Source organism: Tiliqua scincoides, chromosome 11 (assembly GCF_035046505.1).
Source record: "Tiliqua scincoides isolate rTilSci1 chromosome 11, rTilSci1.hap2, whole genome shotgun sequence".
NCBI lineage: Eukaryota > Metazoa > Chordata > Lepidosauria > Squamata > Scincidae > Tiliqua > Tiliqua scincoides.
In genome coordinates, this window is record NC_089831.1 from 26,334,732 (window position 1) to 26,387,393 (window position 52,662).

The 52,662-nt window shown below is 47.6% G+C and overlaps 4 protein-coding genes, 2 long non-coding RNA genes and 2 pseudogenes across 6 annotated transcripts; 6 read left to right on the forward strand and 2 right to left on the reverse strand.

The window, feature by feature from the left end:
- Positions 1 to 373: 373 nt before the first annotated feature.
- On the forward strand, positions 374 to 2,731 carry LOC136662128 (nicotinamide N-methyltransferase-like). Its single transcript, XM_066639173.1, has 3 exons — positions 374 to 533; positions 1,713 to 1,920; positions 2,302 to 2,731. The coding sequence occupies exons 1-3, from the start codon at positions 380 to 382 to the stop codon at positions 2,729 to 2,731; spliced, it is 792 nt and encodes a 263-aa protein (XP_066495270.1). The 5' UTR covers positions 374 to 379.
- A 2,600-nt stretch (positions 2,732 to 5,331) lies between these two features.
- On the forward strand, positions 5,332 to 9,798 carry LOC136662129 (nicotinamide N-methyltransferase-like; annotated as a pseudogene).
- Positions 9,799 to 14,859: 5,061 nt separating this feature from the next.
- LOC136662196 (nicotinamide N-methyltransferase-like) lies at positions 14,860 to 18,717 on the forward strand. Its single transcript, XM_066639314.1, has 3 exons — positions 14,860 to 15,051; positions 17,315 to 17,522; positions 17,788 to 18,717. Exons 1-3 carry the CDS (start codon positions 14,898 to 14,900, stop codon positions 18,215 to 18,217), a joined length of 792 nt encoding a protein of 263 aa, XP_066495411.1. The 5' UTR covers positions 14,860 to 14,897; the 3' UTR covers positions 18,218 to 18,717.
- Positions 18,718 to 25,651: 6,934 nt separating this feature from the next.
- On the forward strand, positions 25,652 to 29,412 carry LOC136662476 (nicotinamide N-methyltransferase-like). The gene is made up of 3 exons (XM_066639695.1): positions 25,652 to 25,805; positions 28,080 to 28,287; positions 28,552 to 29,412. Exons 1-3 carry the CDS (start codon positions 25,652 to 25,654, stop codon positions 28,979 to 28,981), a joined length of 792 nt encoding a protein of 263 aa, XP_066495792.1. The 3' UTR covers positions 28,982 to 29,412.
- Positions 27,575 to 30,723, reverse strand: LOC136662477 (uncharacterized). Its single transcript, XR_010794983.1, has 2 exons — positions 30,578 to 30,723; positions 27,575 to 28,273 (listed from the first exon to the last, which is right to left on the reverse strand). It is a non-coding gene; the product is annotated as an uncharacterized lncRNA (long non-coding RNA).
- Positions 30,724 to 36,627: 5,904 nt separating this feature from the next.
- Positions 36,628 to 40,390, forward strand: LOC136662200 (nicotinamide N-methyltransferase-like). The gene is made up of 3 exons (XM_066639316.1): positions 36,628 to 36,781; positions 39,058 to 39,265; positions 39,530 to 40,390. Exons 1-3 carry the CDS (start codon positions 36,628 to 36,630, stop codon positions 39,957 to 39,959), a joined length of 792 nt encoding a protein of 263 aa, XP_066495413.1. The 3' UTR covers positions 39,960 to 40,390.
- LOC136662201 (uncharacterized) lies at positions 38,551 to 43,101 on the reverse strand. Its single transcript, XR_010794973.1, has 3 exons — positions 42,986 to 43,101; positions 41,502 to 41,654; positions 38,551 to 39,251 (listed from the first exon to the last, which is right to left on the reverse strand). It is a non-coding gene; the product is annotated as an uncharacterized lncRNA (long non-coding RNA).
- Positions 43,102 to 43,644: 543 nt separating this feature from the next.
- On the forward strand, positions 43,645 to 50,310 carry LOC136662197 (nicotinamide N-methyltransferase-like; annotated as a pseudogene).
- The last annotated feature ends 2,352 nt before the right edge of the window (positions 50,311 to 52,662 follow it).

Genomic DNA, 52,662 nt, shown 5'->3' on the forward strand with positions numbered 1-52,662 from the left:
TCCGCCCGTCGGAAGTCAAGGGTTTTTGTTAGAGATTTGCCTGGTATTCTTCCCCCAACGTGCACGTCAAAACGGATCGCAGCATGATCACTGTTCCCCAATGGCTCAGTAACGTTTACATCTCTAACCAGGTCCTGCGTACCGCACAAAATTAAATCCAGAGTCACCTGTCCTCTGGTGGGCTCCGTGACTAGCTGATCTAAGCCACAGTCATTTAGCACGTCAAGAAATCCGGTTTCCGGTTTAATATGTAACCCTTAGCAGTAAAAAGGGTGGGACAGGTTGGGTTGGTCCCTTGGAGTGCTAAAGGGTGGAGGTGGGCAAAGGATCATTCCTACCAGGAAGGGCTTTCTGGAGAACTTGCAGGCTCAGAGGCACCATGGAGGGAAACTTTATTGGCAAAGATGTTTACAGGCAGCATTTTCATCCAAAAGATTACATAAAAACATACTATTCCTCTAGCTCTGGCAACCAGGAGTTTAGCAACCTTTTGAAGTTCAATCTGAAAAATCTTCACAAGGCTTTTACTTTGGGTGAGTATGCCTGTCCTAGCTTGCTCTGTGGCTTGCCCGGGCAAGAAAGAAGGGATTGCCAAAGGGTGTTATGTAAGCATGAACAGCCTGCAAGATTTGCAGGAGAAACCGTTTCCCACTCTGGTCTCCAAATGGTTGAGGCCAAGAGTGGTCTTGGAATGGGAGAACTCAGTCTTCCTTCCCCTCTGAAGTGATCACTGTGGGGAGGGGAGGGGTTCAGAAAGAGCCACCAGGAGCTGGGCTTTCTGAGCCCAGCTGCTCTCCTGCCCTCTCCATCACTCTTGAATGGAACAAAGGAAGGAGATTTGATTCCAAGTTAAAGGCTGCCTTGTTCCAGAGGGATGCTCCTGCAATGCCACGAGCGCCCATGAGATTTTCCATGTTCCATTTGAGTTATCGGTGAGGTTCTGCAAGGAGTATCAAAGGAGATGCTATGACTCTTTCATAACTGGGTAGTAGAGGGAGAATGTCAGCAACTCGGACCTTCCTCAGGCCAACAGAATACATTGTATTGTACCTACTGAAGCCCCCTCCTCCATAAAGGACATGGAAATGCTGCTGTCCTTTAGCGTCTGGTCACCCTCAGTACTGCTGTTCCCTGGAAAAGTGTGTAATCCACTCAGTCAGTGTGTTTATAAGGAAGACAGAATGAGCCTGTAAAATTGGAGGAGCAAAGGCAAGGTATTTCAGGAGGTGAGGGGGTGTCACATGGCATTTTAAAAGATTAGGTTGTGGCCATGAAATCAAGAATCAGCAACAGGAGAAAGGAGAGCTCTTCGTATCTGTTCAAAACATGGTGCTAAATGTATGGGGTGGGGGGTGGGGGGTAAAATTCTGGATTGTACCATTTGAGATTGCAGGTATGAGCAGACTGTTATTTTGGAATGATCACCCCACAAAAAAACTCCCTGCAAGTGGTCAGCAAGCACTCCAGGGAGTTTTCTCCATGATATGTTAATTTACTGTGTGCAGAGAGCAAGGGTTTTGTTTTGTTTTTCTTTTGTAAATATGGAGGAGCATTCAACACTATGAGTCTGTGCTAGAAGAAACAAAGCAGTTGTTCTTCAGAGGGTGATTTTACAAGTGATGCTGAGTGTCTAGAATGGTGTTAATTTTGGTTGTCCAAGAAATTTTGCCTTGATGTGGTATGCACCAGCGTGTTCTTGTGATACCTCCCAGATGGAATCAAAGGAGACACCCTGCTAGATATCGGAAGCGGCCCCACCATCTACCAGTTCCTCTCTGCCTGCGAATCCTTCCGTGAGATCATCGCCTCGGATTACACCGACCAGAACCGGGAGGAGATGCAGAGATGGCTGAAGAAGGAGCCGGATCATTTTGACTGGAGCCCGGTGGTGAAATACGTGTGTGAGCTGGAGGGGGACAGGTACAGAGGACAAACTGGTGGTTGGTTATTTAATGTTCCATTTCACCTTTCATCCCATTCAGCCTCCCACACTTCCTGGTGAAGAATGGTGTTATAGATAAAGGTGGGAGAAGATGGTTTTATTTTTTCGCAGATTTCAGTGTTTTTCCACCCCAAATGTAAACTAGGTGATTACATTTTCTCCTAGTTACAGAGTCACAAGGCAATTGCTGGTTGGCCACAAGTTGTCTTTCAGAAAGTGATTGTGTGAGGAACCCAAAGTGCAGGAAGGGAGGTGCTTTTGGTTTTCTGTAAACAGGCTCTCCTTGAAACATGGCATGGTGTTAATCATGACAGAAGGAACCTCAGGTGAAGTGCTAATCTGGCCTTTTATTTTCTCAGGGAGAAATGGGAGGAAAAGGAGAAGAAGGTCAGGAGAACTGTCCGTCAAGTGCTGAAATGTGATGTCACCCAAGCCAACCCACTGGCTCCACTTGTGATGCCCCAAGTCTGCTGTGTGACCTCCCAATTCTGCCTTGAATCAGCTTGCCAAGACCTGCCTACCTACTGCTTGGCCTTAAAGAACATCTGCTCTCTCCTGAAGCCTGGGGGGCACCTCATTTTGATGACAGCTCTCAAACACAACTTCTACATGGTTGGCCAACATCGATTCTTCGGCCTTTACCTGGAGCAGGAGATGGTCAGCAGTGCAGTGAGGGAGGGAGGCTTTGATATCTCCTGGTCTGACTTGGCCACAATGCAATTTGCACCATCAGTAACTGATTGTAAAGCCATCTATGCACTGGTTGCCCAGAAGCGCAGTACCATCTGAGTTTGAGTAGAGCAGGAAAGAAAACTCGCAAGCGAAAGGAAGCCAAAACGAGGGAGGCATTTCCTGCTGTATAGCTAGCAAAATATAGACCAGGCCTGTACAAACAAGGCCTGTGGACCTCTATGCATTTTATTAAGTTTGTAGCTCCTTGTTACAAGGAGCTCCCTCTCCAGAGGTTATCACCAGACTTGTGAAAACCAGACTATATGATATAGAAAGGCAAGAGATTCTAAGTGCAGCACAGAAAAAATGTTCCCCTCTGAATTTTCATCTTAAAATTACAAGTGGTCAACAACCAAAATATCTGTCCCTCCTAGTGCACCCCCTGGAGAGCAGGGCCTTTACCTTGGCACGTTGTAATGTGACCCCCTCTAATGACTTACATGGCAGATTCAGAAACGCCTCCTGGGAAGATCATTTATGTAGCTGCAATTTAGGTGAAGTAGAATCATCCACACATTATGTTGCGCTGTCCCAGATGTCAAGCATTAAGGCAGCAATTTCTCTCTCCCTTGCCCCATGCTAAAACAGGGCATTCTGAGAAAGCTATAATTCAATTCCTTCTAGCAGGTGATGTAGAGCATACAACCCTCCCAGTCGCACAGTTTCTAAATTTGAGTAATTTGAATCGAGCCAAGCTTTCTGTTGCAAGTAATCACCGAGCACATTACATCTTTGGCAATATCCGCAGAGTAACTGATTGTTTTGTTTTTTAATAATACGTTTGTATGTAAAATGTATTGTATGTTTGTATCTGTGTGTACACGTAGGTTTGTATCTGTGTACACGTAGGTGTGCACATATACATATATTTGTGTACTACTTAGGTTTATATTCTCTCTACGGTTTCCGTACAGAGTCTTCACCTACCTAATGTTTATGCCTAATAAAGGTTGACTTGACTTGACTAAGTTTGTAGCAGCCTTTGACAGTTGCTTTGACAGGGGAAAGGCGGGATATAAGTTCCTATAATATAAATAAATGAATGAATTTGTGTCTCCCTCTTGCTTCTTGCAACTCCACTGACTATTCCAATCCTTTGCAAACTGTTGGCCACCTTCCAGTCCTCTGGCAGGGAGACTGATTTGCAGGTCAAGTTACCATTTCTTTGCTAGTGGATCAGCAAGGTCTCCTTTGAGTTCCTTAAGAAGGTCACTTCAGGTCAGGGTTTCTAACCGAGATTTTCCGCAGTGACAGGAGATGCAAAGAAAGGGTTCAGCTTCTCTGCAACCTCCAGAGCCTGTTTAATGTCCCTTTTTCCTCCCTCATTATTGAGCCATCCAACTGCGTCCCTGGCAGATTTCCTGCTTTTGCTGAATTTCTTCTTCTTTGCCTGGATGCTTTTAAACAGGTGTTCTTCATAGTATCTTTCCCACCTTCTCCATGTCTGCTTGTGTTGCTCTTGCCACAGTTTCCTTTTTGTTCTTCTCATTTGGGCAGGACTTCTGTTTTCTGATGGCTTTCCCCCCCAAACTGGGAAACATTCACTTGTTTCAGTTGCTGGTTCTCTAGAGAACCCAGTGGTGAACCTAGAGTTTGGAAATTCCAGCACCGTCAGGATGGAAATCAGGTTGCCACAAAGATAAGGCCGGTTTTTTCTTTTTTAGGAGTGACATCACAGAGCCCGTGACTTCTGAAAAATAGCTGCTTGTGGTCAACACCTCCGGCATTCAGTCACCACTAGACTGTGCAATATAGTTGTTTGTGTCTTGTATCTAATCATGAGTTGCTTGTATTAGAGTCTAATGACAAATTAGACTCTAATACAAGAGTCAAAATAGAGATAGAGACAAATTAAAATATACTAGATGCAAGTGTTCTTGAGTATTTGAAAGACTCAATAGGAGACCTTCCAATAGCAGTGCTGGGAAATGCAGTTTATCCCCCTGAAAAGAAAATCTCTGGATGAAATTAGCCTTATTTGTGATGAGACCAACTATTAACTGGATTGAACTTCTGGGAAGAGATCATGTGCGCTCTCTCTCTCTGTGTTGTCACGTGACTTTTTTAAAATGGACAACAGTTTTACAACTATGTTCTGCATACATGCCACAAAATGGAAGCCTAGGAGTATATTTCAGAGTCCACCCATAAGGGGCCAAGCCCAGGTCCTTCCAAGTGCTGCACTGCATTGTGTAACATCCAAATCATCATCACCGAGCCAGTCATTTTCATTACAGTCCTTGAAGAACTGGGAAGGAGTTCCCTGGGAAGAGATCATGTGAACTCACTCTCTCTTTCTGTTGTCATGTGATTTTTTTTAAAATGGTCAACAGCTTTCCACTTTTACGCTCAGTATGGATGCCATAAAATGTAAGTCTGGGTGCATGGAATAAAAGTCAAACATCCACCAGGGACACATTCATTTTCACAGCAGCCTGTGTCTCCCCCCTCAGGGTTCTGGATTGCACAACAAACATGCCAGGGCTATTTGCAAACATGATTCCATAACAGCAGGAAGGGCTGATTTTTTTTTTTTTTTAAAAAGAAACCTCTCCCTCTCTGTTTATGCAATTCAAAAAGGTGGGACCAGAGAAAAAGAGCAAACCACGCTAGTTCAGCTAACAGGAACAGAGTATTATCTACTTTCTTCAAGGATCATGGAGGCGATTTTCACCTAGAAAGACTTCTATGCGCAACATTTTGCTCCAAAAGACTACTTAAAAGCTTGCCACTCCTATGGGCAGGAGACAACTGAAGAAAATGCCTTTATAATGTTTTCTCTGAGAAACTCCACCAGGCCTTCACTGTGGGTGAGGGAGGACGGCTTTTATTGGCTCCAGGGCTGGTGCAGAAACAGTGTGCCGGGAACAAGGTCCCCTGAATGGGCCCGAGTGCTCTGGTGTGCAATGGGCTCTCAGCTCTTTTGCTCTTTGGGCAGCTTGAGTAGTCACAGCTTGTCACTCCACAGCTGCCTCAGAGGGAGAAGTGAGCTAGCAAGGCCTCCTCCCCCATCTGCCTGGGCTGCATTGCCATTGGCTTCTGCCTCCCCAGAAGCCTGACCATTCTTCCTTGTTGTCCCACTCTAGAAGGGCATCACAGAAGAGATAAGTGGGTGAACGATGCACCCCAAGTTTATTGACTACACAGGCCTACAAAATTGAGGGTCAGAAAAGCTTTTCCCAAACTTTATGGTGGTTTGATATGAATTTGGGGTGCCAGTTCCAAAAATGGCATCCGTTTTGCCCTCTCACGTCTAGTTTTGGAGATATAGTATAGCCTCACATGAGGAAGCTGCTTGAACCATTCACTAAAGAGGCTATGCCGTGTCTCCAAAACTAGACATGAGGGAGCAAAACGGATGCCATTTTTTGAATCGGCACCCCAAATATACCCAGGAATTGGTGTAACGTTTAAGGAAGCAAAATGTGTGTTGGCTTGTATTATGGACTGATGACCTAAGTTGTCCAGGACTGACTCATCGAGAGTTTTTCCCTACCACATGCACTGTACCTGCTAGTTAAGAGCCATTTCAATGAGTAACACCCCCAGCATTAAATGGGGGGGGGGTAGCTTCACCTGACACCCATTGTGGAATGGAAGCAAATGCAATCCGTGTTAACAGACTTGAAGAGCCAACTTCTGGGGTGGATGCAAAGCAGTTCCTTCCCCAGCCCCCCCCCCCAGCAAAATTCATCCTTTGCTGCTCTTTCTGCTTCTCTCCCTGACCCCTCACAAGCTACTCCACTAGTTTGCTGTTTTATCATTTCCCACTCCAGTCATAGATGAATGAATCCTGTTAGGTGCCTGGTTTGGACGCTCCTCCCCACAAACCCTGGAGCAGCCACACGAAAACATGGAGATAATGCAGTGTGGGGTATTTGCAGCTTCTCACTCTGCACTAAATGCTGGGAAAGGTGCTGGGCCCACACTAGCCTGGAGCCCCAGAGTCTGGAACCCCTACCTTGGCATGCCCAGCATCACCCGGGAAAAATGGCCGACAGGTGCACCAAGGGGGTCTTGTGATGTTCTTGTGTAGATGGAATCAAAGGAGACACCCTGATAGATATTGGAAGCGGCCCCTCCATCTACCAGTTCGTTTCTGCCTGCAAATCCTTCTGTGAGATCATTGCCACGGATTACACTGACCAGAACCGGGAAGAGATGCAGCGCTGGCTGAAGAAGGAGCCGGGCGCTTTCGACTGGAGCCCGGTGGTGAAATACGTGTGTGAGCTGGAGGGGGACAGGTATGGGAAGCACGTCAGGTGGGCCACTGGGGAAAGCTGGAAGTGGAACCAGAAGGGCCTTCGGTCGGATGTTCCCATGTGCTTTCCTCAGTCCTTCAGATATCCAGGGCCTCAGCAACTGCTTATGCCAAGTCCAAAGCTAGAGGGCCTCAAAAGATCTCCTGGACAACTCTGGTTGCGTCTGAAGGAGTTGTGAGGCACTGGGAGGCAGTGCAGGGCCCTTGGTAAGTCATTGCAGTGCCACGCAGGCCATTAGCAGATTATATCATCCATGGAATTCAGTATCTGCAGTAGGTCCCGGAACAGATCCAGGCCCACTGTGCTTTGTGGTCTACGGTTTTACAGTGAACTAGGTAGTCACCAGCTCAGGAAGTGCCGGCAAGTGTTGAATGACCGTGTGAGGACAGTGTGTGCGGACCAGAGATGCTCCCAGCACGATGCTGGCTGAAGCAGCTGCTTCGAGGGCTAAAGGAGGTAGCAAAGAGGAGGAGGGGACCCCATGCCCCTTGGAGGGGGAGAGAGAGGGGGGAGGGGGAGTCATGTCTGACCTCCTTCTCCAGCGGTCCTGCTAAAATCATAGGGTGGAGCTGGAGGAGGAGATGCCCAGTTGCTCCCTTCTTTAAAGTGGTCAAATGGGGAGCATACTGGGAACAGACAGGGCCACTCCCAGGATGCTCTCCACTTGACTAGAGGTGGTGAAGGCAGCAGAGGAGGGGAGGCGATGGCAAAGGGTGTGAGATGAGATGAGGGGGCTTTGGGTGTGACTCGTGTCTGTGGAATGTGGGGCTTTTACAGGCTTTGGGGTGAACCAGTTGAAGAAGCAGGGATGGAGGTTCGGGGAGGCTTTGCCACACTGACCTTGCATCTTCCCTCAGGGAAAAGTGGGCTGAGAAGGAAGAGATTGGAGTGCCACAGTGCCAGAAGATTGGAGGATAGCAAATGTCACGCCTATTTTTAAAAAGGGAAAGAGGGGGGACCCGGGAAACTATAGGCCGGTCAGCCTAACATCCATACCGGGTAAGATGGTGGAATGCCTCATCAAAGATAGGATCTCAAAACACATAGACAAACAGGCCTTGCTGAGGGAGAGTCAGCATGGCTTCTGTAAGGGTAAGTCTTGCCTCACAAACCTTATAGAATTCTTTGAAAAGGTCAACAGGCATGTGGATGCGGGAGAACCCGTGGACATTATATATCTGGACTTTCAGAAGGCGTTTGACACAGTCCCTCACCAAAGGCTACTGAAAAAACTCCACAGTCAGGGAATTAGAGGACAGGTCCTCTCGTGGATTGAGAACTGGTTGGAGGCCAGGAAGCAGAGAGTGGGTGTCAATGGGCAATTTTCACAATGGAGAGAGGTGAAAAGCGGTGTGCCCCAAGGATCTGTCCTGGGACCGGTGCTTTTCAACCTCTTCATAAATGACCTGGAGACAGGGTTGAGCAGTGAAGTGGCTAAGTTTGCAGACGACACCAAACTTTTCCGAGTGGTAAAGACCAGAAGTGATTGTGAGGAGCTCCAGAAGGATCTCTCCAGACTGGCAGAATGGGCAGCAAAATGGCAGATGCGCTTCAATGTCAGTAAGTGTAAAGTCATGCACATTGGGGCAAAAAATCAAAACTTTAGATATAGGCTGATGGGTTCTGAGCTGTCTGTGACAGATCAGGAGAGAGATCTTGGGGTGGTGGTGGACAGGTCGATGAAAGTGTCGACCCAATGTGCGGCGGCAGTGAAGAAGGCCAATTCTATGCTTGGGATCATTAGGAAGGGTATTGAGAACAAAACGGTTAGTATTATAATGCCGTTGTACAAATCTATGGTAAGGCCACACCTGGAGTATTGTGTCCAGTTCTGGTCGCCGCATCTCAAAAAAGACATAGTGGAAATGGAAAAGGTGCAAAAGAGAGCGACTAAGATGATTACGGGGCTGGGGCACCTTCCTTATGAGGAAAGGCTACGGCGTTTGGGCCTCTTCAGCCTAGAAAAGAGACGCTTGAGGGGGGACATGATTGAGACATACAAAATTATGCAGGGGATGGACAGAGTGGATAGGGAGATGCTCTTTACACTCTCACATAATACCAGAACCAGGGGACATCCACTAAAATTGAGTGTTGGGCGGGTTAGGACGGACAAAAGAAAATATTTCTTTACTCAGCGCGTGGTTGGTCTGTGGAACTCCTTGCCACAGGATGTGGTGCTGGCGTCTAGCCTAGACGCCTTTAAAAGGGGATTGGACGAGTTTCTGGAGGAAAAATCCATTATGGGGTACAAGCCATGATGTGTATGCGCAACCTCCTGATTTTAGGAATGGGTTAAGTCAGAATGCCAGATGTAGGGGAGAGCACCAGGATGAGGTCTCTTGTTATCTGGTGTGCTCCCTGGGGCATTTGGTGGGCCGCTGTGAGATACAGGAAGCTGGACTAGATGGGCCTATGGCCTGATCCAGTGGGGCTGTTCTTATGTTCTTATGTTCTTAGATGCTCTGAAGAACCATCAAGCAGGTCCTGAAGTGCGACGTGACCCTGCCCAACCCTTTGGCCCCGGTGGAGCTTCCACCAGCAGACTACTTGCTCTCCAACTTGTGTCTTGAAACGGCCTGCAAAGACCGGCCTGCCTTCTGCTCTGCCCTGAAGAACCCCAGCACCCTTCTCAAACCCGGGGGCTACCTGGTCTTGTTCTCTGTCCTAGAGGAAACCTACTACATGGTTGGCCAGCATCGGTTCTCTTGCCTCTTCTTGGAACCGACGTTTCTGGAAGAAGCTGTGGTGCAGGCAGGCTTCGATATCAAGTGGCTCAAGGAGGCCCGGTTCAGCTACCCATTATCATTGACTGATACCAAGGGGGCTTGCACGATAGTTGCCCAGAAACGTCAGTGCTGAAAGGAAGGGGGTGGAGAAAAGGGGGGGGGGGTTGAACTAACAACAACATTTTAAAAAATTGTATTAAATGGTGTAATGTTTTGGAGAGCCTGGACTCACGGGGTGCTATGCAGAAAATTAAAACTCAAGCAAATCCTGTGCGCAGGATGACAACACAGACATGCAGAAAAGGGGGGGTCACATGGCAGGGCCTTCTTGGTTGCAGCCCCAGGTTATGGACTCCCCTCCCTCTTGCCGCTTGTTTAGCTCCACACTGCCAGACGTCCTCCACGTGGTTGAAACCCTTCTGTCCAGGAATGATGTTCAGTTGTGCTCCCTGCCCAGTTTCACCAGCTCCTCACCCATCCACTTTTGCACCACTTTCTGGGGAGATAGGCCAGTGCACGGCTGTTCGGGGAGTTCCCCATGCTGACGTGGGCTCTAGTGAGTTGTGTTGGCCAACCTCAGCCGACACAGGCGTCTGGGGGAGTGTGGGGAGGAGGCAGGAAATGGGCGTTTTGGGGTGGGGGAAGGGCGGGAGGCTGGCATCCCCTGGGGAGGGCAGGGAGTGGGAGGTGGGGCCAGGATTCGGCGGTTATGCTGGATCCTTACCCCGTTCCTGGGTGCTGCATGGCACAGCTCTGAGTTACTTGGATCTGCCCCACCTCATCAGGTGGTGCAGATCTGAGTAGACCCATTGGGGTCACTGTAGCATGACACAGGGTAAGAGGAAAGCCTTCCCTTGCCTTGGTCAGTGCTGCTTTTGGCCCTAAACTTGGACTGGATGCAGTACAGGCCCACTGTCCTGTCTGCTTCCAAAGTTAGGATTGCACCCAAAGTGTCATTTCAGTTTTGTATTTACATTTACTTAATGGTATGCTAAAAAAACACCCTGTTTTGTATGTTATTTACCTTTTATGTCAATAACGGATGGATTGGATTGAATTGATCCAAGAGTCGTACCTGCAACTGTCCAATCTTGGATGGCACTTCTAGCTTCCTGCAGTAGTACAATCAATTTCTGAGTGACCCCGGGTGCTCTGCCAATCCCCCCCCCTTGAGGTTCCAATTAGTCCACATATGGTCCTAAGACACGAAATCCTGAGATCATCCTGTCTCCTGGATTGTTTTCTCGTAAATTTGTGATGAAGGCCTTGAAAAGCCAGTAACAATACACTCCAAGAGGAGAGCAATTTATTTCTCACCAAAGAAATGGGCTGCAGTTCTGTGATCTCCCCTGGCAACATCTGCTGAATGTTTTGGAGAACAAAGGAGAGGAGGGAGAAAATGTGAAGTTGCTTAGCGCTTTATCTTTCAGACCAGAGGTGGTCAAACTTTCAACTTTGGGGCTCCTGAATTGTGTAGAGGCAGGAACTTCAGCAGGTGCAGCTTATCCAATGACAAGGTTTAAACAGACCCTAAATTGTGCATAGGATTGCAGTGTCCCTTTGTGAGAGTTCATCAGATCTGAGAGGCAGTGACAGACAGCAAAGCAGCATCTTGAAAATGGAGAGACCCAGGTATGTGAGGATGTTTCTCAGGCTCAGAAGTTTGTTCTCTGCTGCTGAGCTCAGCTGTCTCCAGGAAGGAGAGTGGTGGGGACCCTGTGTGCCTTTAGCCTGGCTGCTCTCAAGGGGGAGCCACTCCAGAAATGAAGACCACCTTCTTCCCCCCAGCCCAACAACCAATGTTGGAGTACAAAACCTGGATTTTGTTTTCTTTTTTCCCCAGAACTGATTTACATAAAGAGGCCAGCAGCATTTGGGGAGGAGAGTGGGGAGTGGGGAAATGGGAGGGTGGGGCAGGATATAGTCCGGAATCTGGACTCCACAAAATGGAAATTCAGGCACATGGGAAAAAAACCAAAGCTCCATCGCTGAGCCAATCATTTTCACAGCAGCCTGTGCCTCCCTCCTCAGGGTTCTGGATTGCACAACAAACTTGCCAGGTCTGTTTGCAAACATGATTCCATAAAAGCAGAAAGGGTTGATTTTTTTAAAAAAAATCCCTCTCTGCTTATGCATGCTGTAAAGGTTGAACTAGAAAAAAGAGCAAACTGCAAAAAGTCAGTTTATCTAAGGAAAACAGAATACAGTATTATTCATTTCTTCAAGCAGCATGGAGCGATTTTCACTGAGAGTTTTCTGTGCAACGTTTTGCTCCAAAAGACCATTTAGAAGCATACTGCTCCTTTAGGCAGGAGATATGGTTTCAGAAAATGCCCTTTTAATGTTTTCTCTGAGAAACCTCCACCAGGCCTTCACTGTTGGAAAGTAAGGAAGGCTTTTATTTGTTCCAGGGCTGGTGCAGAAACAGTGTGCCTGGAATAAGGTCTCCTGAATGGGCCTGAGTGCTCTGGTGTGCAATTTGCTCTCAGCTCTTTTGCTCTTTGGGAAGTATGGGTAGTCACAGCTTGTCCTTCATAGATGATGAGAAAATCCACTCTCTCTCTCATACACACACACACACACACACACACACTCGGACACTCCACAGCTGCCCCAGAGCTAGCAAGGACTCCCCATCTGTCTGGACCCATTGACATTGGGCCCAATCCTATCCAACTTTTGAGCTCCGGTGTAGCTACAATGCAGCCCCGTGGTAAGGGAAGACATGTTGCCATGCTTGGAGGAAGCCCCAGTGTCTGCCCCGCCACCACAGGATGCAGTGCACACCCCACTGGCACAACTGCACCAGCACTGGAAAATTGGATAGGATGGGGCCCATTGGCTCCTCCCTCCCCAGAATACTGACCACCCCTCCTTGCTGTTCCTTCTACTCTGGAAGGACCTCCCAGAACAGGTATGTGGGTGAACCCTGGACCCCAATTTTATTGGCCGTGACCTCTATGTGCCCCGGAGTGACCCACTGAGAGTCTTTCCCTACTACCCACACTGTACTTGTCAGTTTCAATGAACCTTGATTAACACCCCCAGCATCAAATGGGGGGGGGGAAGTAGCTTCTCCTGACAACCTTTGGCGAGTGGAAGCAAATGTCGTCTGCATTAAGAAGAGCCAACTTGGGGTGGATGGATGTAATGGAAGATCAGAAGATCATCAGGTGGATGATGTGGTGTTGACAGCGATTCCATGTTTTGACAGCTGGTTGACAGCTCTGGGAAGGACAGGGCTGGCTCCACAGCTGTAATCAATCAAGGCCAATGGGACTCTGATGGACACCTGAGCTTCATTTGACCTTGATGGGACTTTGAATGGACATGGACTGAAGAGATGGCTCAGCAGAGCCTAATTTGGACCTAACGAGGTAGCTCACAGCTGAGCTGCATTTGGACTTAACAAGGGGCTGCAGGATAAAAGGCAGCTTCAGAAGGAGCAAAGGGCTGACCAGAGTGGGATGCTGACCAGAGGGAGGACCCTGACCCAGAGGGACACCTGGACGGACTCACACTGGGAGAAGGGGACTGCCAGAACTCTGCTGGAGGACACACAGAGAAGAGGACTGCCAGGACCCTGCTGGAGGAGACACTCTTCTGGAGAAGATAGAGGAAGGGACTGCTGAGACTCTGCTGGACACACACTCTGCTGCATTGGACTGCTACTGGGAAGGTTGGTCTGGGAATACTGGACTGGGAAGATTGGACTGCTTTGGAGATTGAACTGTGGACTTGGACTGGAGGTGTCAAACCTTCACCCACTGAGTTAAGTGGAGTTTTGGGGAGGGAAAGCCTCTGGACAAGAGGACGTGCAGGGAGTGTCTGTGTTTGTAGCAATAAATTCTTGTTAATTGCTATAGATAAGGAGTTCTGTGTTCATTCCTTTGCACACCACAGTTGTTGTTTCTTGGAAAAGGAGGGTGTTAATTAGCCAAAAAGCGGGCATTAGAAGGGAGTTGGGATATTTGGACGGGACAAATTGGCGTAGTCGGCAGGAGTCAAAAATTAGGATAGGACAATGGAGTTTGCTGTCACCCCTAGTTTGCTGTCTTGTCATTTCACACCCCAGTCACTGATAGGTGAATCCTCTCTAAGTGCCCAGTTTAGATGCCTCTATCCCTATAAAGTTGCAATCCTGTCCACTCTTACCTGGGTGTAAGTCCCCTTGATTATAATGAGACTTATTTCTGAGTAGAGATGCATAGGATTGGGCTCTCAGGCAGTAATCCTATACACACTTTCCTGAGAGTAAGCTCCATCAAGTACCATAAGATTTGTTTCTGAGCAGACATGCATAGGATTGCAGTGTCTTTTTGTGAGAGTAGATCAGAGCTGCAAGCCCCGGGGCAGACAACAATGCTGCATCTTGAAAATGGAGAGTCCCAGGTACATGGGGATGTTCCTCAGGGATGCCTGGATCAGGGTCAGAAGTTCTCTACTGCTCAAATCATTGTCTTTGGTAAGGAGAGTGGTGGGGACCCAGTGTGCCTTTAGCCTGGCTGCTCTCAAGGGGGAGTCACCCCAGAAATTAAGACCACCTTCCTCCCCAACAACCAATTCTGAAGAACAAAACTTGGGTTTTTTTTTCTCCCCCACAACTGATTTTCATAAAGAGGCCAGCAGCATTTGGGGAGGAGAGTGGGGGTGGGGAAATGGGAGGGTGGGGGCAGGATGTGGTCTGAACTCTGGACTCTCTCTGGTGCAATGAACTTGGCTAGCAGATAGTGCCCAGTACCTTGTTTCTGCCTCCAGGGCAGCAGAGGTTCCCTGACAACTTTGCAGAGATTTTGAGGAGTGTCACTGAATTCCGCCATTTGCTTATTGCTTTTTTATTTCCACTTGGGACTGTGGTCAGAGAAGGAGGCAAAGCTAAGAAGAACAATCCAACAAGTTCTAAAATGTGATGTCCATCAAAGCCCGTCCTTTCCCCCCAGGCCAGGTGCCTGCTCTTCACAGAATCTCTGGAAGCTGCAAAGTCAGCTGGCACCCAACGTGACATTGGACCTTGGGCAGGCCCCAGAAGTTGCAGGATTTCTTGACAGTAATAGCAAATCTTGAAACAGCAGATCCCTCCAAGGACTACTCATCACTGAATATCAAACCAATAGCAGTGGAGGGGGAGGGACAGTTTGGGGTGGGGCCCTTGGAGTTGGGCAAAGGAACATAATATTCCAGCCGGGAAGGGAGCAGAGGGCTTTTCGGAGAACTTGCAGGCTCAGAGGCACCATGGAGGGGAACTTCACTGGGAAAGATGTTTACAGGCAGCATTTTGCTCCAAAAGATTACTTAAAAATGTACTATTCCTTTAGCTCTGGCAAGCAGGAGGAGAGCAATGCTTTAAAGTTCAATCTGAAAAGTCTTCACAAGGCTTTTACTCTGGGTGAGTATCTCTGTTGTTGATTACTCTGTGTATTCCTGGACGAGAAAGAAGAAATTATGTACGCCTGCAAGGTGCTAGAATGGGAGCGCGTGGTTTTCCTTCCTCTCTGCAGTGATTCTTGTGGGAAGGGAGTTCAGAGAGCCCAACACAAGGGCAATTCTGAGCCTGATGCTTCCTCTCCTGCCCCCCCATCACTTTGGAATGGAACAGAGGGGGGAGTTTGGATTCAGACTTAAAGGGCACCCTATTCCAGAGGGTGCTCAGCCCCCCTCCTCTATTGAAGACACAATTGCCTTTAATAGATTGTACCTTTTGAGCTTGCAGGTCTGTGCAGATTCATATGGTTCATCTCCACTTAAAAACACCCTGGAGCCAGTCAGCAAGGACACCAGTTTCTCCCTTATCTGTGAGTTCAGTGGTACTCAAACACTTCAGCACTGGCCGGGACCTTTTAAAATGACACGCTAACGAACCCACCCAGCTTTAGGAGACTTTAAAAAAGGATGATCTAGAACAGTATTTCCCAAACTGTGGGTGAGGACCCACCAGTGGGTCATGAACTAATTTTTGATGGGTCAGGAAAAGTTTTTGAAACATAAAAAAAAAACTTTGCAAGCAGTCTTGCCCAGTTTTTAGATAAAAAATTGTTAGCTGGAATGCTAACCTGTGGGATGAGGTAATCTTCATATCTCCAAATTAAATGTCACATTTTTTAATTTTCTCTAGTAATGGACGTGCCGTAGATCAAGTGTAAACCCAGTTTCAACCTTTTGCCTGACCTGGAAGTCTCTAACTGCACATCTTGCTCTCTAGTTCAGCCTTCTGAGTATCCTGGAATGACTGCAAAGGTTTGGGGAAACAGTCCTTGAACTCAGTTTCTAGGGAGAGTCTAGAAAATGTCTGTACACACATACTATATGTAAGGTCTCTAGCAGTCTCGGGAGCACAGGACACCAATTTATTTATTTATTTTAGATCTCTTTATCTAGTGGGTCATGATAGATGGTTATTTTAAGAAGTGGGTCCCAGTGCTAAAAAGTTTGGGAAGCACTGATCCAGAAAGAAATACTTTATTTGCAAGTAATCTTTTATTTATTTATTGCAGAAGAGGGAAAAAACACCTTGATCCTTTTTCCATAGTGAGGCAGCTCCAATGACGCTCCAGTGAAGGCTTGAGGGGCTTAGGGCCCAATGCTAAGCAAACTCAGTGCCGGCACTGAACTCCAGCACTGGTGCTGGGTGTCGTAAACGTACTGTGAGGCAGGATTGCGGCACCTAGAGAGGAGGGGCTGCTATCTCGGCCAGCACTAGTCAGGGCTGAGCCTCGCACCGCACGGAGAGCCGGCTGGCACTCCTGCAGCATTGACTGGAGGTGATTATTTTTGGGGTGGAAAAAGACGGGGAGTGGAAGGAACAGGAGGAGGAAGTACGGAGCAGGGGAAGGAACTCACCCAGAAGTGGGATGGAACCGGCGGAGCTCTGCTCCGCCATATCCGATGTGTTGGGCTGAAAAGCCTGACAGAGGCTCTCAAGTCTGCATTGGCAAATAGCCGGCCCAGACTAGAGAAGTTCCATTGTGGGGTCTAGGGCTTACCCCAGGGGAAGGGGATTTCCAATGGCCTTGGCAGAGCTGCTAGATGCAGTGGTAGCCATGCAGCAGGGACAGGACTGTGCAGTTAGTTCTCTGACCCAGCCTTCACCTGCCCCCACTACCTCTCATTGATGAACGTGGGGGAAAAAAACACCCTGAAAAAGAATGCTCAGACTTTTATCTCCCTATATCAACACAAACTTTCAAACTGCAGTTAGCAGCTCTCTGATTTCTGAATAGCTTCAGGGCTTGAGGCAAGGAGTATCCTGACCTTTCCATCACACATGTTTTCCTAGGAGGCTCTGTGGGACTCATGCATCCCAATCCACCAAGTGAGTACTGACTCACAGTTTGAGAAACACTCTACTAGTTTACTATATGCAGTGGGTCCCCCCCCCCCCCAACATGGGTAAGCAATCAACACTATGAGCATGGGTCTGGGGTCTAAATCAGTGCAGTCTCGGATTCTGTCACCTGTTTCATGTGTTGCTGGACTGCCTCTGCCATCTGAACAAAACTGGCAGATGAAATAAAGCAGTAGTTCCTGAAACCAAACTAAGGGCATTTTTATAAGCGATGCTGAGAGTCTGGAATGCACAATGTATCACTGGTTGTCCAAGAAATGTTGTCTTGATGTGAGATGCACCAGTGGGTTCTTGTGATACCTCCCAGATGGAATGAAAGGAGACACCCTGCTAGATATCGGAACTGGCCCCACCATCTACCAGTTCCTCTCCGCATGTGAATCCTTCTGTGAAATCATCGCCTCAGATTACACTGACCAGAACCGGGAGGAGATGGAGAGATGGCTGAAGAAGGATCCAGATGCTTTCGACTGGAGCCCGGTGGTGAAATACGTGTGTGAGTTGGAGAGGGACAGGTACGGAGGGCAAACTGGTGGTTGGTTGTTTAATGCACCATTTCACCTTTGATCTCCTGCTGAGGAATGGTGTCACAAGGTGACTGCTGGTTGGCCACAAGCTGGCTTTCAGAGAGCATTCGCGTAAGGAGACCCAAATGGTTCTTTGCAAACAGCCTCGCCTTCCACACGTGGCATGGCATTAATCATGACACAAGGAGCCCCCAGGGAAGAAAAGCAACAACCCCATGTGGGCAGCTCTGATGTAGCCTCTTATTTTCCTCAGGGAGAAATGGGAAGAAAAGGAGGAGAAGGTCAGGAGAACCGTCCGTCAAGTGCTGAAATGTGATGTCATCCAGGCCAACCCCCTGGCTCCCCTCGTGATGCCCCAGGTCTGCTGCGTGACTTCTCTCTATTGTCTGGAAGCAGCTTGCCAAGACCTGCCCACCTACCGCTCGGCCTTAAAGAACATCTGCTCTCTCGTGAAGCCCGGGGGGCACCTCGTCTTGATGACGGTTCTCAAAAACAACTTCTACATGATCGGGCAGCATCGATTCTTCTGCCTCCACCTGGACCAGGAGATGGTCAACAGTGCAGTGAGGGAGGCAGGCTTTGATATCACCTGGTCTGACTTGACCGCAATGCAATTTACACAGACTTTCGCTGATAATAATGGAATTTATGCACTGGTTGCCCAGAAGCGCAGTGCTGTGTAGGTGTGATCCCAAAATGCCCAGCTCCCAATATTGAAATACCCACAAGGCCCAAATCCTTTGTGTGCCCCTTGTCCAAGAATGTTACCAGCCAGCATTTAACATGCTTCTCCGAAAACAAGCTGGCTACAAGGAACCTAGTATGGGCGCCAAGGACGAACAGAAAGCAATAGATAAATAAGGATAAAAGGGTTAGGGTAAAGGGATGTGATAGACTACCAGATCCTTCGTAATGGATATCTCTGTAAACAAATTGTCGATGCGCATCGAATTGCCCTTCTCAAATCAACATCCTGAACTGATAACAAATGCCAAATGTTGTTTTCCTGCCTGTTTGTCTGTTATTCTTCCCATGGATGATTTTCTCTCTTTGTGTGCTCTTGTTACCCCTCCCCTATCTAGAATACCCTGTAAAACCTGCATCATTGTAACTCTTCGGGGTCCTCCACCTGTGTGTTTGGGGGTCCCGTTTGCAAACGAGTAAACGTTTACTTTTGTCAGAAGTCTGTGGTTTGCTTCTCCAAAATCCGAACTAACAGTGTGCCCATTTGGGATCAGGTGTGAGTAGAGCAAGAAAGAAAACGTGAAAGCCAAGAGGGGGAAGGAGTCATTTCCTGTTGTATCCCTAGCAACATGTAGATCAGGCCTGTAGAACCAGGGCCCATGGACCACTAGACATATTCTGATGGAAGTTTTGAGCCTCCTTGGACATTTCCTTCAGCACAGGAAAGGCGGGATATAAATCCCTTCAATAAAAATTAATAAATAAACCTGTGCCACCCTCTTGATCTTTGCAGCCCAACTGGGAATTCTGACCCTTTGTAAACCTCTTTGTGGGGGCAAAGAGGTTCCTGCTGTACCCCTGCAGGAACCAAAGGAGAGACACCCTCCCAGATACACCAAAACAAAGATGTTACTTCGTGGTGCCAACACATTTGGGAGAATACTCTTTCACCGGAACACTGCTTCTGTAAGTAAAATTGACTGAACGATATTTTAGTAAGGCATCTGTTTTGTTATACAGAACAGCCTGGAGAAGGAGTCTTTTCTTGGCACACGCTGGGGTCTTTATATACACATTGGGGTCCCTCTCCAAAACACTTCTTGGCACACATTGGGGTCTTTATATAGCATGGTTCTGGTGGAACACAGAGGTCTCCAAAATGGGCCTGAGTGCTCTGGTGTGTAATTTTTTGCACTGAACTCTTCTGCTATTTGGGTAGCTTGTGAAATCAGAGCTTGTACTGCACTGATGATGAAAAAATCCACACACACTTGGGCACTCTGTAGCTGCCTCAATGGGAGAGGTGAGCTAGCAAGTCCTCCCCTACCTGCCTTGGACCCATTGCCATTGACTCCTCCCTCTCCCGAACACTGACCATTCCTCCCTGTTGTTCCTCCCACTCTTGAAGGGCATCGTGGAAAATGTATATGGGTGAATGATGGACCCCAGGTTTATTGACTATGGACTGATGACCTTAAAGTGCCCAGGACTGAGTCACCTTCCACACTTGACCTGCCAGTTAGAAGCCATTTTAATGAACCCTGATTAATACCCAAGCATCAAATGGGGGAGGGAGAGCCTTACCTGGTGCCCCTTGGGGAGTGGTGCAAATGCGGTCTGCATTAACAGACTTGAAAAGCCAACTTCTAGGGTGGATGGAAAGTAGTCCCTTCTGTAGCCCCTGCCCTGCCAAATTCATCCCTTGCTGCTCTTTCTGCTTCTCTTTTCTCGCTGACCCTTCACAAGATATAAAAAGGATATAAAGATATAAAAACAGCCCCACTGGATCAGGCCATAGGCCCATCTAGTCCAGCTTCCTGTATCTCACAGCGGCCCACCAAATGCCCCAGGGAGCACACCAGATAACAAGAGACCTGCATCCTGGTGCCCTCCCTTGCATCTGGCATTCTGACATAACCCATTTCTAAAATCAAGAGGTTGCATTTACACATAATGGCTTATAACCCATGATGGATTTTTCCTCAAGAAAGTTGTCCAGTTCCCTTTTAAAGGTGTCCAGGCTAGATGCCATCACCACATCCTGTGGCAAGGAGTTCCACAGACCAACCACACGCTGAGTAAAGAAATATTTTCTTTTGTCTGTCCTAACCCGCCCAACACTCAATTTTAGCGAATGTCCCCTGGTTCTGGTGTTATGTGAGAGTGTAAAGAGCCACTCTGTCCATCCCCTGCATAATTTTTTAGGTCTCAATCATGTCCCCCCTCAGGCGTCTCTTTTCTAGGCTGAAGAGGCCCAAATGCCGTAGCCTTTCCTCATAAGGAAGGTGTCCCTGCCCAGCAATCATCTTAGTCGCTCTCTTTTGCACCTTTTCCATTTCCTCTACGTCTTTCTTGAGATGCGGCGACCAGCACTGAACACAATACTCCAGGTGTGGCCTTACCATCAATTTGTACAACAGCATTATAATAGCCATTTTGTTCTCAATACCTTTCCTAATGATCCCCAGCATAGAATTGGCCTTCTTCACTGCCGCCGCACATGGGATCGACACGTTTATCGACCTGTCCACCACCACCCCAAGATCTCTCTCCTGATCTGTCACAGACAGCTCAGAACCCATCAGCCTATATGTGAAGTTTTGATTTTTTGCCCCAATGTGCATGACTTTACACTTACTGACATTGAAGCGCATCTGCCATTTTGCTGCCCATTCTGCCAGTCTGGAGAGATCCTTCTGGAGCTCCTCAGAATCGCTTCTGGTCTTCACCACTCTGAAAAGTTTGGTGTCATCTGCAAACTTAGCCACCTCACTGCTCACATAAAAAGGACATAGTGGAAATGGAAAAGGTGCAAAAGAGAGCTAGTGGGGATGCAAGGCACTAAATTTTCCAGGGAGCCTCACCACAGCACACAAGTCATGATGGGTATGTGCAACTTCCCCATTTTAGAAAGTCTGCCTCTCCTGATTTTAGCAATGGGCTATGTATCAGAATGCCAGATGCAAGGGAGGGCACCAGGATGAGGTCTCTTGTTATCTGGTGTGCTCCCTGGGGCATTTGTTGGGCCGCTGTGAGATACAGGAAGCTGGACTAGATGGACCTATGGTCTGATCCAGTGGGGCTGTTCTTATGTTCTTATGATCCTTTCCTTCCGTTCTACTGCTAACAGTTTGGTATTAACAGAGAATATCTCCCAAACTTCCTGTGGAGAGCAGGCAACTGTCCTGGGGAGAAAAGATGGAAATCCATTGGGTTGGTTTGATGGATGTCACATTTGAAAACATGCCAGATGGCTCTTCTTAGCTTGGCCTCCTTCTCTGGCCATCAGTCCCTACAGGAAATGAAAAGCAAGTATGGGATTCAGTGGCGCTCCTTGAAATCTTTGCAAAGTTGTCAGGGAACCACTGCAGCCCTGGAGACAGAAAAGGCTGCTTGAACCAGCCCTCCTTCAAGACAGAGAGACGCTTCTCAGCCGTGGACTTTTAAATTCAGCCTTTGGACAGTGCCTGGAACTTTGCAAGGTGAATTTGGGCACCCTGTGTGCCAGAGGCCAGGACTCAAACAATGGCAGGATTCAACAGCTCACCAAAGTGCATGGAAACTGGAGGGACCATGCAGAGAAGGACATGACCACAAAGCCCAGACTGTCAGCTTTGGAACCAGCAAGGCTCACTCACCTTAAACAGCAGAGATGAGCTACAGGGAAAAGGTCTGCTGGCATAGCTCCACCTGCTTGCTGTTTGAGGCTCAAGGAGAAACCCTAAAGAAAGCAAACATGTAGTAAGGGAAGCAGGAGCGACTGCCATATGACCTCCCTACTCAGCCATGCAGTTCACTTGGGCTACTTTTCCTCTGAGCCTTGGTCTCCTTCAGCCCCTCTTCCCTCCTGGCCTTGATTCTCAGTCTCCTTTCCAAGCTCTTCTCTTCCTCTTTGGTCAGTCCTGCCCTCCCAGACTGTTGGGCACCAACAGGCACAAGCCAGGGAAGCCGGTAGCAGGGCCAAGCATCTTGCTGTCTGTGCCACCCAAACAGCTCATGGAGGGAGGAAACAGCAGGCCTGATCCATTCCCAGTGGAAGAGAGTGAGCCATTTTTGCAGCCCCTCCTCTACATCTGCTGCCCCCTTCTCCCTTCCCCAGCCTTCAGAGAGCATTCACTTGGTGGAACAGGGCTGAATTCCCCATCTCATCTCCCCTTATTTAATTATTTGTTTTACTTTAATTATAATTATTTTATTTTATTTGCTTGATGATGTCATTTCCGGCCATGACATCACTTCCGTTGAGCCCCAGACAGATTGTCACTCTAAAAAGTGGGTCCTAGTGCTAAAACATTTGGGAACTACTGGAGTAGGGAGTCAAGCCACAGCAGAATTTCAGAGGCGTAAAGAGCAAATAATCACTCAGCAGCCAAAGGCCAGATGAAACAGGCATGTTTTGAGCCCTCTCTGAAAAGTCATGTGGGAGGGAGTTCCATAGTTCTGGCACCACTATAGAGAAGGCTTGCCCTTGAGTGGACACCCCTCTCAATCTTGAGTTACACACATGAGCTGCATACAGTCTCTCAGGTGGTCCTTTGGAAAGACAATGGCCTCGTCCTAGACACTAACATATGCACCTAATCAAAGGTTTCAGTTTGTTCCTTGCTGAGCCTGATTTTTCTTCTCTGTCACCTGAAGAAAGGTTCAGAGGCAATACCTGAGCACTCCTGCTGTCAGTGTCAGAGTAGGAGAAGTCTGGGAGCCCCAGTCTTTGCATTGCCCCTGACCACATCCCTGATTGCAACACATTTAGCGTTCTCCCAAAGCCTCTGAATTCTAGTGTTAAAATTTTGATAATTTTGCAAGAGTCCGCTATAAACTCCTGTTTGCTACAATGTTCTGAAGCGGAATCCCATGTAAACAGAGGTACACAGAACTGATTGCAAACGGGATCGGGCTGGATTTAAAGAATAATATGATGTACCGTATTTTTCGCTCCGTAAGACGCACTTTTTCCGCCCCAAAAAGTGGGGGGGAAAGTGTGTGCGTCTTATGGAGCGAATACTGCAAAAAAAAACAAAAAAACCTCCGCCCTGGTCCTGGCCCCGCCCCCTGCCCGCTCACTCTGCTCTGCTCGGCTTCCCTGGGCAGTCAGAGGCTGAGCTGGCTGGGGGGCTCCTGCATTCCCTCAGCACCCGCGTGGACTGTGGCAGCGCTGGAGGGAGCCCAAGCCTGTGTGTCTACTCAGAAGTAAGTCTCAGAGTCACTGGGGCTCACTTCCAGGAAAGTGTGGGTGGGGTGGCAGTCTCGCTGCCCAATCCTGTGCATGCCTACTCTGAAGTAAGTCCCATTAGAGTCAGGGGGGCTTACTCCCAGGAAAGCCTCTTCCCCCCCAAGCCTGGAGCATCACAGCCTCTCTTTCCCCCCACCCCAAGCCTGGAGCACCACATCCTCTCTCCCCCCAAACCTGGAGCATCACAGCCTCTCTCTCCCCCCCCCCCAAGCCTGGAGCATCACAGCCTCTCTCTCTCTCTCCCCTCCAAGCCTGGAGCATCACAACTTCTCTGCAACACAAACACTTTCCCCCCTCTCTCACACACACAGGCTCCCCCCTTCTCTTACACTCACAGATGCTCTGCCGCCCCCCACACACTCACACAGCAGGGGAGGGGCGCTTTCACTCACCTCATCCAGCATCTGAATGTAAGCCCCCCCCCCCCATCACAAAGAAAAAACTGTCTCCTTGGTCAGAATGCCAGTGTTTGCTTATTGCACAAGCCCCAGGTAAATCACCATAAATCCAGAGGTTTGTAGTGTCTTGAGAATTCAAGTTGTGGTTGGACTTTCCACTTGTTCATTTGTATTGGAATCACGGAAGAACTGGCGAGGAGGTAGATGTGGTGTCAGCAGTGGCCCCTTTAAGGGAAAGGCCTGGGCATCCAGCAGAGTGTGCTGCACAGCTGCAGCCACTGGAAGGCAATAGGGCCCTCAGGGATATAAGGAGTACCAGAGGCAGAAAGGGTTTGTGGGTTTTGAAGGAGTGCAGGTTGGAGAGGAGACTGACTGGGTTTAGTGAATTTGGAATCTGACTGTGGATTGTGACTGGACTTGGATACCCTGATGGATTTGACTGACCTACCTAGAACCTGACCTTGGACTGTAATTTGGCTTATTGGCTCTGATTTGGCAACTCTGATTGATGGGACTGATTTACTTGGCATCTGTGGACTGGAACTGGACTCACTTTTCCTTGCTGCACTGGTGAGTTGCACAAGGAAAACTAATCAGCCTTAAGCGGGCACGAGGCCCAGTGGATTGGAATTTGGCAGAACATCATTGTAGCAGAAAGATAATGTGATCCCCTATTTGTGTGCACCTGCTTTTGTGAGCTTCATAAATTCTGACTCTAGCGATGATGAGTTCTTGGGGTTTCCAGAAAACTAGAGTACTCAAACCTTTAAGTCTCTCCATTTGTTAATGACAGTGATAATGGTTCTTAATGCCACTGTTGACTGCTGTTCACTTTACATGGTTCAAATGTTATTCTGTTATAGTTTATTAAATATTTTATTACACTATTTGGTTCAGAATATTTTTTTCCTGTTTTCCTCTTCTAAAAACTAGGTGCATTTTATGGTCAGGTGTGTCTTATGGAGCGAAAAATACGGTAATTCGTTTGTTCATTCCTGCACTTAAAAACACAAATAAAATTGTCTGCAAAAGACAGGCCTATTTGCAAGACGTAGGACTTTCGTATTGACTAACATGTGCTGTTTTTCTTTCTTTCTAGATTGCTTTTGTTTTTAGGCAAAATCTGGGCATAGGTAACAGATTTGTAAATGCTTCAGAAACATTAGAGTCCGCTTTCTGGAATTACTATAACATACCCAAAGATAAAATTAAAACCATCATCACATTTAGAATGGTTGCTGGCTATATTTCCAACCTTTTTAAGCTCAAGGCATAATGATAAGGCACTAAAATGGGTTCTGGCACACCACCACTCTTTAAATTGCATTAAATTATTACAATTAATCAGTACAATTAAATTAATTAATAATTTAATCAAATAATTACGGAAAGTGTAAGAAAGTGTTAGCAAAAAGAGTTCAGGCTGAGCATATAAGAACATAAGAACAGCCCCACTGGATCAGGCCACAGGCCCATCTAGTGTCCATCAAAGCCCATCCTTTCCCCCCAGGCCAGGTGCCTGCTCTTCACAGAATCTCTGGAAGCTGCAAAGTCAGCTGGCACCCAACGTGACATTGGACCCTGGGCAGGCCCCAGAAGTTGCAGGATTTCTTGACAGTAATAGCAAATCTTGAAATAGCAGATCCCTCCAAGGACTACTCATCACTGAATATCAAACCAATAGCAGTGGAGGGGGAGGGACAGGTTGGGGTGGGGCCCTTGGAGTTGGGCAAAGGAACATAATATTCCAGCCGGGAAGGGAGCAGAGGGCTTTTCGGAGAACTTGCAGGCTCAGAGGCACCATGGAGGGGAACTTCACTGGGAAAGATGTTTACAGGCAGCATTTTGCTCCAAAAGATTACTTAAAAATGTACTATTCCTTTAGCTCTGGCAATCAGGAGGAGAGCAATGTTTTAAAGTTCAATCTGAAAAGTCTTCACAAGGCTTTTACTCTGGGTGAGTATCTCTGTTGTTGATTACTCTGTGTATTCCTGGACGAGAAAGAAGAAATTATGTACGCCTGCAAGGTGCTAGAATGGGAGCGCGTGGTTTTCCTTCCTCTCTGCAGTGATTCTTGTGGGAAGGGAGTTCAGAGAGCCCAACACAAGGGCAATTCTGAGCCTGATGCTTCCTCTCCTGCCCCCCCATCACTTTGGAATGGAACAGAGGGGGGAGTTTGGATTCAGACTTAAAGGGCACCCTATTCCAGAGGGTGCTCAGCCCCCCTCCTCTATTGAAGACACAATTGCCTTTAATAGATTGTACCTTTTGAGCTTGCAGGTCTGTGCGGATTCATATGGTTCATCTCCACTTAAAAACACCCTGGAGCCAGTCAGCAAGGACACCAGTTTCTCCCTTATCTGTGAGTTCAGTGGTACTCAAACACTTCAGCACTGGCTGGGACCTTTTAAAATGACACGCTAACGAACCCACCCAGCTTTAGGAGACTTTAAAAAAGGATGATCTAGAGCAGTATTTCCCAGACTGTGGGTGAGGACCCACCAGTGGGTCATGAACTAATTTTTGATGGGTCAGGAAAAGTTTTTGAAACATTAAAAAAACACTTTGCAAGCAGTCTTGCCCAGTTTTTAGATAAAAAATTGTTAGTTGGAAAGCCAACCTGTGGGATGAGGTAATCTTCATATCTCCAAATTAAATGTCACATTTTTTTTAATTTTCTCTAGTAATGGACGTGCCGTAGATCAAGTGTAAACCCAGTTTCAACCTTTTGCCTGACCTGGAAGTCTCTAACTGCACATCTTGCTCTCTAGTTCAGCCTTCTGAGTATCCTGGAATGACTGCAAAGGTTTGGGGAAACAGTCCTTGAACTCAGTTTCTAGGGAAAATGTCTGTACATACATACTATATGTAAGGTCTCTAGCAGTCTCGGGAGCACAGGGCACCAATTAATTAATTAATTTTAGATCCCTTTATCTAGTGGGTCATGATAGATGGTTATTTTAAGAAGTGGGTCCCCGTGCTAAAAAGTTTGGGAAGCACTGATCTAGAAAGAAATACTTTATTTGCAAGTAATCTTTTATTTATTTATTGCAGAAGAGGGAAAAAACACCTTGATCCTTTTTCCATAGTGAGGCAGCTCCAATGACGCTCCAGTGAAGGCTTGAGGGGCTTAGGGCCCAATGCTAAGCAAACTCAGTGCCAGCACTGAACTCCAGCACTGGTGCTGGGTGTCGTAAACGTACTGTGAGGCAGGATTGCGGCACCCAGAGAGGAGGGGCCGCTATCTCGGCCAGCACTAGTCAGGGCTGAGCCTCACACCGCACGGAGGGCCGGCTGGCACTCCTGCAGCATTGACTGGAGGTGATTATTTTTGGGGTGGAAAAAGATGGGGAGTGGAAGGAACAGGAGGAGGAAGTACGGAGCAGGGGAAGGAACTCACCCAGAAGTGGGATGGAACCGGCGGAGCTCTGCTCCGCCATATCCGATGTGTTGGGCTGAAAAGCCTGACAGAGGCTCTCAAGTCTGCATTGGCAAATAGCCGGCCCAGACTAGAAGTTCCATGGCGGGGTCTAGGACTTACCCCAGGGGAAGGTGATGAAAGTCCCCTTTCCCCGGGGAGATTTCCAATGGCCTTGGCAGAGCTGCTAGATGCAGTGGTAGCCGTACAGCAGGGACAGGACTGTGCAGTTAGTTCTCTGACCCAGCCTTCACCTGCCTCCACTACCTGTCATTGATGAACGTGGGGAAAAACACACCCTGAAAAAGAATGCTCAGACTTTTATTTCCCTATATCAACGCAAACTTTCAAACTGCAGATAGCAGCTCTCTGATTTCTGAATAGCTTCAGGGCTTGAGGCAAGGAGTATCCTGACCTTTCCATCACACACGTTTTCCTAGGAGGCTCTGTGGGACTCATGCATCCCAATCCACCAAGTGAGTACTGACTCACAGTTTGAGAAACACTCTACTAGTTTACTATATGCAGTGGGTCCCCCCCCCAACCTGGGTAAGCAATCAACACTATGAGCATGGGTCTGGGGTCTAAATCAGTGCAGTCTCGAATTCTGTCACCTGTTTCATGTGTTGCTGGACTGCCTCTGCCATCTGAACAAAACTGGCAGATGAAATAAAGCAGTAGTTCCTGAAACCAAACTAAGGGCATTTTTATAAGCGATGCTGAGAGTCTGGAATGCACAATGTATCACTGGTTGTCCAAGAAATGTTGTCTTGATGTGAGATGCACCAGTGGGTTCTTGTGATACCTCCCAGATGGAATGAAAGGAGACACCCTGCTAGATATCGGAAGCGGCCCCACCATCTACCAGTTCCTCTCCGCCTGCGAATCCTTCCGAGAGATCATCGCCTCGGATTACACCGACCAGAACTGGGAGGAGATGGAGAGATGGCTGAAGAAGGATCCGGATGCTTTCGACTGGAGCCCGGTGGTGAAATACGTGTGTGAGCTGGAGGGGGACAGGTACAGAGGACAAACTGGTTGTTGGTTGTTTAATGCACCATTTCACTTTCGATCTCCTGCTGAGGAATGGTGTCACAAGGTGACTGCTGGTTGGCCACAAGCTGGCTTTCAGAGAGCATTCGCGTAAGGAGACCCAAATGGTTCTTTGCAAACAGCCTCGCCTTCCACACGTGGCATGGCATTAATCATGACACAAGGAGCCCCCAGGGAAGAAAAGCAACAACCCCATGTGGGCAGCTCTGATGTAGCCTCTTATTTTCTCAGGGAGAAATGGGAAGAAAAGGAGGAGAAGGTCAGGAGAACCGTCCGTCAAGTGCTGAAATGTGACGTCACCCAGGCCAACCCCCTGGCTCCTCTCGTGATGCCCCAGGTCTGCTGCATGACTTCTCTCTATTGTCTGGAAGCAGCTTGCCAAGACCTGCCCACCTACCGCTCGGCCTTAAAGAACATCTACTCTCTCGTGAAGCCCGGGGGGCACCTCGTCTTGATGACGGCTCTCAAAAACAACTTCTGCATGGTCGGGCAGCATCGATTCTTCTGCCTCCACCTGGACCAGGAGATGGTCAACAGTGCAGTGAGGGAGGCAGGCTTTGATATCACCTGGTCTGACTTGACCGCAACGCAATTTACACAGACTTTTGCTGATAGTAGTGGAATGTATGCACTGGTTGCCCAGAAGCGCAATGTCATGTAGGTGTGATCCCAAAATGCCCAGCTCCCAATATTGAAATACCCACAAGGCCCAAATCCTTTGTGTGCCCCTCTCTGACCCTTGTCCAAGAATGTTACCAGCCAGCATTTAACATGCTTCTCCGAAAACAAGCTGGCTACAAGGAACCTAGTATGGGCCCCAAGGACGAACAGAAAGCAATAGATAAATAAGGATAAAAGGGTTAGGGTAAAGGGATGTGATAGACTACCAGATCCTTTGTAATGGATATCTCTGTAAACAAATTGTCGATGCGCATCGAATTGCCCTTCTCAAATCAACGTCCTGAACTGATAACAAATGCCAAATGTTGTTTTCCTGCCTGTTTGTCTGTTGTTCTTCCCATGGATGATTTTCTCTCTTTGTGTGCTCTTGTTACCCCTCCCCTATCTAGAATACCCTGTAAAACCTGCATCATTGTAACTCTTCGGGGTCCTCCACCTGTGTGTGTGGGGGTCCCGTTTGCAAACGAGTAAACGTTAACTTTTGTCAGAAGTCCTCTGAATTCTCCTGTCTGGGGTTTGCTTCTCCAAAATCCAAATTAACAGTGTGCCCGTTCGGGATCAGGTGTGAGTAGAGCAAGAAAGAAAACGTGAAAGCCAAGAGGGGGAAGGAGTCATTTCCTGTTGTATCTCTAGCAACATGTAGATCAGGCCTGTAGAAACAGGACCCATGGGCCACTAGACATTTTCTGATGGAAGTTTTGAGCCTCCTTGGACATTTCCTTCAGCACAGGAAAGGCGGGATATAAATCCCTTCAATAAAAATTAATAAATAAACCTGTGCCACCCTCTTGATCTTTGCAGCCCAACTGGGAATTCTGACCCTTTGTAAACCTCTTTGTGGGGGCAAAGAGGTTCCTGCTGTACCCCTGCAGGAACCAAAGGAGAGACACCCTCCCAGATACACCAAAACAAAGATGTTACATTTGGGAGAATACTCTTTCACCGGAACACTGCTTCTGTAAGTAAAATTGACTGAACGATATTTTAGTAAGGCATCTGTTTTGTTATACAGAACACCCTGGAGAAGGAGTCTTTTCTTGGCACACGTTGGGGTCTTTATATACACATTGGGGTCCCTCTCCAGAACACTTCTTGGCACACATTGGGGTCTTTATATAGCATGGTTCTGGTGGAACACAGAGGTCTCCAAAATGGGCCTGAGTGCTCTGGTGTGTAATTTTTTGCACTGAACTCTTCTGCTATTTGGGTAGCTTGTGAAATCAGAGCTTGTACTGCACTGATGATGAAAAAATCCACACACACTTGGGCACTCTGTAGCTGCCTCAATGGGAGAGGTGAGCTAGCAAGTCCTCCCCTACCTGCCTTGGACCCATTGCCATTGACTCCTCCCTCTCCAGAACACTGACCATTCCTCCCTGTTGTTCCTCCCACTCTTGAAGGGCATCATGGAAAAGGTATATGGGTGAATGATGGACCCCAGGTTTATTGACTATGGACTGATGACCTTAAAGCGCCCAGGACTGAGTCACCTTCCACACTTGACCTGCCAGTTAGAAGCCATTTTAATGAACCCTGATTAATACCCAAGCATCAAATGGGGGAGGGAGAGCCTTACCTGGTGCCCCTTGGGGAGTGGTGCAAATGCGGTCTGCATTAACAGACTTGAAAAGCCAACTTCTAGGGTGGATGGAAAGTAGTCCCTTCTGTAGCCCCTGCCCTGCCAAATTCATCCCTTGCTGCTCTTTCTGGTTCTCTTTTCTCGCTGACCCTTCACAAGATATAAAAAGGATATAAAGATATAAGAACAGCCCCACTGGATCAGGCCATAGGCCCATCTAGTCCAGCTTCCTGTATCTCACAGCGGCCCAACAAATGCCCCAGGGAGCACACCAGATAACAAGAGACCTGCATCCTGGTGCCCTCCCTTGCATCTGGCATTCTGACATAACACATTTCTAAAATCAAGAGGTTGCATTTACACATAATGGCTTATAACCCATGATGGATTTTTCCTCAAGAAAGTTGTCCAATTCCCTTTTAAAGGCGTCCAGGTCAGATGCCATCACCACATCCTGCGGCAAGGAGTTCCACAGACCAACCACACACTGAGTAAAGAAATATTTTCTTTTGTCTGTCCTAACCCTCCCAACACTCAATTTTAGCGGATGTCCCCTGGTTCTGGTGTTATGTGAGAGTGTAAAGAGCCACTCTGTCCATCCCCTGCATAATTTTGTAGGTCTCAATCATGTCCCCCCTCAGGTGCCTCTTTTCTAGGCTGAAGAGGCCCAAATGCCGTAGCCTTTCCTCATAAGGAAGGTCCCCCAGCCCAGCAATCATCTTAGTTGCTCTCTTTTGCACCTTTTCCATTTCCTCTACGTCTTTCTTGAGATGCGGCGACCAGCACTGAACGCAATACTCCAGGTGTGGCCTTACCATCAATTTGTACAACAGCATTATAATAGCCATTTTGTTCTCAATACCTTTCCTAATGATCCCAAGCATAGAATTGGTCTTCTTTACTGCCGCCGCACATTGGGTTGACACTTTCATTGACTTGTCCACCACCACCCCAAGATCTCTCTCCTGATCTGTCACAGACAGCTCAGAACCCATCAGCCTATATGTGAAGTTTTGATTTTTTGCCCCAATGTGCATGACTTTACACTTACTGACATTGAAGCGCATCTGCCATTTTGCTGCCCATTCTGCCAGTCTGGAGAGATCCTTCTGGAGCTCCTCAGAATCGCTTCTGGTCTTCACCACTCTGAAAAGTTTGGTGTCATCTGCAAACTTAGCCACCTCACTGCTCACATAAAAAGGACATAGTGGAAATGGAAAAGGTGCAAAAGAGAGCTAGTGGGGATGCAAGGCACTAAATTTTCCAGGGAGCCTCACCACAGCACACAAGTCATGATGGGTATGTGCAACTTCCCCATTTTAGAAAGTCTGCCTCTCCTGATTTTAGCAATGGGCTATGTATCAGAATGCCAGATGCAAGGGAGGGCACCAGGATGAGGTCTCTTGTTATCTGGTGTGCTCCCTGGGGCATTTGTTGGGCCGCTGTGAGATACAGGAAGCTGGACTAGATGGACCTATGGTCTGATCCAGTGGGGCTGTTCTTATGTTCTTATGATCCTTTCCTTCCCTTCTACTGCTAACAGTTTGGTATTAACAGAGAATATCTCCCAAACTTCCTGTGGAGAGCAGGCAACTGTCCTGGGGAGAAAAGATGGCAATCCATTGGGTTGGTTTGATGGATGTCACATTTGAAAACATGCCAGATGGCTCTTCTTAGCTTGGCCTCCTTCTCTGGCCATCAGTCCCTACAGGAAATGAAAAGCAAGTATGGGATTCAGTGGCGCTCCTTGAAATCTTTGCAAAGTTGTCAGGGAACCTCTGCAGCCCTGGAGACAGAAAAGGCTGCTTGAACCAGCCCTCCTTCAAGACAGAGAGACGCTTCTCAGTCATGGACCTTTAAATTCAGGCTTTGGGCAGTGCCTGGAACTTTGCAAGGTGAATTTGGGCACCCCGTGTGTCAGAGGCCAGGACTCAAACAATGGCAGGATTCAACAGCTCACCAAAGTGCATGGAAACTGGAGGGACCATGCAGAGAAGGACATGACCACAAAGTCCAGACTGTCAGCTTTGGAATCAGCAAGGCTCACTCACCTTAAACAGCAGAGATGAGCTACAGGGAAAAGGTCTGCTGGCATAGCTCCACCTGCTTGCTGTTTGAGGCTCAAGGAGAAACCCTAAAGAAAGCAAACATGTAGTAAGGGAAGCAGGAGCGACTGCCATATGACCTCCCTACTCAGCCATGCAGTTCACTTGGGCTACTTTTCCTCTGAGCCTTGGTCTCCTTCAGCCCCTCTTCCCTCCTGGCCTTGATTCTCAGTCTCCTTTCCAAGCTCTTCTCTTCCTCTTTGGTCAGTCCTGCCCTCCCAGACTGTTGGGCACCAACAGGCACAAGCCAGGGAAGCTGGTAGCAGGGCCAAGCATCTTGCTGTCTGTGCCACCCAAACAGCTCATGGAGGGAGGAAACAGCAGGCCTGATCCATTCCCAGTGGAAGAGAGTGAGCCATTTTTGCAGCCCCTCCTCTACATCTGCTGCCCTCTTCTCCCTTCCCCAGCCTTCAGAGAGCATTCACTTGGTGGAACAGGGCTGAATTCCCCATCTCATCTCCCCTTATTTAATTATTTGTTTTACTTTAATTATAATTATTTTATTTTATTTGCTTGATGATGTCATTTCCGGCCATGACATCACTTCCGGTGGGTCCCAGACAGATTGTCACTCTAAAAAGTGGGTCCTAGTGCTAAAACATTTGGGAACTACTGGAGTAGGGAGTCAAGCCACAGCAGAATTTCAGAGGCTTAAAGAGCAAATAATCACTCAGCAGCCAAAGGCCAGATGAAACAGGCATGTTTTGAGCCCTCTCTGAAAAGTCATGTGGGAGGGAGTTCCATAGTTCTGGCACCACTATAGAGAAGGCTTGCCCTTGAGTGGACACCCCTCTCAATCTTGAGTTACACACATGAGCTGCATACAGTCTCTCAGGTGGTCCTTTGGAAAGACAATGGCCTCGTCCTAGACACTAACATATGCACCTAATCAAAGGTTTCAGTTTGTTCCTTGCTGAGCCTGATTTTTCTTCTCTGTCACCTGAAGAAAGGTTCAGAGGCAATACCTGAGCACTCCTGCTGTCAGTGTCAGAGTAGGAGAAGTCTGGGAGCCCCAGTCTTTGCATTGCCCCTGACCACATCCCTGATTGCAACACATTTAGCGTTCTCCCAAAGCCTCTGAATTCTAGTGTTAAAATTTTGATAATTTTGCAAGAGTCCGCTATAAACTCCTGTTTGCTACAATGTTCTGAAGCGGAATCCCATGTAAACAGAGGTACACAGAACTGATTGCAAACGGGATTGGGCTGGATTTAAAGAATAATATGATGTACCGTATTTTTCACTCCATAAGACGCACTTTTTCCGCCCCAAAAAGTGGGGGGAAAAGTGTGTGCGTCTTATGGAGCGAATACTGCAAAAAAAAAAAACAAAAAAAAACCTCCGCCCTGGTCCTGGCCCCGCCCCCTGCCCGCTCGCTCTGCTCTGCTCGGCTTCCCTGGGCAGTCAGAGGCTGAGCTGGCTGGGGGGCTCCTGCATTCCCTCAGCGCCCGCGTGGACTGTGGCAGCGCTGGAGGGAGCCCAAGCCTGTGTGTCTACTCAGAAGTAAGTCTCAGAGTCACTGGGGCTCACTTCCAGGAAAGCGTGGGTGGGGTGGCAGTCTCGCTGCCCAATCCTGTGCATGCCTACTCTGAAGTAAGTCCCATTAGAGTCAGGGGGGCTTACTCCCAGGAAAGCCTCTTCCCCCCCCCAAGCCTGGAGCATCACAGCCTCTCTTTCCCCCCACCCCAAGCCTGGAGCACCACATCCTCTCTCCCCCTAAACCTGGAGCATCACAGCCTCTCTCTCCCCCCCCCAAAGCCTGGAGCATCACAGCCTCTCTCCCCCCCCAAGCCTGGAGCATCACAGCCTCTCTCTCCCCCCCCCCCCCCAAAGCCTGGATCACCACATCCTCTCTCCCCCCAAACCTGGAGCATCACAGCCTCTCTCTCCCCCCCCCAAAGCCTGGAGCATCACAGCCTCTCTCCCCCCCCCCAAGCCTGGAGCATCACAGCCTCTCTCTCTCTCCCCTCCAAGCCTGCAGCATCACAACTTCTCTGCAACACAAACACTTTCCCCCCTCTCTCACACACACAGGCTCCCCCCTTCTCTTACACTCACAGATGCTCTGCCGCCCCCCACACACTCACACAGCAGGGGAGGGGCGCTTTCACTCACCTCATCCAGCATCTGAATGTAAGCCCCCCCCCCATCACAAAGAAAAAACTGTCTCCTTGGTCAGAATGCCAGTGTTTGCTTATTGCACAAGCCCCAGGTAAATCACCATAAATCCAGAGGTTTGTAGTGTCTTGAGAATTCAAGTTGTGGTTGGACTTTCCACTTGTTCATTTGTATTGGAATCACGGAAGAACTGGCGAGGAGGTAGATGTGGTGTCAGCAGTGACCCCTTTAAGGGAAAGGCCTGGGCATCCAGCAGAGTGTGCTGCACAGCTGCAGCCACTGGAAGGCAATAGGGCCCTCAGGGATATAAGGAGTACCAGAGGCAGAAAGGGTTTGTGGGTTTTGAAGGAGTGCAGGTTGGAGGTAGGAGAGGAGACTGACTGGGTTTAGTGAATTTGGAATCTGACTGTGGATTGTGACTGGACTTGGATACCCTGATGGATTTGACTGACCTACCTGGAGCCTGACCTTGGACTGTAATTTGGCTTATTGGCTCTGATTTGGCAACTCTGATTGATGGGACTGATTTACTTGGCATCTGTGGACTGGAACTGGACTCACTTTTCCTTGCTGCACTGGTGAGTTGCACAAGGAAAACTAATCAGCCTTAAGCGGGCACGAGGCCCAGTGGATTGGAATTTGGCAGAACATCATTGTAGCAGAAAGATAATGTGATCCCCTATTTGTGTGCACCTGCTTTTGTGAGCTTCATAAATTCTGACTCTAGCGATGATGAGTTCTTGGGGTTTCCAGAAAACTAGAGTACTCAAACCTTTAAGTCTCTCCATTTGTTAATGACAGTGATAATGGTTCTTAATGCCACTGTTGACTGCTGTTCACTTTACATGGTTCAAATGTTATTCTGTTATAGTTTATTAAATATTTTATTACACTATTTGGTTCAGAATATTTTTTTCCTGTTTTCCTCTTCTAAAAACTAGGTGCATTTTATGGTCAGGTGTGTCTTATGGAGCGAAAAATACGGTAATTCGTTTGTTCATTCCTGCACTTAAAAACACAAATAAAATTGTCTGCAAAAGACAGGCCTATTTGCAAGACGTAGGACTTTCGTATTGACTAACATGTGCTGTTTTTCTTTCTTTCTAGATTGCTTTTGTTTTTAGGCAAAATCTGGGCATAGGTAACAGATTTGTAAATGCTTCAGAAACATTAGAGTCCGCTTTCTGGAATTACTATAACATACCCAAAGATAAAATTAAAACCATCATCACATTTAGAATGGTTGCTGGCTATATTTCCAACCTTTTTAAGCTCAAGGCATAATGATAAGGCACTAAAATGGGTTCTGGCACACCACCACTCTTTAAATTGCATTAAATTATTACAATTAATCAGTACAATTAAATTAATTAATAATTTAATCTTAACAATTTAATCAAATAATTACGGAAAGTGTAAGAAAGTGTTAGCAAAAAGAGTTCAGGCTGAGCATATAAGAACATAAGAACAGCCCCACTGGATCAGGCCACAGGCCCATCTAGTGTCCATCAAAGCCCATCCTTTCCCCCCAAGCCAGGTGCCTGCTCTTCACAGAATCTCTGGAAGCTGCAAAGTCAGCTGGCACCCAACGTGACATTGGACCCTGGGCAGGCCCCAGAAGTTGCAGGATTTCTTGACAGTAATAGCAAATCTTGAAATAGCAGATCCCTCCAAGGACTACTCATCACTGAATATCAAACCAATAGCAGTGGAGGGGGAGGGACAGTTTGGGGTGGGGCCCTTGGAGTTGGGCAAAGGAACATAATATTCCAGCCGGGAAGGGAGCAGAGGGCTTTTTGGAGAACTTGCAGGCTCAGAGGCACCATGGAGGGGAACTTCACTGGGAAAGATGTTTACAGGCAGCATTTTGCTCCAAAAGATTACTTAAAAATGTACTATTCCTTTAGCTCTGGCAATCAGGAGGAGAGCAATGTTTTAAAGTTCAATCTGAAAAGTCTTCACAAGGCTTTTACTCTGGGTGAGTATCTCTGTTGTTGATTACTCTGTGTATTCCTGGACGAGAAAGAAGAAATTATGTACGCCTGCAAGGTGCTAGAATGGGAGCGCGTGGTTTTCCTTCCTCTCTGCAGTGATTCTTGTGGGAAGGGAGTTCAGAGAGCCCAACACAAGGGCAATTCTGAGCCTGATGCTTCCTCTCCTGCCCCCCCATCACTTTGGAATGGAACAGAGGGGGGAGTTTGGATTCAGACTTAAAGGGCACCCTATTCCAGAGGGTGCTCAGCCCCCCTCCTCTATTGAAGACACAATTGCCTTTAATAGATTGTACCTTTTGAGCTTGCAGGTCTGTGCGGATTCATATGGTTCATCTCCACTTAAAAACACCCTGGAGCCAGTCAGCAAGGACACCAGTTTCTCCCTTATCTGTGAGTTCAGTGGTACTCAAACACTTCAGCACTGGCTGGGACCTTTTAAAATGACACGCTAACGAACCCACCCAGCTTTAGGAGACTTTAAAAAAGGATGATCTAGAGCAGTATTTCCCAGACTGTGGGTGAGGACCCACCAGTGGGTCATGAACTAATTTTTGATGGGTCAGGAAAAGTTTTTGAAACATTAAAAAAACACTTTGCAAGCAGTCTTGCCCAGTTTTTAGATAAAAAATTGTTAGTTGGAAAGCCAACCTGTGGGATGAGGTAATCTTCATATCTCCAAATTAAATGTCACATTTTTTTAAATTTTTTCTAGTAATGGACGTGCCGTAGATCAAGTGTAAACCCAGTTTCAACCTTTTGCCTGACCTGGAAGTCTCTAACTGCACATCTTGCTCTCTAGTTCAGCCTTCTGAGTATCCTGGAATGACTGCAAAGGTTTGGGGAAACAGTCCTTGAACTCAGTTTCTAGGGAAAATGTCTGTACACACATACTATATGTAAGGTCTCTAGCAGTCTCGGGAGCACAGGGCACCAATTAATTAATTTATTTTAGATCCCTTTATCTAGTGGGTCATGATAGATGGTTATTTTAAGAAGTGGGTCCCCGTGCTAAAAAGTTTGGGAAGCACTGATCTAGAAAGAAATACTTTATTTGCAAGTAATCTTTTATTTATTTATTGCAGAAGAGGGAAAAAACACCTTGATCCTTTTTCCATAGTGAGGCAGCTCCAATGACGCTCCAGTGAAGGCTTGAGGGGCTTAGGGCCCAATGCTAAGCAAACTCAGTGCCGGCACTGAACTCCAGCACTGGTGCTGGGTGTCGTAAACGTACTGTGAGGCAGGATTGTGGCACCCAGAGAGGAGGGGCCGCTATCTCGGCCAGCACTAGTCAGGGCTGAGCCTCACACCGCACGGAGGGCCGGCTGGCACTCCTGCAGCATTGACTGGAGGTGATTATTTTTGGGGTGGAAAAAGATGGGGAGTGGAAGGAACAGGAGGAGGAAGTACGGAGCAGGGGAAGGAACTCACCCAGAAGTGGGATGGAACCGGCGGAGCTCTGCTCCGCCATATCCGATGTGTTGGGCTGAAAAGCCTGACAGAGGCTCTCAAGTCTGCATTGGCAAATAGCCGGCCCAGACTAGAAGTTCCATGGCGGGGTCTAGGACTTACCCCAGGGGAAGGGGATGAAAGTCCCCTTTCCCCGGGGAGATTTCCAATGGCCTTGGCAGAGCTGCTAGATGCAGTGGTAGCCGTACAGCAGGGACAGGACTGTGCAGTTAGTTCTCTGACCCAGCCTTCACCTGCCTCCACTACCTCTCATTGATGAACGTGGGGAAAAACACACCCTGAAAAAGAATGCTCAGACTTTTATTTCCCTATATCAACGCAAACTTTCAAACTGCAGATAGCAGCTCTCTGATTTCTGAATAGCTTCAGGGCTTGAGGCAAGGAGTATCCTGACCTTTCCATCACACACGTTTTCCTAGGAGGCTCTGTGGGACTCATGCATCCCAATCCACCAAGTGAGTACTGACTCACAGTTTGAGAAACACTCTACTAGTTTACTATATGCAGTGGGTCCCCGCCCCCCAACCTGGGTAGGCAATCAACACTATGAGCATGGGTCTGGGGTCTAAATCAGTGCAGTCTCGGATTCTGTCACCTGTTTCATGTGTTGCTGGACTGCCTCTGCCATCTGAACAAAACTGGCAGATGAAATAAAGCAGTAGTTCCTGAAACCAAACTAAGGGCATTTTTATAAGCGATGCTGAGAGTCTGGAATGCACAATGTATCACTGGTTGTCCAAGAAATGTTGTCTTGATGTGAGATGCACCAGTGGGTTCTTGTGATACCTCCCAGATGGAATGAAAGGAGACACCCTGCTAGATATCGGAAGCGGCCCCACCATCTACCAGTTCCTCTCCGCCTGCGAATCCTTCCGAGAGATCATCGCCTCGGATTACACCGACCAGAACTGGGAGGAGATGGAGAGATGGCTGAAGAAGGATCCGGATGCTTTCGACTGGAGCCCGGTGGTGAAATACGTGTGTGAGCTGGAGGGGGACAGGTACGGAGGACAAACTGGTGGTTGGTTGTTTAATGCACCATTTCACTTTCGATCTCCTGCTGAGGAATGGTGTCACAAGGTGACTGCTGGTTGGCCACAAGCTGGCTTTCAGAGAGCATTCGCGTAAGGAGACCCAAATGGTTCTTTGCAAACAGCCTCGCCTTGCACACGTGGCATGGCATTAATCATGACACAAGGAGCCCCCAGGAAAGAAAAGCAACAACCCCATGTGGGCAGCTCTGATGTAGCCTCTTATTTTCTCAGGGAGAAATGGGAAGAAAAGGAGGAGAAGGTCAGGAGAACCGTCCGTCAAGTGCTGAAATGTGATGTCACCCAAGCCAACCCCCTGGCTCCCCTCGTAGTGCCCCAGGTCTGCTGCGTGACTTCTCTCTATTGTCTGGAAGCAGCTTGCCAAGACCTGCCCACCTACCGCTCGGCCTTAAAGAACATCTGCTCTCTTGTGAAGCCCGGGGGGCACCTCGTCTTGATGACGGCTCTCAAAAACAACTTCTGCATGGTCGGGCAGCATCGATTCTTCTGCCTCCACCTGGACCAGGAGATGGTCAACAGTGCAGTGAGGGAGGCAGGCTTTGATATCACCTGGTCTGACTTGACCGCAACGCAATTTACACAGACTTTTGCTGATAGTAGTGGAATGTATGCACTGGTTGCCCAGAAGCGCAATGTCATGTAGGTGTGATCCCAAAATGCCCAGCTCCCAATATTGAAATACCCACAAGGCCCAAATCCTTTGTGTGCCCCTCTCTGACCCTTGTCCAAGAATGTTACCAGCCAGCATTTAACATGCTTCTCCGAAAACAAGCTGGCTACAAGGAACCTAGTATGGGCCCCAAGGACGAACAGAAAGCAATAGATAAATAAGGATAAAAGGGTTAGGGTAAAGGGATGTGATAGACTACCAGATCCTTTGTAATGGATATCTCTGTAAACAAATTGTCGATGCGCATCGAATTGCCCTTCTCAAATCAACGTCCTGAACTGATAACAAATGCCAAATGTTGTTTTCCTGCCTGTTTGTCTGTTGTTCTTCCCATGGATGATTTTCTCTCTTTGTGTGCTCTTGTTACCCCTCCCCTATCTAGAATACCCTGTAAAACCTGCATCATTGTAACTCTTCGGGGTCCTCCACCTGTGTGTGTGGGGGTCCCGTTTGCAAACGAGTAAACGTTAACTTTTGTCAGAAGTCCTCTGAATTCTCCTGTCTGGGGTTTGCTTCTCCAAAATCCAAATTAACAGTGTGCCCGTTCGGGATCAGGTGTGAGTAGAGCAAGAAAGAAAACGTGAAAGCCAAGAGGGGGAAGGAGTCATTTCCTGTTGTATCTCTAGCAACATGTAGATCAGGCCTGTAGAAACAGGACCCATGGGCCACTAGACATTTTCTGATGGAAGTTTTGAGCCTCCTTGGACATTTCCTTCAGCACAGGAAAGGCGGGATATAAATCCCTTCAATAAAAATTAATAAATAAACCTGTGCCACCCTCTTGATCTTTGCAGCCCAACTGGGAATTCTGACCCTTTGTAAACCTCTTTGTGGGGGCAAAGAGGTTCCTGCTGTACCCCTGCAGGAACCAAAGGAGAGACACCCTCCCAGATACACCAAAACAAAGATGTTACATTTGGGAGAATACTCTTTCACCGGAACACTGCTTCTGTAAGTAAAATTGACTGAACGATATTTTAGTAAGGCATCTGTTTTGTTATACAGAACAGCCTGGAGAAGGAGTCTTTTCTTGGCACACATTGGGGTCTTTATATAGCATGGTTCTGGTGGAACACAGAGGTCTCCAAAATGGGCCTGAGTGCTCTGGTGTGTAATTTTTTGCACTGAACTCTTTTGCTATTTGGGTAGCTTGTGAAATCAGAGCTTGTACTTCACAGACGATGAGAAAATCCACACACACTTGGGCACTCTGTAGCTGCCTCAATGGGAGAGGTGAGCTAGCAAGTCCTCCCCTACCTGCCTTGGACCCATTGCCATTGACTCCTCCCTCTCCCGAACACTGACCATTCCTCCCTGTTGTTCCTCCCACTCTTGAAGGGCATCGTGGAAAAGGTATATGGGTGAATGATGGACCCCAGGTTTATTGACTATGGACTGATGACCTTAAAGTGCCCAGGACTGAGTCACCTTCCACACTTGACCTGCCAGTTAGAAGCCATTTTAATGAACCCTGATTAATACCCAAGCATCAAATGGGGGAGGGAGTAGCCTTACCTGGTGCCCCTTGGGGAGTGGTGCAAATGCGGTCTGCATTAACAGACTTGAAAAGCCAACTTCTAGGGTGGATGGAAAGTAGTCCCTTCTGTAGCCCCTGCCCTGCCAAATTCATCCCTTGCTGCTCTTTCTGGTTCTCTTTTCTCGCTGACCCTTCACAAGATATAAAAAGGATATAAAGATATAAAAACAGCCCCACTGGATCAGGCCATAGGCCCATCTAGTCCAGCTTCCTGTATCTCACAGTGGCCCACCAAATGCCCCAGGGAGCACACCAGATGACAAGAGACCTGCATCTTGGCACCAGGATGCAGGTCTCTTGTTATCAGGTGTGCTCCCTGGGGCATTTGGTGGGCTGCTGTGAGATACAGGAAGCTGGACTAGATGGGCCTATGGCCTGATCCAGTGGGGTTGTTCTTATGTTCTTATAAGATGCTCCTCTAGTGCTGTGTTATCATTTCACACCCCAGTCTTAGATGAACGAATCCTCTCCAGGTGCCCTGTTTGAAGGCCCCTCTTCACAAACGCTGAAGCAGCCAATGCAAATACAGTGGTGCCTCGCATAACGAAATCAATCCATTCCGCGAGTCCTTTCGTTATGCAAGTTTTTCGTTTTGTGAAGCGCGTTTTCCCATAGGAATCCCATAGGAACAAATTTAATTAATGTGTTCCTATGGGCAAGAAAAGTCAGAACAAAGTCAAATTTGGTTTACAAAGTGTTTATTAAGTGCTCTTTAAAGGCATACATACCGTACAGAGGATTTCAAAAATGGGGGGGGGGGATGCTGAGTGGGGAGCTTGAAGGCTGTAATCCTGTGCACACTTTCCTGGAAGCAAGCACAATGGGACTTCCTTACATAAACTGACATGAAGATCCTCCCCTTACTAGGGTGGACGGGATCATAAACTGACATGAAGATCCTCCCCTTAAGACAAACCAAAACAAAATAAAAATTCGTCTTGCGAAGCACGGGTCATAAAAATTCGTTGTGCGAGTCACCAAAAATCGCAAAACGCTTTCGTTATGCAAGTTTTTCGGTGCACAAGACATTCGTTATGCGAGGTACCACTGTATGGAGATAATTCAGTGTTTGGTATTGCAATGTTCTGGAGTGCCTGGACTCACCAGGTGCTATGCAGAAAAGTAAAACTCAAGCAAATCGTGAGCAGAATGACAATCCAGACATGCAGAAAAGGGGGGGGTCACATGGCAGGGCCTTCTCGGTTGCAGCCCCAGGTTATGGAGTCCCCTCCCTCTTGCAGCTTGTTTAGCCCCACAGTGCCAGACGCCCTCCATGTGGTTGAAACCCTTCTGTCCAGACATGAAGTTCAGTTGTGCTCCCTGCCCAGTTTCACCACCTCCCCACCCACCCCCCTACCCCCACTACTCTGCAGGCAGCAGCGGCCACTCCAGATTCTGCTGCTGCTTGCAATGCCTCCGTGGCCTCCCCAGCAGTGGGATGGAAGCGTGTGGCTCCACTCACCATTGATGAAGGCCTAATGCAAACCCTGCTGCTGGAACACCCCTTCTGGCAGTGTGGAGGGTGCCACAGGATTGGGCCTTCAGAACCACCGCAGTCTGCTGCAAGACCGTTTCTGTTTCTCTGGAAATGTCAAAGAGTTCAGTAAGGGAACCACACGAGGAAGGAGCATAATCAAGACAGATGGTTTTGTGTTTTTAATCCATGCTTCCTAACTCCAGTATTTGAGTTTCCTCAGAACCCCAGGGGTCACTCCCAATAGTCTGTGTGGTCCAGGTTTGGCACTTAGTTCTCGTGGCATGCATGTGGTTGCGCTCCAACAATGCAGTAAATACAGCACTGAGCATAAAAAGGCAAAGTGATTCAAAGCTCATCCTCTCCCCCCCCCCCCCCCGCCTGTTGCTTGCTCTCCACAGAATTTTTGGAAGCTGTAAAGTCAGCTGGCACTCAATGTGAAATTGGACCTGGGCAGCCCCCAGAAGCTGCAGGATGTCTTAACAGTAGTGAGTAGCAAATCCCTCCAGTGACTCCCCGTAGTTTAGTGTCAAACCGTAAGCAGTGAAAGGGGAGGGACTGCTTGGGGAGGGCCTTTGGAGTGCAAAAGGGTGGGCAAAGGAACATTCCAGCCTGAAAGGGAGCAGAGGGGTTTTTGGAAACGCTCTCAGGCTCAGAGGCACCATGGAAGGGAGCTTTACTGGGAAAGAGGTTTACAACCAGTTGTTTGTTCCAAAAGATTACTTAAAAATGTACTTCTCCTTTAGCTCTGGCAACCAGGAGGAGTGCAACATTCTAAAGTTCGCTCTGAAAAATCTTCACAAGTCTTTTACTTTGGGTGAGTATCTCTGTTTGTGACTGGATGAGAGAGAAGGAATTTCCAAAGAGGCAAAGAAGGACGTTACGTAAGCAAGCATAGCCTGCTAGGTTTGCAGGAGAAATCTGTTTCCTCTCCTGGTCCCCGAATGGAGAGCTCAGCTTTCTGAAGGGAAGGGAGTTCAGAGAGAACCCGCCAGGGGGTCGGTTCGGAGCCCAATGCTGCCTCATCAACTGGGATGTAATAGAGCAGCCATTTTCAACCACTGTGCCGTGGCTCACTGGTGTGCTGTGAATGGTCTGCAGGTGTGCCGCGAGAGTTTTGGGGGAGGGTCATTTGGTAATAGGGCCAATGGGGATGTGAGCTCCCCGCCAACAGCACGGTGTGCCTTGTCAATTTTCCAACAACTGATGGTGTGCCTTGACCATTTTAGCACCTTGTGTGCCTTGAGACGAAAAAGGTTGAAAATCACTGTAATAGAGGAAGGGGTTTGAATTCTGAATTAAAGGACGCCCTAATCTAGAGGAGTGTTTATCCAATTCCATGAACTCCCATCACATTTTCCATGTCAAATTTGAGTTATCGGCGAGGAGTATCAAAGTATTTCTCTTTCTGTAACCTTTATTGGCATATCAAACGATTAACAATTGTACTTTACAATTGACATGACAATTTGCATAACACTCAACAATTTAAACAAGATACTAGAATTATTTAAATTCTAACAGCGTTACTTTAAGGATCTCGGATAAATAACCAGCAATAGCTGCAGTTAGGGAAACACAAACATCACTCATAAACTTGGAGAGAATAATGTCAGAGGGGATAAGGTCAGAAGGGATCCAAGAATCAAGGTAATGATTCCGAATATCAAAGTGTGCTGGGCAAAGAAAGAGTATATGAAACAAAAAATCAGGAGTCTCATGACAAAAGAGACAGAGCCTTTTCTCCCGTGGAATGTTAAAAAAACAGCCAGAATGAACTGCCGACGGGAAAATATTGAGGCGAGCTAACATAAAGGCTCGTCTATGTAACGGATTGGTTAATGTATAAAAATAATTAGATGCATGATTAAAGGATGGGGCCAAACCAAGGGAAAGAGGGGAACAAACAGAATTGAGACTATTACTTAGATAATTGAATTCAAGTGCTAAGAGCTTGTCTTTTATCAATGAATATGCTCTTGGAAGACTCATATCTGCCAGGGATTCTAATGAGAGGTCGAGAGAAGCAAGTTTATTTTCTATCAACTGAAACCAAGAAGAAAAATAAGAATCTCTTAACAAATCATATAATAAGGAACCGGAATGAGAATTTAAAAACAGCTTAAGCCAATATTTAAAAGTAAGTAACCAGGCTGTAGTTGTTGGAAGATGGATACCTAATTCTAGGATAATTGTGGAAACACGAATTAAATTTGGAATCCCTAGAATTCTACAAAAAAAAGATGCTGCGATCTGATCAATATCCTTATTAATTGCTTTAATCCAAATTGGGGCACCATAAAACAAATGAGAAAGAATTTTGGACTGAAAGATCTGGATAGCAGCAGGAACATACTGGTTACCTTCATTATAAAAAATTTTTAAAATGGCTTTAAGTTGGGGAGAAAGAGATGAAGTGATAGCTTTCTTATGAAGAGACCAAGAAAGTTTATAATGAAATATAAGACCCAAATATTTATAAGACTGGACTTGCTTATATATACTGAATTGGGGACAACGATGAGAATTTTTTTGAAAAAAAGTCAACCCAGGTAACTGCAGAGATAGATGGAAGCAAATTTGAAATTGAACAGGTTGATCTGGAAACTAAAGTCCAAAAGGCCTTTTGATTATGGGAAATAATTGCAGAATGTAATTGGTCCCACTTACGCAGAGCATACTGATGTCTTTTCTCATCAAATAATTCATAGCATGTTCTGCGTAAATAAAAATAGTCTCTTAAAAAAGATGGGATTGGATGAGAACGAATGAAAAAAAAAGAGAGCGTATTTGTTTCTTTAATTGCCAACAATCAGCATCAAACCAAGAATTATGGTTAAAAGGAACCCTGGATGGTTGTGAGGAACTAGAGAAGCTAAGAAAATTAACTAGAGAATCAATTAAAGAATCTCTTATAGCTGAGGATGGGGAAGAAAAAGAAAGAAGGTTACGAATGAGAACAATAGTCTCCGGGTGACTAGTCCACTGGGAAAAGGCTTGTTGTGAAGTAAAGGACCATTTATAAGATCGACTGGAGTTAGAAGGAAATGAAGAAGAGTGGGGCACATCATGGGGAAAAGAAAATGTTAATAAAAGTGGAAGGTGATCTCCCTCAGAACGATGGCCCACTGAGAAATCAGAGAGGAAAGGTAAGAGATCAGGGGAAACAAGGGCATAATCAATAACACTTGGGCCTCTCACTGAAAAATGAGTATATCAAAGTATTATTAAAGGAGCATCAAGGACTGTCCAATGAGATGTGCCTCTTTTGTAACTGAGTAGTAGAGGGAGGGTGCCAGCAGCTCCAGCTTTTCTCATGCAAACATAATAAATTGTACTGTACCTACTGAAGCCCCTCCTCCATTAAAGACACAAGAGGGCTGCTGTCCTTTGCTTCCCCTCACCCTCTGTATTGCTGTTCCCTGGGGGGGAAAAAAAGTCATAGAATCTGTTCAATACATGATGCCAAATGTATGGGTGTGGGGAGGGATAAAATTTTGGATTCTACCATTTGTGATTGCAGGTATGAGCAGACTTATATTTTGGAACCATCGTTCTAACCTAAAAACACCCTGCAAGGAGTCAGCAAGCACTCCGAGGAGTGTTTCTCCCTGCTCTGCTAGTTTACGATGTGCAGAGAGCCAAGGGTTTTGTTTGTTTTCTTTACTAAACATGGAGGGGCGTACAACACTATGAGTCTGTGCTGGAAGAAGTAAAGCAGCAGTTCTGGAAATTCAGTGAAGGGCAAGTGGTTGTCCAAGAAATGTCACCTTATGTGCTGTGCACTGGTGTGTTCTCGTGATACCTCACAGATGGAATCAAAGGAGATACCCTCTTAGATATTGGAAGTGGCCCCACCATCCATCAGTTCCTCTCCTCCTGCGAATCCTTCCAAGAGGTCATCGCCTCGGATTACACTGACCAGAACCAGGAGGAGATGCAGAGATGACTGAAGAAGGAGCCGGATGCTTTTGACTGGAGCCCGGTGGTGAAATACGTGTGTGAGCTGGAGGGGGACAGGTACGGAGGACAAACTGGTTGTTGGTTGTTTAATGCACCATTTCACTTTCGATCTCCTGCTGAGGAATGGTGTCACAAGGTGACTGCTGGTTGGCCACAAGCTGGCTTTCAGAGAGCATTCGCGTAAGGAGACCCAAATGGTTCTTTGCAAACAGCCTCGCCTTCCACACGTATATTGTATTGGCAACCTTCAGTCTCGAAAGACTATGGTATCGCGCTCTGAAAGGTGGTTCTGGCACAGCGTCTAGTGTGGCTGAAAAGGCCAATTCGGGAGTGACAATCCCTTCCACACCGGGAGCAAGTGCAGTCTATCCCTGGTCTGTCTCCCTGGCTATGGGCCTTCCTTCTTTGCCTCTTAGCCTCAGACTGTTGGCCAAGTGTCTCTTCAAACTGGGAAAGGCCATGCTGCACAGCCTGCCTCCAAGCGGGCCGCTCAGAGGCCAGGGTTTCCCACTTGTTGAGGTCCATCCCTAAGGCCTTCAGATCCCTCTTGCAGATGTCCTTGTATCGCAGCTGTGGTCTACCTGTAGGGCACTTTCCTTGCACGAGTTCTCCATAGAGGAGATCCTTTGGGATCCGGCCATCATCCATTCTCACGACATGACCAAGCCAACGCAGGCGTCTCTGTTTCAGCAGTGAATACATGCTAGGGATTCCAGCACATTCCAGGATTGTGTTGTTTGGAACTTTGTCCTGCCAGGTGATGCCGAGGATGCGTCGGAGGCAGCGCATGTGGAAAGCGCTCAGTTTCCTCTCCTGTTGTGAGCGAAGAGTCCATGACTCGCTGCAGTACAGAAGTGTACTCAGGACGCAAGCTCTGTAGACCTGGATCTTGGTATGTTCCATCAGCTTCTTGTTGGACCAGACTCTCTTTGTGAGTCTGGAAAACGTGGTAGCTGCTTTACCGATGCGCTTGTTTAGCTCGGTATTGAGAGAAAGAGTGTCGGAGATCGTTGAGCCAAGGTACACAAAGTCATGGACAACCTCCAGTTCATGCTCAGAGATTGTAATGCAGGGAGGTGAGTCCACATCCTGAACCATGACCTGTGTTTTCTTCAGGCTGATTGTCAGTCCAAAATCTTGGCAGGCCTTGCTAAAACGATCCATGAGCTGCTGGAGATCTTTGGCAGAGTGGGTAGTGACAGCTGCATCGTCGGCAAAGAGGAAGTCACGCAGACATTTCAGCTGGACTTTGGATTTTGCTCTCAGTCTGGAGAGGTTGAAGAGCTTTCCATCTGATCTGGTCCGGAGATAGATGCCTTCTGTTGCAGTTCCAAAGGCCTGCTTCAGCAGGACAGCGAAGAAAATCCCAAACAAGGTTGGTGCAAGAACACAGCCCTGCTTCACTCCGCTTCGGATGTCAAAAGGGTCTGATGTGGAGCCATCGAAGACAACAGTGCCCTTCATGTCCTTGTGAAAAGATCTGATGATGCTGAGGAGCCTGGGTGGACATCCAATCTTGGGGAGAATCTTGAAGAGGCCGTCTCTGCTGACCAGGTCGAAAGCCTTTGTGAGATCTATGAAGGCTATAAAGAGTGGCTGTCGTTGTTCCCTGCATTTCTCCTGCAGTTGTCTAAGGGAGAATACCATATCAGTGGTGGACCTGTTGGCTCGGAATCCACACTGCGATTCTGGGATAGACGCTCTCTGCAAGTACCTGGAGCCTCTTTAGTACAACTCGGGCAAACAGCTTTCCTACAACGCTAAGGAGAGAGATGCCGCGGTAGTTGTTGCAGTCACCCCTGTCACCTTTGTTCTTGTACAGCGTGATGATGTTTGCATCCCTCATGTCTTGAGGTACTCCACCTTCTCTCCAGCAGAGACAGAGGATTTCATGCAGCTCAGTGACGATGATCTCTTTGCAGCATTTTAGGACTTCAGCAGGGATGCTGTCTTTTCCAGGTGCCTTGCCAAAGGCAAGGGAGTCCAGGGCCACGTGAAGTTCTTCTAGGGTTGGTTCACTGTCAAGCTCTTCCAGCACAGGCAGGCACTCAATGTTGTTCAGTGCTTCTTCGGTGACTACATTCGCATAAGGAGACCCAAATGGTTCTTTGCAAACAGCCTCGCCTTCCACACGTGGCATGGCATTAATCATGACACAAGGAGCCCCCAGGGAAGAAAAGCAACAACCCCATGTGGGCAGCTCTGATGTAGCCTCTTATTTTCTCAGGGAGAAATGGGAAGAAAAGGAGGAGAAGGTCAGGAGAGCCGTCCGTCAAGTGCTGAAATGTGACATCACCCAGGCCAACCCCCTGGCTCCCCTCGTGATGCCCCAGGTCTGCTGCATGACTTCTCTCTATTGTCTGGAAGCAGCTTGCCAAGACCTGCCCACCTACCGCTCGGCCTTAAAGAACATCTGCTCTCTCGTGAAGCCCGGGGGGCACCTCGTCTTGATGACGGCTCTCAAAGACAACTTCTACATGGTTGGGCAGCGTCGATTCTTCAGCCTCCACCTGGACCAGAAGACGGTCAACAGTGCAGTGAGGGAGGCAGGCTTTGATATCACCTGGTCTGACTTGACCGCAACGCAATTTACGCAGACTTTTGCTGATAGTAGTGGAATGTATGCACTGGTTGCCCAGAAGCGCAGTGCTGTGTAGGTGTGAGTACAGCATGCAAGGAAATCTGCAAGGCAAAGGGGGGGAGGTATTTACTGCAGTATATTTAGTGACATATAGACCAGGCCTATAAAAACAGGGCGCGTGGACCACTGTACATTTGATTATGTCTGTGAACTGCCTTGGGAATTTGCTTCGGCATGGGAAAGGCGGGAATATCAGTTCCTTCAATAAAAATAGATAAATAGTGCCACCCTCTTGCTTTTTCCCACTCCAGTGGGAATTCTAATCCTTTGAAAACCATTTCCTCCTCTTTGTTGGAGCAACTGTGACCCTGCAGGAGCCAAAGGAGAGCAGATACACCAAAATGTTATTTTGTGGTGCCAACACATTTTGAGATAACACTCTGTGGAGCACTGTGTTCTGTAGGCCAGTATTTCTCACCCTTTTTAGCCCAGGACCCCCTTCTAAGAATGACAATCTGTCTGGGGCCCACCAGAAGTGATGTCAGCAACCTGGACGTGATGTCATTGCCAGAAATGACAACATCAAACAGGAAGTGACATCACTGTGGTGTCAGAGCCGGGAGTGATGTCATCAAGCAGGAAGTTCTTGCCTAGAAACTCAAACTGTAAATGGCAAGAGACAGTATTCCGGCTCAGAAGCTTCTTCCAGTTCTCCTGCCCTCACTACCATTGCTATCAAGCAAAAAATAAAACTACATCTGGAACTAAATATTTGTGTATTTATTTACGACTGTTTTGATTTCTCTCTTTATTTATAAAATTATTAATTAATTTTTATTAACGGTATTTATATACCGCTTTTCAACTAAAAGTTCACAAAGCGGTTTACAGAGAAAAATCAAATAACTAAATGGCTCCCTGTCCCAAAAGGGCTCACAATCTAAAAAGATGCAGATGCCTCTTACCCAATTAGCAAGGGTTAAATCTCAAAACCTCAAGCTCCTTCTTGTATTGCGCTTGAAACTAACAAACCTTGATGTGGCTGTTGATGCTGTGCTCAGCACTAGCCAGAAACAAATGGCCCCTCCTCATGCACCTCAATGCAAGAAGTAGCTGGAGCTTTTGTCAATAAAGGAAACAAAAACAGTAGTCTCCCCCTCAGAAGGAAGATAAGCAGGACGCTTCCCCTCATCTCCCTCAAGCCTAAGCACGTCTACTCAGAATTGACTCCCATTATTGGCAATGGGGCTTACTCCCAGGTAAGAGTAGACAGAGTTGCAGCCTAATAGAGAAGTAAGAAGAGGGGAAGGGTGCACATCTGAGAAGCAGCTGGGGGAGCAGCACTCTCCCTGGGTGCTTCCCCCCCACATTCCAGGCTTTCCCTCCCTCTCCCCCCCCCCACTCCTGGCTGCTCTTTTGGCGGCCAGGCAACCAGGGATCCCCCCTCACCCCAGTAAAGATAGAAAGAGAGGATGTGCTAGCCAGGGCAGGAAAGGATCGTGGCTTCCAGGTGATTTCAGAGAGGGAGAGAGGTTGTGATGCAGAGGACAAGACTGGCAGTGGGGTGGCGGCGGCAGCAATGCTTCTCGCGACCCACCAGAAATCGGATCGCGACCCACCAAGTGGGTCCCGACCCACAGTTTGAGAATCACTGCTGTAAGCAATGAAGTGGCAAAATGATATTTTAGTAAAATATAAATTTTGTCACATAGAACACCCCAGAAGTGGAGTCTTTTCTTGGCACACATTGGGACCCGTAAATAGCATATTTCTGGCGGAACTCAGAGCTTTCTGCTGTTACGGCTCCTGCACTCAAGGGGTGTCATTCTCTACTTCTGTCCCCATCCCTCTGGGGAAGTCCCAAGTGGGAAAGGAAACTGTGTTCTACCATTGCTTCCCTACATCTGGGATTCAGAGGCAGATGTAGAACCTGGAGGTCGCCCAGGGCCATGACAGATCCTTGGGGCACACCACTTTTCACGCTTAGCTCCACTGCACCGCAGAAGCCCCACATGCCGGGAGCTCAGAATTGAGCTGTAAATCGCTGAGGAATAAACAAGGTAGGTGCTAAACCACAACCTTGTTTCACTTCTTTGCTGGTATGCATTTTTGTTGTTAATTTTCCTGTATGTGAGCAATCTCATGATATTAAGTAAGTAAGTAAGTATTATTTCAGTCTAGTTCTCTTTTTTGAAAGTCTGGTAAACCTATGTGGGTCCCAAAAAAGTGTCATAGGTGGGTCCTGAGAGAGTGTCATTTTAAAAAGTGAGTCGCGGTGCTAAAATGTTTGGGGACCACTGATCTAGAATACACACACACACACACACACACACACACACACACACACACACACACACACACACACATATATAAAAGTAATAATCAGAAAAAGACCCCCAAACATTTATCTCCCTATATTTACAAATACTTGCAAACTGCAGGAGCTCAGCTCTTTGGAGGGTAATTAGCAGCTACAGTATCTGATTTTTTAATAACCTTAAGATAATAAGAACATAAGAAGAGCCCCGCTAGATCAGGCCAAAGGCCCATCTAGTCCAGTGTCCTGTATGTCACAGTGGCCCATCAAATTCTTCAGGGAGCACACAAGACAACAAGACGCAACCTGCATCCTGATGCCCTTCCCTGCATCTGGCACTCTGATGTAGCCTTCTTCTAAAATCAGGAACTTGCATATACCAATCACAGCTTGTATCTAGACCTATCTGGACTTTTCCTCCAGAAATTTGTCCAATCCCCTCTTAAAGGCATCTGGATGAGATGCCATCACCACTTCACTCAAGCCTTAGGACTAGAGGCAATTAGTTATCTGATCTTGCCATCACCGTTTGGCGACCCATCAAAAATCAGGTTGTGACCCACCAGGGAGTCCCAACCTACAGTTTGGGAACCACTGTGGCAGAGCAAAAAAAAAAAAGGGTGGGGATATTGCCAAGTTGGGAAAAAGAAAAAGAGAAGCTTGGCAGATATCTCCAACCTAGGTCTCCTTGCTCAAGGGGAGAGAAGAATGAGAAGGGGTGGTAGATGAGAAAATGGGGGGGGGAGGGGAAATGAGTGAAATACTCCTGGCAGGATGGAGAAGAAGCCTGGTTGTCATCACCTA

Coding starts and splice junctions, on each gene's coding strand:
- LOC136662128 (XM_066639173.1), top strand. CDS start 380: ATGGAGGGAAACTTTATTGGCAAAGATGTTTACAGGCAGCATTTTCAT. Junction 534..1,712: donor TCACAAGGCTTTTACTTTGG/GTGAGTATGCCT, acceptor GATACCTCCCAG/ATGGAATCAAAGGAGACACC. Junction 1,921..2,301: donor TGTGAGCTGGAGGGGGACAG/GTACAGAGGACA, acceptor TTATTTTCTCAG/GGAGAAATGGGAGGAAAAGG.
- LOC136662196 (XM_066639314.1), top strand. CDS start 14,898: ATGGAGGGGAACTTCACTGGGAAAGATGTTTACAGGCAGCATTTTGCT. Junction 15,052..17,314: donor TCACAAGGCTTTTACTCTGG/GTGAGTATCTCT, acceptor GATACCTCCCAG/ATGGAATGAAAGGAGACACC. Junction 17,523..17,787: donor TGTGAGTTGGAGAGGGACAG/GTACGGAGGGCA, acceptor TATTTTCCTCAG/GGAGAAATGGGAAGAAAAGG.
- LOC136662476 (XM_066639695.1), top strand. CDS start 25,652: ATGGAGGGGAACTTCACTGGGAAAGATGTTTACAGGCAGCATTTTGCT. Junction 25,806..28,079: donor TCACAAGGCTTTTACTCTGG/GTGAGTATCTCT, acceptor GATACCTCCCAG/ATGGAATGAAAGGAGACACC. Junction 28,288..28,551: donor TGTGAGCTGGAGGGGGACAG/GTACAGAGGACA, acceptor TTATTTTCTCAG/GGAGAAATGGGAAGAAAAGG.
- LOC136662200 (XM_066639316.1), top strand. CDS start 36,628: ATGGAGGGGAACTTCACTGGGAAAGATGTTTACAGGCAGCATTTTGCT. Junction 36,782..39,057: donor TCACAAGGCTTTTACTCTGG/GTGAGTATCTCT, acceptor GATACCTCCCAG/ATGGAATGAAAGGAGACACC. Junction 39,266..39,529: donor TGTGAGCTGGAGGGGGACAG/GTACGGAGGACA, acceptor TTATTTTCTCAG/GGAGAAATGGGAAGAAAAGG.